This window comes from Rhipicephalus microplus, chromosome 3 (assembly GCF_043290135.1).
Source record: "Rhipicephalus microplus isolate Deutch F79 chromosome 3, USDA_Rmic, whole genome shotgun sequence".
Taxonomy (NCBI): domain Eukaryota; kingdom Metazoa; phylum Arthropoda; class Arachnida; order Ixodida; family Ixodidae; genus Rhipicephalus; species Rhipicephalus microplus.
In genome coordinates, this window is record NC_134702.1 from 60,769,221 (window position 1) to 60,841,008 (window position 71,788).

Here is a 71,788-nt window from a genome sequence, read left to right on the forward strand (position 1 = left end):
GCCCACAATACAACCACTAGTACTCATACTGCTCACGACAGAAAACAACACTGTAGATGACGTCAGTACTAGCCTCCTTAAAACTAACACGCCGACGATGGCAAGGCACCTTTGACAAGAATATCTTCTCCTATCGAAACATCAACCCGCCTGTCTGAGACACTTCCACTGTTCATTCTGCTCATCGCAGTTTTTCACCTCTTTTTATACAAGGCTATGTTATGCCACTAATGTCTTGAAATCTGCCTAAATACACAGTCAGGAGTTCAAACTACGTTCGGCATGGCTGCAGCTAAATTCTAAACATTTCTATCAATAAAAAGGGTCTTTGTCACTTTACTCACTGAAACGACGGAAGTTCAGCTTTCGCTACACCATGCTCCACAGCACCCGCCACATAGCAGTAACAGGCAGGCATGACGACTACTACGTCACAAGGCCCTTTACAGAGCAGGGTGGTTTAATCGCCCTAACATCACGATAGAACGTGCTTTTAGTTCAAACTAATCATTCCCTTGGCATAAAAGAAACAATACCAGGTTTCTGGATTGTTACACCAACAGTCTACGTCGACACAATATTTCCCTTGGATTTCCGTTATAGTTGGAGTTATGACTCTTTAGTACGTCAGAGTTGTTAAAGAACGCACCTGACATCTTTTATTCAGGCTTTCAAAGTGATACTATTTGCTTAATTTACTCGTCAATAATAGGGCATTCTATCCTGTACACCCCCCCCCCCCCCCTCCCTCCTTAGCATCGAAATAATATTTAGGGTTTAACATCTCAAAACTATGATCTGATATTAGGGACGACATACCGAATGTCTCCAGGAATTTCGGCCATTGGGTATTCAGTAACGTGCACATAATACAGTATTCGCGCATCTAGCCTTTCGCCTCTATCAAAATGTGACCATTGGGGTCGGGATAAAACCCGTGACCTTCGATTGAGCAACCGAGTGAGTGCCGTAAGTGCTAAATTACCACGGCGGATTATACACTATCGTCGGTACCGCCGGAGACTTACTATTAATGAAAACATGCCACCAACGAGAAGTTACAATCGACGTTAATTGAAACGTTTTCAATCGGCATATACATGTGGCCATCATTATTATTGTTCGCTTAATGCACATGGAGCCCGTCGTGAACAGCACTCAGCAAGTACGGCTTCTTGTCAGTCGAGCAGGCTTCCAGGTCATCCTGCTCTATGTGCAGTACAGCGATGCCCAGGAGATGCTTCTTTTTCACCAGTTCAGTCTGCGGCAAAGAAAATTGCATAACGCAGGGACTGCTGAGTTGAAGCTATATTAGTACGACAGGTACGAGTACTCTGCGCAGAATGTTGTGATGCAAAACGTATAGACAGGAGGTGTGAGTCTTGACTTCTTTGCATTTGTTTCCCAAGATCGTGTTAATCTCTTGAACACAGCACGAAAAACAAGAATCGAGTGACCCATAGGTCACATGAAACCTTGCGTGCCAACATACCGCAGCAAGCGGTAAGAATAAGGCAGTATTGCTTCATTGTGCTCGGGCATATTAAACGTGCACGCTTCATTGCACCGGATTTCCAGGATGCACCAGTGGGAATAAATTAGGAGTGGTACTCTTTACTTGTTCATTATGGGGCACTCCACTTCAGCTAATTCTGATTGTACAAAAAGCGAGGGGGCCAGAATAAGTGGTGAACATCAGCTTCTATATCTATTTATTAGGTGCACGCTGAAACGGGTCGTGATGCATTTATTAGGTCGTGAGCTTCTATATCTATTTATTAGGTGCATGCTGAAACGGGTCGTCAATACCACTCTAAGCCTACATACAAGTAAAACAGGTTTATGGCCTGCTGCGTCTGATGAACTTCGAACTAAAATCAGCGCGGATGTTTTGACTCATTCACAAAACATTCTACGCTTACTCACATCCAAATCTGCCGAATTATTTGTGCGACCTAGCGTTTTTGGCAGGCCACTACACTTTGTACGCATCCTTAATAACCACGCCTGGATAAAGTACGGGGCAGATAACATATTACCCAACTGAAGTTTTCACTAGATTGTCCAACGTAAAAGTCATGTAGTACATCTGTTCACCTAGGAAACAAGAAAGCTCTAAAAATTAGTGAAATATATGCGTACCGGTACTGTTTTAGCTTTTTCGGGTGGGGACAGATTTCGTGGCAAGCAAGAAAGGCTGAATGGTCCAGGCAAAAAAGTCAAGTCCTCGCAATATTCAGACGCGTGCGTAATTTTCATTTCCTACTCATCTATACTAAGTGGTTAGATGAGTTTGGTAATAATGAGAGCAAAAAGTGTGCTTGACACTTTTTGCTCTTATGCTACCTGAGTGCTCGTCTAAGCTTTCCAAACTTGCCTGTGCCTTTGAAATTTATTTTCAAACCAGTACTTAACTATTTCGTAAAAAAAAGCTAAAGTGAAAGAAAAATTAAGTGTGTGTCTAACGCGGTGATGCCACTCAACAGATATCGAAATGCGGCACTGAGAAACCAACTCTATATATCTTTTCTCACATACCAAATGATTTAGAAGGTTGTGAGTTCGAATTGCACCAACAGAAACAGTGCTTCTTTTGGTCCACTTCAATATCAAACCTACGCCGCAATTACTACTTTTTCGTGTGCTTCCACTGTTGTATCTATTTGGTGGTGTCTGACAAAGAAACAAGCACCTCACGAAAATCTTCTTGCCTTCATTGTTTCTCACGTAGTGTTAACATTGACAGCCCCACGACTCCCTTAAAGAACCTTTTTTGTTTATTTGTTCTTTCCAAAAAGGGTGTTTGCTTCAAACTTACCTTCAGAAAAACTGGCAAATATCCACGAATCTGATAAAAAACTAAACCTAATATAAATTTATGTGTCCCGCAAGGTACGAGTGGGTTTAATTGAGCCATTCATCGGAAAGAAGGCGTTTGTACATATCTGGCGTTTGCACATATTCAGATCTCAGTGCGCAAGTAGGCCACATTATTTAAACACTCGACGCACGTAGCTCTCAGCTACCGTCATTATTGGCAGTTCTAATGCGCAGAGGAAAAAAGCCACATGTGTAAAAAAGATGAAGCGGGCGCCCATGCTTAGAAAGACACGCACCTTGAAGGCGACAGAAGTGGGGCTCTCGAAACCAATCCATTCCTTATTGTTGTTGAAAGCTATCTCACATTTCGTTAGGCTCTCCAACTGTATCATCCAGGAACTCTTCTCTTGACAAAGCTACGTGAATAGAGAAAAAAAAACAGCAAGTGGGTGCCCTTTTAGGAACCGTTTATATCTTGTTGTGAATAGTAATCAGGCTACGCTTAATGTACTGGCAGCTGTGGTAAGAAGTGGCTGACTGTCGTTCACAAAGATTTGATATTGATATGTGGGGTTTAACGTCCCAAAACCACCATATGATTATGAGAGACGCCGTAGTGGAGGACTCCAGAAATTTCGACCCCCTGGGGTTCTTTAACGTGCACCCAAATCTGACCACACGGGCCTACAACATTTCCGCCTCCATCGGAAAGGCAGCCGCCGCAGCCGGAATTCAATCCCGCAACCTGCGGGTCGGCAGCCAAGTACCTTAGCCACTAGACCGCCGCGGCGGGGCGTAGTTCACAACGAGGTTAAAGACGATGCGAGAAACTAGTTTCGATCCGGTGGCCACATAAAAGCATTCCTAGGAACGGCAACTGCGTCCGGAATTCAATCCCGAAAACTTCGTGCCACCAATCAAACACTTGTACCGAATACGCCATCGTGGCGGGTGCCGAGCATTATTCCACTGCACAGTCGACTTTCGTATTTGGGGAGATCTGCCAAGAGTATCAGGCTCGTGCTTCCGTCATTGTTAAATTCAGCATTCTTTAAGTGCTACAGTTTCAAAACGCGATTCTCAGTGAATGCCGAGACAACTGCCACCCTCCCGAATGCTACGTCCATGATTATCCGAGTCCGACAACAATAATACCCGAAAGGCGTGTATGCTGTAATTGTTACCAACTGACTGCTCTCCCTTATAAACAAGCGTACTTTGTAGAGTGAAAAGCGCTCCACCGGTTTGGTCAGGTCGACACGGTCCCCGACGCCCGTTTTGCTCGCATCTTCGAAAACGTACTTCTTGCCGATAGTCGACACGGTTGGCACTAGGTGGGTACTCAGAAATGGAGCCGTTGTTAGGATACGGTTCAGGACATCCACCTAAAAGAATAAAACAGATCGAAAGCACTACCTTGTCGACATTCGCCTTACGCGCATAAGTACGGCCCCTTAGGTAGACAGGCAACGCAAACCATGCCGTCTTCGAATAGTCATTCTACAATACTTCTGTATTACGAGTTCGGTGCAGTGCAATTACTGTTACACCAGTTGCTGCTACACCCCACACTGACGTATCCAACGGTATGACACATTGAATTGGCCTTGATGCAGAACAACACGCAAGCATATCAAGCTTTTAAAAATGTCACAATCTGTGAATCCCGTAAGCGTGATAGCAACAGGAAGCACGATTGCGGGTGGCCTGGACGTTCGTAACACAGGAAAATCAAATCAAATAACATAAGGGATAAGAATATATGAATTTGATTGATTGATATGTGGGGTTTAACGTCCCAAAACCACTATATGATTATGAGACACGCCGTAGTGGAGGGCTCCGGAAATTTAGACCACCTGGGGTTCTTTAACGTGCACCCAAATCTGAGCACACGGGCCTACAACATTTCCGCCTCCATCGGCGAGATGCAGCCGCCGCAGCCGGGATTTGAACCCGCGCCCTGCGGGTCAGCAGCCGAGTACCTTAGCCACTAGACCACCGCGGCGGGGCAGAATATATGAATCACTACAGGTTAAATTAAAGTTTGCTCAATTGCAAAACAAATACGGATCACTTTTCTAAAGAAGAAAAATAGTAAGTATACTTGAATCAGAAATCATTTTCTCACAGAATGTAGCCGGCGCCTCCTTGAAGGCAAGTTCAGACACGCACATCTGAAAGATATGGGGAAACTTTTGAGCGAGCTGTTTACGCACCAAGTTTTTGTCGACAACGTCCATGATGCCACCGTTGTCGTACATGCAGGGAGGAAAAGCTCGTCCTGCTACGGCAAAGTTGTGCGTACTAACCACAATGGTATCCACGTATCTGCCGCAAAGAAGAATTAAACACGGATGTTAGAAATATATGCACTGCAGCGCTTTCATTGCACCGAACAGGTTTATTACTGAGCCGATAATTTGTGGGGCTATCCGTAGCACCATAATGCGGCCACTGTTACGCGGGTGCATAGCTCTAATCTGCATAACAATTTGACGTGACGTTTTGGTATTGCATATATCGCGAAGCCCGTTATTAAGAGCGCGGCTCTTAAAGCTCGTGCTAAAACATCGGGTGTCCACACAGACTCCTCTGTGGCGTAGCGTATGATTCGCCGTTGTTTATCAGACACGCCCACGATGGAGACAGTCTACGCAGCCGTCGCGCGAAATTTGGCCCCCGCGCCAGTCGAGTATATACGAGCCACGACAGGCCTGCGCTTTTATCTTGAGTGCCCGAATCTGCTTTGCGCGTTAGTTCTGGTGCCGGAGCTTGGACAATACTGTAGGGTCTCTGACAGTCTCTGATTAGTCTCTACGTTTTACGCCAACGAAATACCTAGCATCAGTCAAGAAGGCCACGTCGAGCTCCTTAGATCAACTGGTTTCGCTGTTCTTTTTTAACTTTTACACGGCTACTGTGAGCTTCCGCGTTTGTTGTACTTGTAGCACGTTATACTAGTGACCTAGCTTAATCTAACCTAGCCTATCCAAACCTAACCTAACTATCTACAAGTTTTAAATAGGTCATGCAACACGTGACTACAGCCAGAAACTTCTTTTCAGCTGTCGGGCATTTTTGTTACTGTGCTTTCATTTGTATGCAATGTTTCCTGCGATGACATTTGTATACCTTGACTAAGGGAAGCACGCGTACGACAGAAGCACGGGCGCGTAATACATCAACAATGTCTGTAAGAATTTAGGCTAGTGCTTATGGGAGGGAGATGCCTAAGTCACAGTACTGTGAGCTCAGAACTGTAAAGTGACGTGGGAACAGGTTTCCGCCGCCATACCTTTTAGCCAAGCGAACAAAAACGAAAGTCAAGTAAAGTTTAAAAAGTGAGATTGATGTAGCAGTTGTTATGAGTTTATAGGGCAACGTCTCTATTCATATATTGTTTCAAGCACTTGAAACAGCAGGCTTTGAGTTGTTGAAAAGTCCGAGCACGAGTTGCAATACTCCAAAATAAACGTGAGGGACGGGCTTACACGTATGCAATAGATGTAGTGGCATTTAATAAGCAAACAATCCCTATAGGCGACCCGTTACGAACACTACGAAAGTAATATATAAAAATAGTGGATAAAAAGCGGTATATTCAAAAAGATGCTATCGCAATAGCAATAAATATAGAACCCATCAAAAAGTGAAGTGCGACAAAATGACACTTTTGCGTTCAGGCAACTCCCATTGGGCAAGCTGAACAAAGCTCGAACAGTCTATCTTAAATTGCACAACAACGACATGAACTATTCAACAAACCAGTGTAAAAACCGTAAATTTTCCAGCGCTTCAACTTAAAACGAAGAACCTCACAAAAAAACATGCCAGTTCTACTTTCCTACGTCATGAATTAATCGAGAACAGCTTGCCTTTCATAAAGGATGTGGTATGATTATTATTATTATTATTATTATTATTATTATTATTATTATTATTATTATTATTATTATTATTATTATTATTATTATTATTATTATTATTGAAGCCACTGTGTAAAACATGAGGCAGGATGGTCAAAACCTAGGAGAGCCGCAGGATATGATGGTGATTGTTACATTGCAAAATTATGGCTCACAGATACCTGAACGTAACCAGATGAGATATTCATCTTTTTTGGGTGATTTCTGTGAGGGGGCAATGTGAACATTTACCCAAGCAAAAGAAATGGAAGAAAAAATTAAAATTTACGCTGCCAGAGAGACCATATGGGACACTGTGTATGTCACAACAAAATAATCACTGTAGTTCAAAAAAATACTATGCCGTAATGGGCGTAGTGGTTGCGGTATAGTTGGCTGTAGAACCTAAGGTCACCTCCCAGACGCGGCGGTGGTCACATTTTGACGGAGGCAGGATGCTACAGCCCGCATACTCCGCGAAGTTTCTGAAGGTTAAAGAAGGTACCAAATGGTCTAAATTTCCGGACCTTTACTCTGGCGGTAATCATATTCTTACCACGGTTTGGCCACGTAAAAACTTGATGTTATTATTAATCTGACGACGCACATCAGTGATTTCCTAATTAACACACGCGCTTGCCAATAATTTCACTCAGTTTTTACTCACTTGTTCATATTAGCGAAATCATAGGTATCCAGGTATGCTGGTAGTATGTGGGCGATAATCTTGTAGTTAGCGCCAGGGAGGTACGTACGCAGATTCTGGAAAAGATTTAGAAGGACAAAATGTGTGGGGACAAAGACGCCACTGAAAGTAATACATTAGGATCAATCGGACATTGTGGTGAGGGTCATAAAAATAAGGCTGATCATTCACACAATGGTAATATTTTATTGTAATAATCAATCAAGAAATGTTGTTTTGCGTTATACCAATGAAAAACTCAATAACAGATAATTTTATCAAGGTTCCCTGCAGTTATGATTAGCGCGCTTCACGCCACATTTGTATACTGTCGATCCTATAGGTACAAATTCTTTGGAAGCATCATGGAAAATAGAGCCAATGCAAACCGTTGTACTCTAGTAAATTAAACGTGAAAGGTTGGTTATTATACGTATTTTTAAAAATTGAAACACGTTAAACATTTTGGAGGATACCTAACAGTGTTTACCAAACCACGTGTGAAGGCAGTACATGAGTGGCACCTCGCGGGTATTCCAACTAAGTGCGAGTTTTTGACACTGAGGACTCTGTATATGAAACGTCCACCACAAACTGCTCAGCTCATGAATGTCGCTACGTAGTACAGATAAACGGTGTCATACGCATAATTAACTGTGTTATGCATGCAGCCGTCATATTTATCTAAAATAACTTGCGCCGTAAAAACAAATGTTGACTTATAGACACCGACACGTGTTTCTTCCTGTAAATTGTTTTGTGGAGATCAATATTGCAATTTAGAAGTCTAACACTATCACGCGAGAATACTACATATTGGAACTGGTGCTTGCATGGCAATTTCCCCACTCACCTCGTAAAGCATTATCTCTTGCTTCGTTTCGGGGGAGTTCCACATGAAGGCCGCTCCGTCAAATGGGGCATACGTTGAGCTCAAGGACTCAACTATCTGCTTGATGCGAGGATCTGTCGTGTTCGTGAATCCGGGTGCCGGCATGAAACGCAGACCACAGAGCACCTTCATCTTCGTCGCTTCCTTCAGCATAAGCCAGTCGTTAATGCCCTCCGCTGATCGAGCGGCGCCGCAAGAAAAAACAATCAAACAAGTTGTTAAGTGGCTGTTACAAGTGTATCAAATAATAAGCACATCTGTTAGGGACGTCCTAAAGTTTCAGTAGGCAAAAAAAAAAGCGTACAGAAAATTCTTGTTGTGTTACAGGTGCCGTAAAGGCAGTCTGATTAATCAAGACCTACGCAAACTACCTGCATGGTAGCATATAAATTTTTTCTGTCTACACTGCTTGCTCCAACGACCGAGTCGGCATACAGCCGAAGACGAAGAACCAATTGCTGCCGTTTCTCGCAATAAGTTTGAAGACGTGTTTGTTATGATAGTTAGAGTTAGATCAGTAGGCTCATCATTTGAGATAACTTGTCTTAATATGTGCAACTATAAAAGAGGCACCGACCTACACAGCTCGCTAAATGCGCTAGTACATGCATATTAAGCACTACACATTTACCATGCTTTCTTAATTAAACAACACAAACAATGCTTACCTCGCCTTTGAAGTCCCAAGGCTCAGGCTAACCAAGAGTGTGATGGAAAGCCTCATTATTCGCACTCTGAACAAGGGGGCGATAACTGATGTTTCGATTTGTGCTACAACTAAGCAACTCGACTTCACAACTTTTTATTGAGGGGAGCTTGCATAGTCCAGGGCGCCTATAGATAAATCGGACTATATCCCCTTTCATATATCTCTTTGCCAGCGCAACACCTCCATCTTGTGATTTGGGGGCTCTGAATGTGGATGATGCATCACAGGTGGGGAGATTTCTCAGTTCACTACTTCACGCCACAAAGGCTCGGGCAAAAAAACGAACACGTTTGCGAACTTACCTCTCTCTCACTGTCAACGCCAGTGTAGGCACACGCGGCTCATACTACGCGCCTATTTTGGTCACTGAATGCAGGAGGGCCAGTCCTGCATTCTCGTGGCATGCTTGTTTCTTTTGTGCAACGTTTTTTTTTTTTAGGGGCGAAGCTCCCTATGGCGTGGCTTGTGCGCTCCTCGTAGTACGTAACCACCAGTGGCACATCCCCGAAATAGGTATAACATTTGACCTCCAAGGTGGTGCCGGTGAGAGATTTTTTCTGTGCGTTGTTGAACAACAAAAAATAGTGCTCAATGTACATGCCAATAGCCGATAATGGGGTATGAAAGACAGGTGCATTCGGCTTTTAGTTAACGTGCACGCTGCGATCCCCATTAGCAGCCATTGGCATGTACATTGAGCACTATCGGACAAGAAAGGGTTGCGACATTATACTCGCTGGGTGTAACCTCCTTAGCTTTAGAAAGGTTTAGCGAGTGTTGAGCCGCAGGGCCATGAATACAATGAACTAGTATATACCATGAATAAATTAGAGGTGGTTAAATGGGGGAAGCAGATACGAAGCGCAAGCCGTAAGAACTTAAAAGCTGAATCCTCGTGTCTCTCATTTCACATTAGCAGCCACTGGCATGTACATTGAGCACTATCTGACAGGAAAAGGTTGCTACGTTATACTCGCTGGGCGTAACCTCCTTGGTTTTTAGAAAGGTTTAGCGAGCATTGGGCCGCAGTGCCATGAAATACAGTGAACTAGTATATACCATGAACTCAAGGTGGTTGAAGGTGGGAAGTAGACCCGAAGCGCAAGCCGTAAGAAAGTGTGTGTGTGCCACCTCTCGTTTAGTCCTTGGAATGTCCACTGAATGGCGGTGCTTCTATATGGGGAATATATGATAAAACGATGCGAGGTGGTGGGACTTGGAGTGCTGAATAGATGGACGAACGTACACACAGACAGATGCATGGATGGACGCATGAACGGACGCAGGGGCGGCTGAATGAACGAACGCAGGGACGGGCGCACGAACAGACGCATGGACGGTCACGCAGACGGACACATGGACGGACGAACGCTTCGCCCCACTCTCCATGATTCACTCCGTGGATATGCTGCCATTTTTTATTCTAAAGCGAAGTATTATGCTTAGATGGGGTTTCGTGGAGAGCAACGAGTCGCGTAAACCTTCGAATATCCGTACAGATCTAAGAAGTTGTTGAAGCTCCCTAATCGTATTGTTATAAGAAAAGAACCCGGAAAATTTGTTTTGCTTAGGCGGTTATTACAGAGAGATGCGGCTAAATGGTGTTCCCGAGACAACACGTTAGTTGCAACGTACTAAACGTTGGCGTGCTTGGTAAATGCGCCAGCTGTTTTTCCGTGCTTTCCTTCTCCTCATCGATTCCGGACTTCCCCTTCTGCTACGGGGATTCTCCTTTCCTACGCCCCGAATGCAACCAGTGGTTGCTGCAGCATTTGTAGGCGCTGATGTGAGTTGCCGTGCGATATGTCTCACAATTTTCGGACATGACATTTGCGGAAGCCAGCCAGGTGCACCTTTTTAACAACATGGCGAAGGAACTCTTTCGCGTAATTTTGAAGTATACATAGAGTTTCATACAATAATACCTAGAGAGAAATCTCGCGCTGCGATCGTGTTCCGCCGTAGGAAATATGCGAAGCATAGGCTTCGGATTGAATAGGGTCAGCTAGAGAACTGTATACGTACGTTTTTCTACAGTTTCAGTTTTGTTCTTCGCGCAGCCTGGGTAATGGGTTGCGCTGAAAAAGGCTGAAACAGTGCCTTTGTTGTTTAAGGAGGCTGACGACCGCTACATCTCCCAAGGTGATGCGACGTTAGAGCTTTACGAGTCGTATTTGACAGTTTAAACGAAGCGTCATCCACTCACCGCTGCGTATAGATGTAGCGTCTCATGCCAGTTCAGGATTTTGCCTCGAGATTATGTTTTTTCACGAGCGCGTCTTGCCTAATCTCGTTTTAAATCGCCTGCAAAGTGATGACGAAGCTAAATAGACGCACCGTTACGCTTAGCTGACTCGACTTTACAACAAAACCAGAGGCGCATTGGGGACAGACCACTGGAACAAACGCACCCAGCGTCGCCAAAGACGAAAAGATAAGTGTTTGTCACTTAATACTATACTGTTATTTCCATAAATGGCTGTTATTTCCATACTTTCCATATAAAAACTAGCATGTTGTTTTCAAGTGTTGTTAAAAAATACTCATTATATCTTGATTTCAAATCTAGAACGCAACGGCAGAGCGATGCATACTATGATGGTTGAATTTTCTCAGGTTTCACTTTCGCCGCCTGATCATGAAGTGTTGTTGCAATAAAGCTTGCGTACAAGTAATTGAAGCAAGTTTCAGATAAATACGACTTCATATCACTTTCTTTTACACTCGGAAAACAAGCGTTGTGAATCTCAAAAACGTAATTCATTTGAAGCGCATCCGAAGCCGGTACTTACCAAAATTCCTATGGGGGTACAAGCACCGCTGAAGAAACCCGCGTAGACACTAGTGCCAGATTTCCCTCTAGATATTATTGTATGAAACTCTATGTAACTATACATAAGCGGTGCACTATGTAACGTCATCGCTTACTGTGAATCTAACATTCAGCCATTTGAGGCCAGCTACCTGGTGCGGGGCCGCTGCTGATTCTTTCCTTGATGATACCTTGGGCGTCTACTTCAAGGCCATCGTAGATCAAATAGGAGCAGCACTCGATGCACAGATTAGACCGTGTAAAGGCTGGCGAGAAGCTGGTGCTCATGGTCGGATCATAATAGCACAGCACAAGAGGTTGATGTGCCGGACTCTTTGCTGCGAGTTCCAAGAGTGATACGTTGGCATTCGTAGAAGTCTCTTCATTGGCATATACAGGGAACTATTCCCACAAAACCTTTCGCTTTTTTCAGAAGCGCCACGACATGCTAGTTTAATGACTGTTAAGGGGGCAATGATTATTTCAGCAAGCAAGTGTAACAAGTACTACGTTACGGTCTATCTATCTAAATACATATGAGTACGTTCATATACGTACGAAAATCCAAGGTCCAAACGAGGACATTCGTGGCCCTCTCTTTGATTGATTGATTGATTGATTGATTGATTGATATGTGGGGTTTAACGTCCCAAAACCACTATATGATTATGAGAGATGCCGTAGTGGAGGGCTCCGGAAATTTCGACCACCTGCGGTTCTTTAACGTGCACCCAAGTCTGAGTACGTGGGCCTACAACATTTCCGCCTCCATCGGAAATGCAGCCGCCACAGCCGGGATTCGATCCCGCGACCTGCGGGTCAGCAGCCGAGTACCTTAGCCACTAGACCACCGCGGCGGGGCCATGGTCCTCCCTTTAGACATTTGTGAAGGGACCCTTACGCACAGCCTTCCCCTCGATTTACAACCCTGCGTAATACTAACCCTTACGCTGACCAAATCCCGGTTATAATGAGCAGTGGCAGCTTTAGCTAATGTGGTCCGCAAACATCCTGCTTGTACGTATATATAGAAAGAGTATATATTACTGAAAATCTTCTTGCTTCGTTCATCATTATTGATCACTCCTGCGCAACGTGCAATAACTCCAATAATTTAACAAAACATATATTGAACATAGATGATTACAACAATTGTACGTACTAAACTCATTCATATGCACGCACTGAGTTCAGCTCTAAAGTCTTGAAAATTACTATGAAAGCAAACATAAATCAAGAAGCACCTCTGAGAAAAGTAAACCATGCGCTGAGAAAGGTATGCGTAAAAAGTGTAATACTAACGTGACGCGTGTTCACCTGCAAAAACAATCCAGAACATGAAAAAAAAATTAAATATCGGGTCTAAGTATTCCGCAAAAATATTAGAATGCTTTACTGCACATATTGTGAGCTCTATATCCGCCCAACTTCCACGCTCGCGAAGCACGGCAAACAACTTCGCAATAAGCGAGCACTACCTGGAATTGTCGACATGTGAATGGGGTGGGATCACTAGAATGCGGTCGCGGCACTACGCCGTAACCAAACTAGCAACGGGCGAGGGAAAGCTAATGTATAAATATTTCACAGAATTGATTTGAGACAGGCTAAGCGTGTAACTTTTGTGCATGGGATCGAAGTGTTGCCCCAGATTACTCTGCTCATGCAATCGAACACCACTTCTCGCATCAGTCCGTTTATTTAGAAATCTTTCAAAAAGTTTGTTAAACTTAACTGACCGTCGTTTCATTCATCATCATCAGCCTAACTGCGGCCACTGCAGGACAAAGGCCTCTCCCACGTTCCGCCATTAAACTCGGTCTTTTAAATGTTGGTGCCACTCAATACCTGAGAGCTTGCGATCCTCATCAGCCCATGCACCTAACTTTCTGTCTCCTCTTCACCCACTTGCCTTCCCTTCGAGTGAAGCCGGTGATATTTATTAACCAGCGGCTTATCTCACCTTATCGCTACGTGCCCTGCCCATGACCACTCCTTCTGCTTGTTTTCGTCTATGATATCCTAACACACGTTTGTTCAATGTTAGACTCTGCTCTCTTCTTGTTCCTTAGCGTTACACCTGTCATTTTCATTTCCATCGCCCGCTGCGTCGTCCTCAATATAAAATGAACTCTCTTTGTAAACCTCCAGGCTTCAGGTCTGTACGTAAGTACCGACAAGATGCAGCTGTTATATACTTTCCACTTGAGGGATAATGGCAGTGTGCCAGTGATGATATGAGACTGCTTGCCGAATGTGCTCCATCCCATTTTTATTCTTTTAGTTACTGCAGTCTCATGGTTCGGCCCCGCGGTTACTACCGGTCCTAAGCAGACCTACTCTTCTACAACTTCAAGTGCAATGCTGCCTATCTCGAAGCGCTGTTCTCTTCTGAGGTTGTCATACATTACTTTCCTTTTCTACAGAGTAATTTCAGACCTACCTTTCTGCTCTCCTTGTTTAAATCAGTAATGAGGATTTCAAATTCGTCCATAGTACTCAGCGTGGCAATGTCATCGTTACATTGTGTCTCCCCCTCTCTCTCGATGATGGTGCACGCTCTCGTAATTACTTGAGCCACCAGTTAACTGAACCTGGCACACGGACGGCCAACTTTCGTAATACCCGCAGCTGTTTCTCTGTGGATAGCACCGTCGAATAACATACTGTGAAACTATTGATTGATCGATATGTGGGGTTTAACGTCCCGAAACAGCCATATAGATATGACAGATGCCATAATGAAGTGCTCTGGAAATTTCGACCACCTGGGGTTCTTTGATGCGCATCCAAATAAAAGCACAAGGGCCTACAGCATATTTGCCCACATCGAAAGTGCAGCCGCGGCCGTCGAGATCCGAGCCCGCGACTTGTGGGTCAGCATCCGAGTACCTTAGCCACTAGACCACCACGACGGAGATATTGTGTAACTATAATCGATGCACAGTGAAGAAAGACATCTAGCCTTGTCCTTCTCGATAAAGTGATAAAAGGCTCTAAATGAATAGTGAGGCAAAGGTTACACATGAGTGTGGGGTTGCTGCAGGAGCTGGACGGCAAGCTGACTGACAGCGGCGCACACAAGAACATACATACACATTATTTATGCAACCTATTATAAGACAACAGGAGATAACCTAAAAAGAAAACACTGGCACAAAAGCTTGCGAGGTAACTCTATCGTGACATCTTCATTTGAACGAGGACGATGCGGCCTTTTTTTACCATGTGAGGCTCACGGGACGTATTCCAAGTAAACTGGAACTGAAAACTGGAAGGTATTTAAGAACATAGCAGTTAACGAAAAATCATAAGCGCGCAAGTATTTTTTTTTGCTTTTTCTATCACCGTTTACTCGTTGTGCATGTTTTTTTTTTCGCAAATCATTGTGCCAAGAAATAAAGCATCAGACAATGTCCATCGTATACTACTACAATGTGCGCATAACAGTCCTAGAGTGACATCTTTGAAAGAGAACCTTATTACGCAATAGAATCACCCAATACACAAGTGAGAAGAATGTACCATGATAGAGTTTTCAAAGAACCTTTGGTTACGTACGAACCAGTAAAGATATCGCCGTAAGCCAAGAAAACAAACGCGCAAGACAATCGAGTTAACTCACGTGACGTGAAAGAGATGATGTACGCGACGATGGCGATAAGGATGAGCACGATGAGGAACCCACTGAAGAGGCCGTAGACCATGTACGTAAACATCGGCACGGATAGGTCGTCGCTGCGAGATAATAAGATGAGCGAGAAACACGCCTCATTATCGGCAAAAGATGGAGTATAATTTAAATGAACACAAACGTGGAAAAAAAAAAAGATAAAGAGCCTAATTCGCAAAACTACTTTTGTGAGTGGTTTTCGGCCAACCTGTCTTCGCAATTTTATGACCAGTATCAGCATTCTCTGATAATGTATCTATGAGATAAACTAAGCATAGGCCCCTTTTCGCTGATGTGCAGTTCCACAGGACGTTTCCTCTCCCTTGCTTTGTCGAAAAAGCAAGGACGAGAGAAGCGATGTTTATCAAGTTTTTAAGAAAAGACATGAGCAGCAGATTCACATAGAAAATTTGAGGCCGCGTCTTTTACTTGATCAAAGCAGTAGCACAGCCGCGAAGCACGGCAGGGAGCTATGACGCGTAACAAAATCTGTACTAACTTAATTCGCTTATATAGCTTATAAACACTGCTAGTAAAAAGAAAGCGTCTTGTGTGTCTTCATAGTTGCTCTCATGCGCCTACCAGAAGCGTTAGCTAGCTGACTCAGTGATTATTTAGAATGAAATCTGTACACTCTTGCAATTTTTTTATAACGCAATATTGAGCATGCGCCGATATCTTGACATGATAATGCCGAATGTAGGTGATAAGTAAAGTGAGTTCTGCATCGTGTGTAAGCGCGCACAGCACTATCTTGTGCGAGTGCCATCTGCTACGCTGTTTGCTTAGATTTGCATACGCAATACGCTCTATCAGCATTATCCGTGCGATCATCTGTTAGAAAATCGTTGCGACGCTGATTGCCCTGTCACTGATCTTGTTGCTTCTTGCGTGTATACTGGAGAATGCCGTATGCTGATATAGATGGTCGTTCGATATCGCTGAAAATTTTGCGAGGGTGTATATGTTACTTATGTAGCATCTCAAAAACCCGGTGTTTGAAGACCCTTTTCTTCCTTCTCACGCTCAACGTCAAGCAATAACTTTCAAATTCCATCATCACAGCAGCGTTTTAAACCTCATCGTTTATTTATTTATTTATTTATTTATTTATTTATTTATTTATTTATTTATTTATTGATACTGTTAGCCTCATTGAGGCCATTACAGGATGGTAGACAACAGAAGAAATAACACTAAGAAAACTTCTCAGCCCGATACAACGCTTTCGATTTACGCTTTCGATTTCCGATTTACGAATAACGCTTTAGATTTACGAAGATACCATGTTCAGCGGGCATAATGCTCTATTAGAGCTTTGTGAAGGTTTTTCGCGTGTTGTTTAATGTGTATTAGTGTAATACAAGGGCCAGTTCATAAAGAGATGCAAAAAGGCTTCTTCCAGAAAAAGAAGCTGTACCTCGAAATGTTTTCAATGCTACACGTTTTATTCGGCAATGCATAAGATCAAATTGTGACTATAGAGCCATCTCCAATCAGTATCTACACATGTGCCGTATTCATGTCTACATAATTTGATCTTTTTTAGATGCGACAGCATCTTATACTCGCGCCTTGTAGTGCGCCGTCCGCGCCGTCCGCACCGCTTCTCGAACATTCGACAGCTGACGCGCGCGCATGCGCCGTCGCGCCGTCGCCCACCATCTGTGCCGCGCGCGCTTCTCCTTCGAGAACATTCGACAGCTGACAGCGCATGCGCCGTCGCGCCGTCGCCATCTGTGCCGCGCGCGCGCTTCTCCTTCGAGAACATTCGACAGCTGACAGCGCATGCGCCGTCGCGCTGTATATATACTCAAGGTCGGCGCTCGCTCGCTCAGTTGCCGCTCGTCCGTTGGTTTGTACGGCGCGTCGACGTCCGAAGTCGCCGTGAAATGAATGCCAACGAATCCACAAACAGAATGATCGACGTCCCTTCGACCAGCGCCGGCCAAACTGTTGGCGGAACCGCTTCCGCATCCTCCTCAGTGTTCCCCCGAGGGAAGCTGCGGGCAATCTTTTTCTTTTCTTCTTTACTACTGACGCGGTTTTAAGAAAGCTACACACCGGTAGCGATTCTTCAAAATCGGCGATTGCTTATCTTATGAAGATTAATCGTCTACACAGTGCAGCCAACGACATTTCTGGTTTGAAAGAATCTAATCAGTTTTGACACATTACATATAGTGAAAGGATGGGCGACTCCTAATATCACATAAGTTGTTTTTCCGTAAAAAAAATTAACGCCAAAAAAGAGGAAAGAAAAATACACCAAACTAATGAATCGTAACATTGATGTAAAATGATGACAAACATGTGATTCCTTACCTTTGGGTGTTACCACATCGTATATTGAATAAAAATACTGGAAGTGCAACTTACAAGTCACTTAGAAGAATTAACCGTGCCACCAAAGCGGTTTAGTATTTACGTCATTCGTTTCTTGTGTTGCATTTGGTTGTTAAGGACAGAAATGGCATATCGGATGTAGGTCGTGGGACATCGTACCTTACTTTGTAATCTGGATTAAAAGGGTCTAAAAAGATTTGTCTTTGAAAATGTTAAGCAGACAACACTGAACCAATGAACACTTTCTCTATTATTAAAAAAATCAGTTCTCACACTTCGACGTATGTTGGCGGCGCTGATGGCCCTTCAAAATGTCGAGGCAAGCTGATGCTACGTTCGTACCATGGCACATCTTGATCGGGGAACAGAACCTCCCTGGAAGACAACAAGAAACGATGTTAACGTCATGGGTGGTCTCATGAGTTTATAGCACGAATGCATTTAGCGAACCTATTCTAGTCTGCTCTAGGATCCCTCGACTTCATTTAATAAACTACAGAGCAGGAGATGACAGCTTGGGCTGTTGATCGGGCGCGTGACATGGTAAAGGGGCAAAGTCCCTCCACGTGGGAGGGGCCCTCTGCACGCAAATCGCTTGGACAAGCTGACATTGATAAAATTAGTCACCCATACATTCAACCAAGGAAGGCCGTAATAGGAAACACGCTTATGCCATCCGTACGGCACCATACAAAAAGTTGCATTCAATTTAGTTTTAATGACCTATGATATAATGCCCCATGAATAGCGAACAACAAAAAACGACATGCCGAAGACTTTTGTCTTTTGCTTTTGCCTTAGTAGACTTGTACACTTCGACAATTGTGACAATAATGGACAGCGTAGACGTGGTCGACTTGCCTACTCAACATTTCCGTACAGTGTCGCAGCGGAATATGTGCTTCTAAAGGAGCTAGGAAATCTTCACAAAATAAGCTTCCCTGATCGCTGAATTTTCGGGAGCGAGCTGCTTTCTAGCGTCGCAACGTACGCCACATTTACAAGATAATAAGTAGAATTTCTAATGCATTACAGGAAGCAATTATATTAGATCAGTAAATGAATTATTCATGCTTGAGTCTAGCCTTAATTAACTTATGCTAGTACTTTCAATAGTTCTAGTATGTAGCAAGCTGGTTACGGGTTTAGACATCTTTTCATTCGATAGTTGTATGACAAGCTTTATGACTGGCTCAAGCTTTTTTTTTCTTATGAAAAATTCGAACCCGAAGCGTTTATTGTTTATAGAACAACTGTAGAGTCATTTCATTACATGGTTTCTGCTATATACGCCTTGATTTGGTGGATCTCACGTATGCATCAGTCTTTGTACCACCAACAAAACATAGGGCGTCTAACTATACTCTGCGACAACATTTCTTGGACCTGAAGACAAGGCTACGGGGTCGCAGCTTCTACGCATGTAGTCCGTTTTGGCGCGTGTCTCGTAACACTGTGAAAAGTGACGTGGGCGCACCGTCATAGTTTCAAGTACATGCAACGCCACTTTGCATTACAGGTACACGTAAAAAGAATGGCTGGGCTTTCTCGCTCATTCAAAAACACGAAGTCACAACGAACAAATAAAAAAATACAAATATTTTACTGGAGTGAGCTACACCCTGCCTCCAATAGCTCCACGTGGAAAATTAAGGATAAACTTTTATATTACGCGTTAAAAATACGGGCGCTACTGTAGAACTACATTCACTGATGGTAGAATACACGTGATTAGGCCTTCGCTTCAATGGCAACAAAAGTTGTCGCGAGTATATAATCCGCTGAAATAACCTGCATAGATGCCAGTAGGTCAGCATATACACTTCTTTAGTGGATCCGACACAAGTGCCAGTATTTGTTACCATCGACCAAACATAACAAGTCTTACTAAGATTAACTCTAATAGCCTGCATATACGCCAAAGAGTGAGCATCTAAACTTTGTTCGCGTATGAAAGATCCTAACAAACTGTTTTAGATGCGGAGCATCTAATACTCGAGGCTTGTAGTGCGGCGCCGTCCGCAAGCTTCCTCCTCCTTCTTCCACCATCTGTGCATCCCTTCCTCCTCTACACACCGCGTGCGCTTCTCCTCTTCACGAACATTCGCTAGCTGTATAATGTAGCGCGCATGCGCCGTCACGCTTCGAGAACATCGGCAGCTGACGCGCGCGCATGCGCCGTCGCGCTTCGAGAACATCGGCAGCTGACGCGCGCGCATGCGCCGTTGCGCTTCTCCCCCTTCTCGAACATTCGACAGCTGACACGCGCATGCACTGTCACCCACCATCTGTGCCGCGCGCGCTTCTCCCCTTCGAGAACATTCTACAATTCTCCTGATTCTCCAGTGGACGCGCATGCGCCGTCGCGCTTCGAGAACATTCAACAGCTGACAGTGCATGCGCCGTCGCGCTGTATATATACTCAAGGTCGGCGCTCGCTTGCTCAGTTGCCGCTAGTCGGTTGGTTTGTACGGCGCGTCGACGTCCAGGGTCGCGGTGAAATGAATTCCAACGAATCCACAAACACAATGATCGACGTCCCTTCGACCAGCGCCGCCCTTTCGCATACGTGTTTACGTGTTCACTCATTTAACACCCCCTCCTACAACCACGTTAACCAATTTAGCCATCGACCCAAGTAAGTCGCACTTTAACACCCCGTTAACCAATTATATGCTCCGCATCCTCCTCAGTGTTCTCCCGAGGGAAGCTGCGGGCAATTTTTTATACAAGTTCCCAAATGACTGAACAAGAACTCTAAGCTACCGTAGGTTTTTCAGGTGGTATATGTAACGTAAACATTACATGAGAAACATAGCAATGTTATTTATGTTAAATCGTGACACTACGCGCTTGCTGCTACCCTCGCTTTACATTATCTTTCTCCTCATCAGTCAGGCATATGCTTAGTTTTCACTTAGCATATGACAGCAGTCATCCACGATCCCAAACTTCCAATAACGTTCAAGCTTTTCGCTCATCTATATGATGCCACCCAAAAAAAGTTTTGTATTAGCACTGCTTCTGTTGGTCGCTATCGCGGCCAATCTACTCGTCTTTGCAAGTGTACAGAAATGAAGAAAAACGTTTGGCCGCCTTTAACACACTTGATCTCTACACTTACGCAAGGTTGCTGCAATATGCTTCTGTCGTTGCGCAGATTTTTCACGCCTAGCACTACAGCGATTATGAAGACCGCAATAGTGCACAGTTACACTTCACCAGCCATATCGATAAGTAGATGAGGCATTGATTGGACCGAGATTGGATGACAATAACGCTGGTGTCGCGTTAGAAAATCGACTACGTTTTCATCACCAGTTATCATTTACCATCACTCAGAATTCTTTAAGGAACTTTAAAACACTGCTAGAAATCTGAGGAAATGCTGAAAATAGCAATGACAAAAGCTGATATGCCTTTAGGAGACACTCATTAAATTTTTTTTCTGCGATACCGAATCAATTACTGTAATCAGCCTGCAAACTATTTACAAATGTTGAACAAAATCTATAGAGGCCATCTACAACACAACACATACCCGGCTAGGACGGCTTCTGCTGGCGACAGTTTTTGCGGTGTTCCCGGGGATGGATCACATGGCGAGGCGACGTCTTCGAGCGCTCTGCGCGAAATTAACGACAAAAAAAATTACGGTTAGCATGACAGCTACACTGTGGAAATATAGCTTGTTTGGCTCGCTTTTATTTTTGTTTGTTGAAAAAAGCTGCGCTCACCTACTTCAAGTAATAACTTGACAAATTACTGAATATACGCACGTTATCACTGTTCACTGTTAGACTTGTGCATGAAGTAAAGTGCCGAAATACTATATCTCAGGGCAGGCTCTTGAGCTTGAGGAAAAAAAAAACCTGGACGCAGCAACAGCTCCCCGTTGCAAAAGCTACTCGTAATGTACATGAGGTGTGAGAATGATGTAGTGGTGTGTACAGTAAAATTGCAAAGAAAAACAATGCATGAGATTTTCAACGAATGTGTTTCATAAGTGCGTAATCTATTTGGCAACAGCCTTCGCTAATAATATTACAATCGCTTTGATAATTGCACGTGTGCTCGAAGGAGCACTTTTTCGACTAACGTATTGGCTGGAAATTTTTTAGCAACATACATAGATTCATTGATATTGTAAAGTGAACATTTTTATAGCAAAATGCTCTGGAGCATTTTCGGAATGTATGAATTGCTCGAGCGGCACTTCTTCTGAGAGGTTTCAACCCTTCATTGGAAGCCGGTACAACTGTCGACCGAGACAATCAGCTGTAAGCTGGGTAAATATAAAAGAGTCTATGTGGTCAATTTAAAATTTAAGTAAGCCCAGAATTTGCATGCTATTAGTAATGTAGACCACTTTACTCTGCCTAAGACATACAATACCCCATAATCAGCCTCATTTTATTAAAAAAGCCTATAGGCCGAATTCACACATACTTTAAATTAACCCCCGCTGTTCAAACAAGAACACAATATGACATATCCTAATCATCAATACACAACGTGGTTTGTACAAAAATACAAGGAAATATTTGAAAAACTAGTTCTTCTTAAAGGTACCGTTATTTCCTGTAAAATATTTGCAAACGACCAATTTCTCGAAAGAAAAACAAAACATACAGGTATCCTTGAGCATGTGACGTCCTCAGGAAGCTTACCCCTTGTCGGCAGGTACATCTTTGTCAGTATCTTCAGGAGACGCCCAATTTCTACGCAAGAGATACCCACATATGTATGCCCTTTTGTAAGCAATATAAGAAAACGCAAACGCTACTAAAAGCTAAACAGATGAAACCTTCTTACTCCGCCGGCGAGTTGATCAGATCCTGCTCCATTCCTCAGCTTCTTCTGAAAATTCTCACCACGTGCTCCCCGTGCCACCATACTGAAGGAAACGATGATGACGATAATAGTCGTAAATCAAAAACTGACACTCCGAACATGGTTATTTGGTTGGTTACTTCACAGTAACTTGGCGCAACCCTCCATGGTGGTTCGGCCGTGAAACAAACGCTACCTTCTATTAAAATTGAATTGTTTTATGTTTTAAACAGGTTTACAGATATAGTATTTTACAAAATGACTAGCTGATGTAATCTAAGAAAAACTGATACAAAGGTAATAAACCAATATCGCTTAAGGGAATAAACATGAGACAACACTGAGATCCCATCTGCTTTATATCCTGTGGGAAATTGCATGTGACATCGCAAACGTTCCTGTGGGCAGCTAGCGTGCACCCAGTACAGTATTGTCAAAGGTGAAAATTATCAAAAGTGACGTACTTTACCCGCCAGAAAGGAGCTTGGAAAACGGTCACATGCGGCCGCTATGTTTCTTTCCTTAGCACTGCCACATGTGCTAGACAATTTGAAACTTCAAAGCCATCCGATGTGCTTCACCCGGTTGAAGACTGAGAGAAGGCGAGTGAAGAGATTTTACTATTCCCTAAGGAATAAATATTAGTGGCACATCCACTTCCTGGATATATTGTCGTTACTTTGAACTGCGCTATATACACTATTGAAAATATTGTAAAAATACACCCGATATATTTACCCCATCTCCTGCATTAGGGTACCCAACCCAAGCAAGGACACTTTTCATGCCTGTGAAAATCTGTCCGTCAGTATTTAGAAAAGCTTTCTCCATACTTAAATAAAATGACAGGTATCTTCTATTAGCAAAAATATTGTTAGTACATTTGAAGGAAATATTTAGTAGTGCATGAGCCCTTGTCATGACTGAGGACTGGTAGTGCAAGAGACGCCCATCAGCTGAGCTCTCCCAAGCGGTGCTCATCGATAAGAACACTGTCTGCGTCCCGCAAAAGCGCCAGAATACCCCCAAATGCACTGCAAGGAATGCGCACCGGCGTGCCAGTGATACGTGGTCCGCGTCGCACATGAATGTTGTGACAAGCAGTCGGCGTTACAGGACACGTACGTGCGCGAACAGAGGGTGAAAAAAGCGCGTCGGATGTGCTCAGAGCTTTCTCTTTGTGGCCTTTGTTGCGGCTGGTCGTGTCTGGTGTGAAGGCGCTTCTCGACGCCTAGTATTGTTCACACCTGTAAATATGTAAATAAATTTGTGTGCCCTTTGTCATCAAAATGCCTTGCAAGGGTTTCCTGGCACCTGCACCCCACTCCTTGGTCACATCACCATGTAGTACAAAAGAAAAAAACAGCAACCGAATAACCACCATATTTATCAGCAGCAGCAGCCAAACAAGTTAACAATGTTAACAAGGCGAATTTTTTAATGGTCCCATAAAATTTCGAGCTCAAAAACGCCCCGTTCGATACAAAGACTCACGCGATTTTAATAAAAGTCAGACAGAAATTAGGGCCCAAGAGGGTATCGATTCTCCACAAGGCTGGTATTATGTTTGCCAGTTCCTCTGGGCACTTTCACGTTACTGAAGAAGCTGACGCAAGCGGCTAGTTGCCTCACGTTCTGGCCGCGCGCCCAAACAGAAGAAGAAGTACGTCACGTGGAGGTTGCCCACGGCCTGGCTCTTGGCCTGAACACCGAGACTAAGCCATCGTCCTCGACCTCATGATGCCTGCCCGTGAGTGCCATGGCATCAGATTGCGCTCCCTGATCGTGCAAGCCACAAGACATAACAAGGCGACCTTCCGTCGACCATACGTGTGGCCCACCGGTACTGTATAGGCTTAACGGCATTGGGCTCGTGACTTGTTCTCTTACGAATGCGCAGTTGATTTGTCACGCTGCTGACCAGAAATAGAGGTGTGGACAAGGTGTCAAAATAATGCTGAGCTGTGATAAGGAGCAATGTTAACTTTAAATAACAATTTATTTTCAGTAATGTCGTAGCGGGGGCCTGGGAAAAAGCTTTCGGTACACCAATTATTTTCGAGCACGCTTCTGAAAACACCTTGATATACATGTAGGTTTTATAATGTCCTACGTATTCATATGCACGAGTAGGTTGTACATTGCATGCTTGATAGAGTAAAAAAAAAGACACGAGGATCATGAAGAATCGTATTTGAATTATTCTAATGCCGACATGGATTCGATGCATATCGGTGTTTGGGGATGACATTTTGCAGATATCTCACGTCACGATATGTCTATTCCAGAAGGGCTTGCATATCAGAGGCGAGGCCTGCCAGCGTGTCCAGCGCTGGTGACCACCTGGCTGGTCTGCGCGTACATGCCAGGCACAGCGCACGGCAGTGGTCTATACCACAGATTCGGCGTGCACCGCTCCCTGGCGGACAGCATCCCGGTGGCAGGATGTGAGTGCATGTGTCAAGTGGCACCGCTCATTATGTGCGACTATAGGCTACCACTCGCAAATGCAGTGCCGCATAAGGGGCGTATCCGGCAATTTATTTGCGTGGGGAGGGGGCAGGAAACAACCACCCTTTACGTATGTTTGTGCTTTTGTATGCACGTTTGCGAGTATTTAGTATAGGTATTTCAACTTTAAAGTTTTTTTAGGGGAATTTGGATACCCCGCTCCCTACCACTAAGGCAGCGCATCGCGTCTTTCAACTGCTGCCCCTTTTGTTCGGCAAGGATACAGATGCCGTTGTAAAACCTTCAATACTTTCATAAAGACCATTATCACGTAGTCGCAACCCACATACATGTTACATGTTACATACAGTTAATGTTTTAATGTGTTGGTTGAGCTTCTTATTGACTGAAAGACAAGAAAAGAGCTATCCTAGAGAAATCGAATCCTCTAGCGGAAACTAGATGATTTTAAATTGCTACTTTCCACGATTATTTGAACACTGTTCGTAATTTGAGAGGAGCGCTGCCGCGCTGCTCTAGTGTCTTATATACTCGGCTGCTGACCCGCAGGTTGCGGGATTGAATCCCGGCTGCGGCGGCTGCATTTCCGATGGAGGCGGAAATGTTGAAGGCCTGTGTGCTCAGATTTGAGTGCATGTTGAAGAACCCCAGGTGGTCGAAATTTCCTGAGCCCCCCACTACGGCGTCTCTCATAATCATATGGTGGTTTTGGGACGTCAAACTCCACATATCAATCAATCAATCTTCTCATCATCGTAACTTTAGAGAAACACAAAACTTTGTAGCCGCCGTAAGTTTAAACAAGCACTAACAGTGTGTAATGCTCGGTGCATTGTGTGCGGTGTCATATAGTCATAAAGGTTGAGCAGCAATCAACATCAGAACTGCTAATAAATCTTGGTACATTAAACTAGGTACGCTCGAGGAAAAGAATGATTATCCCTAAGGCCAGGCATTGTGAGCGACAGGAAGAATTACCGTTTTATAGAGAAATGCGCCTGAAGTCGAAACCGTGACATAAATTTCGAAATTCAAATAAAAGAAAAATAAGTGTGAATGCCTGACATGACGAAGCTTAATTTAGTATCCTCAGGTACCTTCCCTTCATGATGACGGCAAGTGTTCACGAGACGTCATAGCTTGAGGCTAAGGCGCATTGCTGAATGTCGGGGTCAGGCTGAAGGTGTATGGCTCGATGCCTTTTAAATATACTGGCGTATACGAGCAGTGCTGAAAGCGTAGCTTGGTGATCTCTAGGATCTGACTTACCTAAAACCTCCGTTGTATAGGTGCGTGAAAAGAAAGAAAAACATTTATTGGTATTTGCTGTTGTATTACTGCCACTAGAAGAGGTCTCTTGGTGTGGTACATAGCATATGGCGGCTCAATACAAACATGCGTGCACGTGTACGTTCTTAAATGTGAAGCATTTCTTAGTGAACTTCGGCGACGTTGAGCGTATCTATCTATCTATCTATCTATCTATCTATCTATCTATCTATCTATCTATCTATCTATCTATCTATCTATCTATCTATCTATCTATCTATCTATCTATCTATCTATCTATCTATCTATCTATCTATCTATCTATCTATCTATCTATCTATCTATCTATCTATCTATCTATCTATTTATCTATCTATCTATCTATCTATCTATCTATCTATCTATCTATCTATCTATCTATCTATCTATCCGCCAATGACTTTTAGCTCTCCTGGCCGTTTCGAGAATGGTATCGATACCAAGCTTGATATGGCATGACATGACTGTATGAGGAACATATTTGACTAGTCATAACGTGAAAAACTTGACATGTATGTCATGAATATTATGATTTACATTTCATGGTCCCGAAGCTCTTGCGGTGGTTTCTATCACATGCATTGTTGCAAAACTCGTATGGTATGGCACGGTTGCATGCTGAACACAAGCGACAGACCCTAACATGAAAATCATGGCATATGTGTCATGTAACGACAGCATGACTACATGCCACACTCATGATGCACTCGCGCCCATTTCACTAGCGTAACTTATACCAAATTTGGTATTACGGGACGTGAATGGATGACGAAGGTATAATGCTAGTGCAAACATGATACGTGAGATGCGTGTCATGTAACAACATGACTACATGCTACGCTCGTGATGCGCTCGCAGCTGTTTCGCTAGCTTTACATGTACCAAATTCGGTATCACGCGACGCGAACGGACGACATAGGTAATTGACACATCCAAACAATATAATCTGGACACGTGTGTCATGTAACGACATGACTACATGCCACATTCATGATGCGCTCCCGGCCGTTTCGCAAGCTTCACACATGCCAAATTTGGTATTACGTGACGCCAATAGATGACGAAGGTATGTGACTGGTGCAAACATGATAATCATGAGATGCGTGTCATGTGTAAACATGACTACTTGCCACAGTCAAGGCGCCAATACATTTCGACGTGACGTGGTGCGCGTGCTCGCCAGCGTTCATTTCGTCGCGTCACACCGGCGTTCCCACGCAAGGCGCCGGTCCAGTCATATACTCGCAGGCGTACGCCGCGCTGCGTTGTTTTGACGCATGCGCGTTTCAGCGCGTCCGGCGTCCCTCCGTCACGAAAAGAGGGAGACGCAGTGTTGTCTGGGTAACGCATCGGCGCGAAATGCAGCATGTCACATTTTGCGCAGGTTACCATCGGGCTGTGCCGACAGACGCTGGTCGCGCCTGGCGTCAGACATTAAAGAGCTGGCGTTTTGCTAACGTAGCGTCGCTGTGCCCAGCGTGCGTGCGCGTCAACGCTTCATTGAAGTATGTTGGGCCTTTCATGATGCGCTCGCGGCCGTTTTGCTAGCTCCAGATATTCCAAATTTGGTGTTACGTTACGTCAATGGATGACGAAATATATGACTGGTGCAAACATGATAATCCCGACACGCATGTCATATAAAAACATGACAACATACTACGCTCATAGCGTGCTCGCGGCCGTTTTGCCAGCTCCACATGTACAAAATTTTCGGTATCACGTGACCTGAATAGATAAGGAAGGTATCAGTTTCAGCTTATTTCGGACATAGTTACATGACATGAAATATGTCCACGAGGCAAGGCAAAAGGAGACTCGTATGTCTCCTAACGAGGCCTTCACCCCGGACTTACACGTCGGACAGGCAGGAGCAAAATCAGAGAAAATAAGTACAATGCTCATTGCCCAACTTATATAAACAAAAAACGAACAGTGAAAAACACATTCGGACAAAACGAATGTGTCGGCAAACGACACATCCAAGCATGATAATCATGACACGGATGTCATGTACGGCATCATTTTCCTCTACCTCGTAACGTTGAGCAGATTTTAAAGTGGCATATCAACATTTCTCATTTGTGCTTCGCATGTCATCGATTCCCACTGTGCGTGGGATCTGCCAGTTTTTTGTCTGTACAACCGCTAAGTCCACTCTACGCATTTATAGATACCTACACGCTTACTTCACACAATGACATCACGATTCCGCCAATAGCTTCCACGAGCATCGATGATTTGCCGCTGTAACACATTGGTTCATTACCATAATTACAAACGTATGAGACACCCTGGATATGCTTGGCAGTTTTGGAATTCAATAGTGTAAAGAATATGTAAGTAGGTTAGCAGACTGGGAGATTTGACTGAATGCATGGTACTTGAACAACAGTAAAAAAAATGAAAACAAGCTAAAGGAAAAGTACGACGCATTCTAGCAATGTTGTTGACTTTTTTTTTTGCAGGGCGCGAGTACTGCGACGGTGGTAGGTGGGCCTACAAGTCGCCGTATTGTGGCAACGTTACCAATATGGACCCCAATTTTTCAGAAAGTAAGTGTGCTCAATGGTGTCGTAATTTTCCTGTAATATAGTTTTCTTTGTTTACTGAGGTCTATAAGTGCGGCCCCATTATAGCTTTCTCGCCACCACACGGTTTGGATCGCAAGTTAGAAAAGTATAGACCAGGCCACGTAAGCTCCACAGTTTATCAGAATGTCCATTACTCTGTCAAGCCGTGTAACGTTCAAAAGTGTAGACTGAAGTCACTATTGAGAATTGTTTATTCTGCAAAATCAGCATACACCGCACATTTACCAGTTTATAGTGAAATGTGATTGATTGATATGTGGGGTTTAATGTCCCAAAACCACCATATGATTATGAGAGACGCCGCAGTGGAGGGTTCCGGAAATTTCGACCACCCGGGGTTCTTTAACGTGCACCCAAATCTGAGTACACGGGCCTACAACATTTCCGCCTCCATCGGAAATGCAGCCGCCGCAGCCGGGATTCGATCCCGCGACGTGCGGGTCAGCAGCCGAGTACCTTAGCCACTAGACCACCACGGCGGGGCTATAGTGAAATGTGTTCGCAACACAATTACTTTTCACATACGATGAATAACATAAAAGATTGCTATCCAGTATTCTAAAGTAAGTTGAAAAAAACTTGAAAATGTTTACAACGACTTTCGCTGACTAATACGTTTTATGAGGCCCCTTGTTTCGAGGGCTGCTACTAGTAAATAATTGTGCAAATCAATCTTCCATAACGTATCAATTATTTCATAGATAGGCTGATAGAAATGAACATCGAATACCACTTATTGGAGTCGGATAGTTTAAATACCTGTAACCACGTACCCGATGGGCTCTAAGGAACTGGATTATATGCGTACTATAATCTTTGTTACGTATCGAAACAATGTATTCTTTTCCCGCCCCCCCCCCCCCTGCCTCACTTCAATGCCCATAAGCGCTATGGGTGCAGTGGTAAAGAATAAGATAAAAAGGTAAATAAATTAATCAAATATAGTCCCGTTTTCTACACGGCAACTTTCTTTATTAGTAGATTTTTTAACTCATTTCTATTGGTTTGTTAAGCTGTACCATGACACCATTCTTTAAAATGACGAGCACCTCAATGGCAACGAGAACACTGCAAAAAAAATTTGTTTCTGCAGTTTTATTTCATTGGCTGCAACAAGATTTGGTGATAGGATGGCGTAAGGTATTCATGTGTCATTGTACTGCGGTAGTTGCACTGAATGAGCGCGGATGTTGAGATATGGTTGCCCCCTTTCCCCAGATCAGGACGCGTGGCCACACTTCGAGAAGGCGTGCGGCAATCCTGGCCAGTCGCCCGTCAACATCAACTTCTTGCAGACCAGCTTCAAGAGCTTCGGACCCATTGCATTCCTCGGCTACAACGTGCCGTTTCGCTTCAAGGTTGAAAACGGAGGACACGCCCGTAAGTGTGTGCCGAGAGCGGGCGAAGGGATGAATTCTCGCACCGAGCACTGCAACTCTCCTAAGTATATCGATATAGAAACGTATTAACCACTGGTCTTGTCGTGTACCTATTATTTACGACAACATTATTATTATTATTATTATTATTATTATTATTATTATTATTATTATTATTATTATTATTATTATTATTATTATTATTATTATTATTATAAGTGGTGTTTTGCGTCTCAAAACCGCAATATGATTATCAGAGACACCGTAGTGAAAGGGTCCGGAACTTTGCACCATCTGGTGGTGCTCTTCAACATGCACAGGCCTCCACAATTTCACCTTCATTGAAGTGCGAACGCCGTGGCCGGTATAGAACCCGCGACCTTCCGTTCTGCAACTGGGCCCCCTGGCCACTTATACACCAATGCAGACTATTTTTTAATACAGTACAGCAATAAATGTATTCTACGGTGGGACCTAATGCAACTCTATAGATTCCTTGAAGATTTTGCATGCGCACGTGCATCGTTACCCTCTGAATTAGCGCAACTACAGAGGTAAATATGTCATAATCGTTGGTGTTTTGCGCCCCAAAACCACTAAATGATGGTGAAAGACGCCACGTTTTAGAGGGTTTTCGAAATTTCCACCAGCGGGGTTCTTTAACGTATACCTAAATCCACGTTGACGGGCCTCTAGCACTTACTTCGCCTCCATTGCGGCCACCGGGATTTGATCCCATGACCTGCGGGTCAGCAGTCAATCACCGAAAAGTATCGAATCTGTTTGCCGATCAAAGAGTATCTGCTCAAGCTTCTTGTGCCATAGAGGAATGTCTGTAAGCATATTTAAATATTAGTTCGAATGTCTTTCTAATTGCAGGTAATAATTTGTATTGTGTTGTCTCTTTTACTACAACGCCTGTATATTCTAGTTTGATGGTTTTCATTGTGCTTAGTGGCATTTTGTATATATTGTAATGAATTAATGAATCTAAATAACGGACGCTCTGCTGGCAATGAAGAAGACGACGATGATCGGTGGCTGCAGTGGTAGCTCGCGCACGCCGTTCGCCATTAGCCAGACCTGCCTGTTAAAGCTCATTTTGCCAAGCTGCGTCTGAACGCTTCTCGACGTACAACACCTCTATTTTAAGTGGTGGAGGTGCCGGGGTTCCCATCAACCTGGAACTTCGCAATCGCACGCTACCCTCACCGTTCACCATGACTGCTCCTGGCCCTTCTCAAGCTGCCTTACCAACGACAGTCTACTGTACTCTCGTGCCTCGGCAACGCGACCCACCAATTTTTCGCGGCAACGACGAACAAGACGTCGAGTACTGGCTCGTCGAGTACGAAATCGTAAGCGCTTCCAACAAGTGGAACGCCTGCGACCAGCTCACAAACGTGCGCTTTTACCTCGATGATGTGGCCAGCCTCTGGTTCAAGAACCACGAAGGCGAAATCACAACCTCGTCCGCCTTCAAGACCACCATCGCCGCGGTCTTCGGTCGTCCCGCCGTGCGCCGGCTTCGCGCGGAACAGCGTCTCCGTAGTCGAATCCAGCGCAGGGACGAGACCTTTACAAGTTACATTGAAGATGTCTTGTCTCTTTGCAAGCGCGTCGATGAATCTCTAACCGAACGCGACAAAATCAAGCACATCATCAAAGGAGTTGACGACGATACCTTCCAGATGCTCGTCGCTAGGAATCCACAGACCATCACCGATATTGTCCAGCTCTGTCAGGAGTACGACGAGTTGCGTAAGCAGCGTGTCTCGACGCGCAGGGCCGCTGAAGATACGGCTGAAGTTTCCGCCCTCGTGCACGATGTCGCTGCTGATCACACCGCCTTACTGCCCCACATCAAACAGTTCTTTCGTGAAGAAGTTGCGCGTCAGCTTTCTCTTGTGGCCGAAGCATCCGCGCCAGTGACATCGTTAGACCCACGTCTACGCCAGGTCATTGAGACACAGGTCACGCAGGCACTGCCTCCATCGCCATCTGTCCCTACGCCGCTGACCTACGCTGCCGTCGTTGCTAGACCCCCAGCCCCACCTGTCTCTGGCGCATACAGGGGCACCGGGTCCTCCTATCCTACGACGCTGCCTACAGACACGGCACCCCATCCCGTTTCGCCCCCTGCACCTTCTGTCGTTAACCCATGGCGCACCTTGGATAATCGGCCCATATGTTTCGCATGTGGTTTCGTGGGACATATAGCACGCTACTGTCCCCGTCGTAACTTCCAGCCTCCAGACCACGGGAATTCTGCAAATTACCAGGCTGCCCAGAATCCCCGGCGACCATCTTCTCCTATTACCGACTCATTGTCCCCACGACGCCCCGTCGATTCTCGCCGGTCATTACCGCCCCGTCGCCGATCTGTCTCCCCGATGCTTCGGCGCACGAGCCCCGCTCGAGAGGAAAACTGACAGCCGCAGTTCCGGAGGCAAGAACTGCGTCGTCGTCGAACTTTCTAAGACCTCCTCTTTGTCCGACCAACGAAATTGATGTGCTAGTAGAAGGTGTTGCTGTACGTGCACTTGTCGACACAGGCGCCGTCGTTTCTCTAATTAGTGAAAAACTGTGTCGCGATTTGAGAAAAGTTACAACGCCGCTTACGAATCTTGCTCTGCGTACAGCCACCTCCCATTTCATCACGCCGACAGCTCAGTGCACAGCACGCTTTCTTATTCAAGATGTTTGGTATGCCATCAACTTTGTTGTTCTCCCACGTTCATCTTACGACGTCATACTAGGATGGGATTTCCTTTCTACCCATCAGGCCCTCGTCGACTGCGCTCGTGCTGAACTCACGTTGACGAATCCGTGTCTTGATATCGACCACCACAGTCCCTCCAAAGTGTTTGCCGCAGCTGACGTCCGCATCGCGCCGTTGTCCGCCGTCCTAGTGCCTGTGTTTTCTCCTGCTGCCACTAACTCGACGCTCCTGTTCCAGCCAACTATAGCTATGGCAACACCGAACCATCGTCCTCCCGTGTGCCGTCATCAACTTTTCCGATGGTTCGGCGGTACTTTATGCGTGCAACGTTTCTGCATGTCCGTACATCCTGCTACGCGGCGAGTGTCTGGGAAGCCTCGAGACCTTAAATTGTATTTTCGAAGACCCGATCTATCCAGACAAGCCATTTTTACCGACTTGTGCCATTACACCCGCAACGGACGCTAATGAACCTATAGATGTATTCCGCAAGTCCATTGATTGTAACCTCACCCCTGGGCAGCAAGAACATCTGATCAAGCTCCTACAGCGTTTTCGGGCCTCGTTTGACCACAATCAGCCTTCCTTAGGTCGAGCGTCATCTGTTGTTCACCGTATAGATACCAGTCAAGAGACGCCAATATGGCAGCGTCCATATCGTGTGTCGACTACCGAACGCCGTGCCATCAATGAACAGGTTGACGACATGCTGACACGTGGCATAATCGAACCGTCACGCAGTCTCTGGGCCTCTCCAGTTGTGTTGGTGAAGAAGAAGGACGGATCTATCAGGTTTTGCGTGGACTACCGGCGTCTCAACCGAATCACGCGCAAGGATGTCTATCCGCTGCCACGCATTGACGATGCCTTGGACTGCCTACAGGGAGCCGAATTTTTCTCTTCTTTAGATCTGCGCTCTGGATACTGGCAGGTACCCATGGCAGAGGCCGATCGTGAAAAAACTGCTTTCATCACGCCCGACGGGCTTTACGAATTCACAGTCATGCCCTTCGGCCTCTGGAACGCACCAGCTACTTTCGAGCGGATGATGGACTCTATCCTTCGAGGCCTCAAATGGAACGTTTGCCTTTGTTATTTAGATGACATTGTCGTCTTTTCAACCGATTTCGCAACCCATTTAACCCGCCTCGAGAAAGTACTCGCGTGTATTTCTGCCGCGGGGCTGCAACTGAATCTGAAGAAGGGCCATTTCGCTGCTCGAAAGCTTACGATCCTTGGCCACGTGGTTTCAAAAGACGGCATTCTTCCTGACCCTGCCAAACTTACAGCCGTTTCAGCGTTTCCCAAACCGACCACCATAAAAGAGCTCCGAAGCTTTATAGGCCTTTGCTCTTACTTCCGGCGCTTCGTCCGCAATTTCGCGACGATCATCGCTCCTTTGACCAAGCTCCTCGCCGGCTCTAGAGACCTTTCCGCCTGGTCTGCCACCTGTGACGATTCTTTCAATGAACTGCGCCGCCTCCTCACGTCGCCGCCTATTCTGCGACACTACGACCCATCGGCACCCACAGAGATCCACACCGACGCTAGTGGTGTCGGGCTAGGCGCTATTCTTGCACAGAAGAAAGACGGCTTCCAAGAGTACGTGGTTGCCTACGCAAGCCGAACTCTTAGCAAAGCCGAAACCAACTATTCAGTCACTGAAAAGGAATGTCTCGCCATTATTTGGGCGATAGAGAAATTTCGACCTTACGTGTACGGGCGCCCTTTTGACGTCGTGACTGACCACCACGCCCTCTGCTGGTTATCGTCACTGAAGGATCCAAGCGGTCGCCTCGCCCGATGGGCATTACGCCTCCAAGAATATAATATTCGCGTGGTCTATCGCTCCGGCCGGAAACATTCGGACGCAGACGCCCTATCCCGTTCGCCGCTACCCCCTGACCCGGACTGCTGCGAAAGTCTAACCTGTGATGCCACTGCCGTCACCATCGCCGAGATGCCATCTGAGCAACGCAAGGACCCTTGGGTTGCTTCGATTCTAGACATCCTGGCTGGGCACACGGCTTCCCCCCCTTCTCGCACATTGCGTCGGCAAGTCGAGCACTTCGCCACTCGCGACGACGTGCTGTACCGACGCAACTACGCACCCGGTGGACGTCAGTGGCTACTCGTGATTCCACGTCATCTGCGATCCGAAATTTGTTCCACGTTTCATGACGACCCCCAATGTGGCCACGCAGGTTTCTTGAAGACTTATTCTCGCATACGTCTCCGATATTACTGGCGTGGCATGTATCGTTTTATACGACAATACGTTCGGGCCTGCTCGACGTGCCAGAGACGAAAAACTCCCCCTTGTCACGCCAGCGGTACCTTGCTACCCTTACCATGCCCGTCCCGACCATTCGACCGCGTCGGCATCGATATCTACGGTCCCCTTCCCAACACCGCTGACGGTAACCGCTGGATCATAGTTGCCGTCGACCATCTCACACGGTATGCCGAAACTTCATCCCTTCCCTCGTCTACAGCAAAGGACGTTGCGACTTTCGTTCTTCACAACATCGTATTACGGCATGGAGCACCTCGGGAGTTACTGAGTGATCGTGGTCGCGTATTCTTGTCAGACGTCATCACAGCATTGCTGCGTGAGTGCCACGTCGTTCACCGCACTACAAGCGCCTATCATCCCCAGACCAATGGAATGACAGAGCGCTTCAACCGCACCCTTGGTGACATGCTGTCTATGTATATCTCGTCAGACCACTCCAATTGGGACCGAGTGCTCCCGTTTATCACGTTCGCTTATAATACCGCCATTCAAAGCACTACTGGGTTCTCTCCTTTTTTCCTCCTTTACGGACGCGAACCTTCTTGCACTATGGACACCATCCTTTCGTACAAACCTGACTCCTCAGAGTCCACGACTTTGTCTCAAGCCGCTACATACGCTGAAGAATGCCGCCAACTTGCAAGATCATTCACAACTCAAGACCAAGGACGCCAAAAACACCACCATGACGCATCAAATAACACTACTTCCTACAATCCAGGTTCACTCGTCTGGCTGCATGTCCCTTCGGCTACACCTGGCCTTTCTACCAAGTTGGTCCCCAAGTATCACGGCCCATATCGTGTGCTACAAAAACGTCACCGGTGAATTACCTCATCGAGCCACTGGAACCATCTTCTGACCAACGTCGTCGTGGCCAGGAAATTGTCCACGTCTCGAGACTTAAGCCCTGCTACGACCCTCCCGTGTTTACTTGTCCATAGGCCGCCAGGATGGCTCCTTATTTCGCGGGGAGTAATTGTAATGAATTAATGAATCTAAATAACGGACGCTCTGCTGGCAATGAAGAAGACGACGATGATCGGTGGCTGCAGTGGTAGCTCGCGCACGCCGTTCGCCATTAGCCAGACCTGCCTGTTAAAGCTCATTTTGCCAAGCTGCGTCTGAACGTTTCTCGACGTACAACACCTCTATTTTAATATATATATATATATATATATATATATATATATATATATATATATATATATATATATATATATATATATATATAGTCCTGTAGATCCTCCGTGAGCGGTCACAACGTGGTTTATTTCGACGTTTCGGCCTAGAGTCTGGCCTTCATCAGGATTGGTGATGATCCTGATGAAGGCCAGACTCTAGGCCGAAACGTCGAAATAAACCACGTTGTGACCGCTCACGGAGGATCTACTGGACTACATGCAACGCTACGGCCACTCAACCACCATGCCTGCCTATATATAAATATATATATATATATATAAATACATATATTTATATATATATATATATATATATATATATATATAATATATATATATATATATAATATATATATATATATATATCCACGTGTGTAACGAACTCTCCCTTCTCCCCTTTCCTTAAAATTCCCAACGTGTCCGTTGTAATTATAGGCAACATGTAATAAAATAACTAAACAAATAATACATAAAAAGTAAAAGCCACTCGATCATCATGGGGGACACACAGGCCAAATGAGTGCGTGTATTTAGGCATAGTACTAAGCGGCTAGAGCTTCTGGAGAGGTCTCGTTTGTGTGGCGTACAATCCCAGACAATGTTTCGCAATTATAAGCACAGATATAGCGCAAGTTTTATATGTGCTTTCAAGCAATATTTTTTTTTCTTTTAACACAACGCAGTTTACATCACGCCGGAGCATCCGCATCTCGAATCCTACGGTGGCCCGCTGCCCGCTCGCTACACGCTGTCCAAGGGCGTCTTCCGCTTCGGCAACGAGACGAGCCAGCGCGGCTCGGAGCACACGCTCGATGGCCGCTACTTCGACGCCGAGGTACGTCAACTGAATTTCGTGTAACCACGCCGTAGCCAGAGGGCGGGGCGGGATGGGCTACGTCGTTTTGACTTATCAGCCCAGTTTCACCACATTAACCCACAAGGACAGGTAGAACATTAAATATCAGTAAATACACGATACCATGCTTCCAGATAAATTTCTGACAACGTTAAGCCATTAGCACTTGAAACTTTCGAGATTACGGGAATCTATGCTACGCAATATAAAATTTGATCTCAAGTGGAGTGTTGATCAGATTTGTTCTAGTTTCGCTCCGACCGTCCTCTTACGTGCTAGTTGTTGAACTGCTGTCGGATTGATTGTGCGACTCGAAAACATTCATTGGCCCTTTCCGTCACTTGTGTTTGACCGGACACATGGAGCTGTAGTGCAACCCTTTGACTTTGTTGTAATGCGTTGAGAACGCTGTAGGAGAATTTGACGACACGTAAGAAGAATCCGGTCTAGATTAAGGTAGCTCTAATTCTGAATACTGTTGCTTTACGTGGGAACTAAACATTGAGCTGTGATCCACGCGGCTTGTGTTTTTACCCCACAACTTTATAATTTTTGGTACTCAAAGCTCGTATGGTCATGGTACTGAAGTAAGTTGCACCGAGTAGTCGCAAACCAACGTTAAGCTCTTCCCAAGAGGCCACTTTTTGGGCAATGAACGGCATTACTATTCACTTTTTGTGTGTATATAATGACAAAGTCGAAAACGGTCACGCGCGCAATTTTGAAGGCTTGTAAGCATGGAAGAACGCACAAATCGATAAAAATGAGTCACTCCTTGGAGATCAAGCGTGAACGTTGAAGGTACGTTAAGGCTTGTCAAGACTCAAGATACAAGAAATCCGTCTTCAAAACCTGCTACAATCTTGGCGAGACGTTTCTTGGGCAGTTTGGAGCACATTCTGTCCGGTGAATATAGTAACATATGAGGGCGACTATCCTGTTTATCTTAAGCAAATAGCTTTATTGTATGACACATCACTAGAATTCATGAAAATTGGCACGTCAAAAAATAACCGCATCAGATTTGTAACAACCATATAGGCACACAAATATGCGTTTATCTACACCGTTTCGGTTTCCTCAGCTCCAGCTTCTGATGTCGTGCGAAAAGCCAACACCTACCGACTGCCTTCGGCGTGACAAAGGGTTGGCCATATTCGTCATTCTCTTTCAGGTGAGAGCCCATTTTTCAGCGCAACCACGCCCCACTACAGTCAAAATGGGGCCATTAAAGACTAAAATCTTTAACTTGTGGGGTCGCTGCAGCAAAGCCGATGCCGCAGACGCTCGAAGAAAACACACCACGGGTTCGAGATGGCATGACTCTCTACACACCTGTCGGAGCGAAATCGATTCAGTGTTTCACGAAAATACGCATCAAGAATGAAAATATTTCGAAGCTGTGGTTTACGAAGTTTGCTATCAAAGCTAGGACACCGATAATATTCCCATATTATCTGCATGCGTGCAGTCGAGTTTCTCGATTTACGCACGTAGACATTCAATATTTTTCATGGATCCGAGTGAGTGTTGCTTTTACAGCTGCATGTAGCGCATGAATGATTAACAGCACAAACCTAAACTCGTTCACAGCTGTAACTAGCACCGGTTGTGTGATCAAGTTAAATCTAAGCGACTTATCGAAAGTGTTAGCCTTGGTCGCAAAGGGACTTCTTTGGGTCAGTCACACGATTGTGGTTGCAAACATGTGAAATAATGAATTGTCCAGCAGCAGCACGTTAGCCTCTTTTACGTAATAATGACAATACAAGCAGACGTGTATCTGGATTCACAATGGGGCATATTCTGTGCATGTTTACATGCGCAGCAGGTATGGACATCGGTAAACATGAGCCGCGCATTGGTGACAGTCAAAAATGGACGCGCGACCAGTGCTCAACGGGACCAGTGCTTCGATGTATCTGGTGCTCCGGATTTGGTGCGTACAAAGTAGCGGTGTCTGAAAGAAGATTTGTTTGAAGACTACGTGCCTTAGAGCAAACTGAAGCTTCCAGGGCAATACAACATTTGGCTTATCGAAACAATATCCACGCAAGGTTCTGTTCCTTATTTTGGCTCTTACTGTATTCGGGAGCACTGCCCGTTCAGAACCATTCATGAAGTAGAAAAAACATTTTTTGACCGTACATGAGTAATGTTTGTTGCTGTATTCAATTTCAAATGACGCCACTATGTGCAAAAGACACTTTTTTTTATTCAAAACCTTTCTCTGCGACAGTGTCTCTTTTTCTTTCTTTTTTTTTTGCAAATGAAGTTTATAGCTGTCACTGCATCAGTTGCGCATCGCAGAAAGTGATTTTGCCACCTCGAACACCTCTGGTCTTTAGAAAAAGGAGGCGTCCAATCCCTTCCTAGACATACTCATCAACGCCACCGAGCACATGACCACGCGAGGCAACACGACCGAGACGTTGATTCCCATGGCCTTCCTGCTCCCGAACTCGACGTCCAACTACTACCTCTACTTGGGCTCGCTCACTTTCCCGCCGTGCACCGGCAAGGCTCTCGTGGTGGTCTTCGACAACGTCGTCTCCATTGGCGAGATGCAGGCGAGATATTATTATTCGCCTGCCTTTTTAGCCTCTGTTTCCCCTTGGGTACAGCCGTAACCCACCACGCGTACACGTCTAATAATTCTACCTCCCCGGTTGCCTCGATTACTCACAAACCTACAAACAACTATGTGACCATTGTCATGTTTCCCTGGACCACACAAATTATGGCTGCGTTCATCAACTGATCATTTTGGTGAGTTCTACGAAGTGTGCTAGTTAAGTGTTCAAAAATACATCAACACATCGTAAAAATGAACTTGTTTCTCACCGAACAGCGGAACCTATTAAAGCACTATTGCGACACAAAAGGTCATCTCTTACCTACTCTCTGCAATGACTTCATTACTTAATTATTCACATAACTGTCATGGACTCTTCTAGCGTGCGCTTGGCGTCACCGTTGTGCTTCGTATAAAGTGCAAATTAGTAATATCGCCTCGCATATCATATGTTCTGCGTGCAAGTAAAAGCATGCAAACGCCTGGGACGAAAGTGGCTGAAGCAAAGATGTTAACAACCAGCCATCGCCGTCAAACGATGGGTGCGATCGACTAAATCGTCCCACGTGCGAGGCCTTCGGTCGATGATGCCACAAGCAGAACGAGAACTCGTTCACCGGGCATCCCGCTTAGATCCTGAGTGCATGCAACCCAAAGGCAGATATCTGCTCACATTCAAAGATATTATGACCTATTACAGGGATCAGCATCGTCAATACCCACCTCCTGAAAAGGGGCTGAGGAAGGCTAATGAACGCATCTTGCTGAGACATTTCATCAATACTTTATTGTGCCCGGCAATCATGCAACATTTTGATTCCTCCTTCACCGGCAAGTGCCAACAGTGTGAGCAGGTGGCTGACACCTACCAAATCGTTTGGGCTTGCCAGCTCAATTCAGCTCTTCTCACCAACCCTAACCCAACCAGAGAGGAGTGGGAGGCGACCCTGCTGGGTTGCTCGGACCTTCAAGCACAAAGGACCCTAGTCCAGAGGGCTGAATTAGCAAGTGTCACCATTGGGGTCCCAGAATAAAGACTCCCCCCACTAAGAAGCATCTAAAAAGCTGCACCTCTCCTCCTTTTTTTTTTCAATAAATGTTTTCACTCACTCACTGAAGCAGAAAAAAAAACGCATCGGGGTGGGGGGGGGGGGGGAGGGGAGGGTTTGCGTCGCTAGAGCAGTGCCTGCGAACTTTGCTCGTATATGGACGCGGTAGCGAGTTCTATCTCGAGCAGCCTTCACAAGAGAGCTCGTAAACTCGCTGTGCTGTCAACGCGTCATCTTTAGAGGATTCAAAGCACAAAAATCACTTTGGCCACAGGAGTAGCCGGGTTTCGTTGAACCAGAGCTTTGTTGAGCTGCGTGAAAATTGAAATATATATGAGTTAGTTGCTGGATTTACTATCTATAACATTCCATTCATCGCCTCACGCTTGTGGTGAAACTGACTTATTTGGCGTAGACAGCTTTTGCCAATCGCTACAGTAAAGGAGAGCTTCAAAAGATATGACCGACTAATATCTAGTCCTAAAGCTAAAACAAAACTTAACGCCTATGCTTCCTTATGCAATCTTGTATTGCAGTCTATCTCTATCTTCTTTCTACCCTTATTTTCCCAACCCTATACAGGGTAGCAAACCAGTTTTTCAAAGTCAACCTCCCTGTCACTTCCTTTTATTTTTTTCTCTTTCTTCTATGATAGTGAAGTGTGGAACGTGCAGAAAAAAAAAGAACGTGAAACTTTTGAGTTTTCTAGCTGATTCAGTGAAACATCAAGGATTCGACGAATATCAGAAAAAAGTAATCTCTTTATTATCAGAGCAGATACCTTGAAAGACCCCTGCAACACTTTTTTAGCGTGGCCCAAAAAAGCTCCTCGTCGGTGGTGGAGGCCCATTCAAACACGTGAACCAAACATCGTCGCCCGGCATGTGGCCTGTCAATTACAAATAATTGTAAAATCAGATAAAAATTGCTGCTTCCTGCTCCCTCGTGCGTTGCAGTGACCTGCGTCGCGCTAGAACTCACCAAAAGTGTGAGTGCAAGCCCGCACTGGGAACAAAAAAAAAACACGCGTGCTAAAACAAAAAGAGTGCTCAATTTCATGACGCGCGCTGACGAAAGGGCGGATCCTCATAGCCCCCCTCTCCACTCCGAGGTAGCTTTCAGGGTGTTGGCTGGTACGAAAGGAAAGGGAAGACTCTTGAAGCGTGCCACAAATTCTTGCAATAGAATTGGCAGGTCAAACCAACGAGTTATTGTAAGTTAACAAGGTTACTTCGATGCAAACGTTTTCGTTGCAAAACTTTTTGTTTTCACGACGTGGTATGAAATACTATTAGCTAGATGGTACTTTGAGTGCCACGAAGAGACGCCTTGGAGAATGTTAAGAGCATATGACGGACTATACTTGTTTGAATACGTTCATAATGTCGGCAAAAGTGGCGGTGACTCCGAGGTACTCAACAAATTTAACTTCAACATGCAGCTCAAGAAGCTAAGGAACAACCTCTACTACTACTTCGGCACTTGCAAGAATCGGGTGGCCGGCAACCTGCGCAAGCTGCAAAACCTGGGCAACCGTATCGTCTACAGATCATTCAAGTTCACCAGCGCTGCTGCCACGTCAGCGGCCACATTGAAACTGGTGTTAAGCATAGCGACCACTGTCTATTATGTCGGCAGTGGCCGCGCTATGTAAATTGCGTGATAGTATTATTTATTTCAGCAGACGCCTATATTAATAAGGCAAAAAATATGACTTGATCGAAATATCGAAGAAGCTTTATTACGTTAACGATATTTTTCACGAAGTTTGCGTTTGTTACTTAATTTGTAGCTCGATTACGCATGAATGGCGTTGAGAACGAATAAAACACTAATCAAGATGGCTCAATTACATGCCTATGTAGCCTGTTTCAAGTACTTGTGACGCTTACGCACTCCGCACATAATAACTATAGCTAAAACACCAGGCCATCAGTAGCGACTACCACTAGCAACTAAGAGTTTAACCAACGCAGCTGAAACAATACGCCCCACCAGATTAGTAATTCAGGTAATTTGAATGGAAAATTACAGTCTCTCTCAATTAAGATCCTCAAATCTCAATCGGTGCTTGCCGCCAATGCGCTCTGCTGCTGATCTTTAGTAAAGCTCTATAGCGACTGGCGGCATTTGCTTGGGGCACATACCGTTTCACCCCCTAACGACTTTGTTTCGTGCGAGACATACGTGATAAACTTTTTTGTGAACATGGGACGGAGAATATTGGTTTCGACTGGTTGACTGTAAAAAGGGTAATACTTAGTTATGGAACAATAGGTAATGTGATTAAAAGTCAGTGCCGTTAATCGACTGCACTGATTTTATTATTCTATTTGCGTCAATATCAATTTATTGGTCACGGACAAGGTGGTGATTTTTCGTTCACAATTAACGACACCGACGCCGACGCAGGAATTCCTGCGAAACTGGCTTCTTAACCCTCTTGCGTTAATAGTTCAAGGAACCGAGAAATGCTATATATGCCGTCATTTATCGCCCTAAATTGAAGGATGCAATTATAGATGAGATGCAAACTCGTACCTTTGCAATTGCGCATTCGTTGTCTTCGACGGAGGTGTCCTTAAAGCTGAGAATGGTAGGAAGAACATGGTGAGAAATTTTTGTTTTCGAGAGGAAGGGGTGTACGTGTTGGGGGTGTATGTGTACGTGTTGTTGTCGACATGCAATACTAACTTCGAGGAGAAATATTTCCCCCACCCCTACATCTTTCGCAATCAGCTCGGTCTCGGTTAAATCGAGGCGAGATGCCGCGTATAGTTAGTATCTTTTATTCCTTGTATTTATTACTCACGCCTACACGATACCTTATTTTAATTAACATTTACGAGCATTCTTTCTTTTACTGCGTTTTTTTTAATTTCCTGTGCACGATGGCTGCCCTCGTAGGTTCAATATTGGAGAATATGGGGATGCAAGTTTTTTCCTATGCACGATGGCTGCCCCTGTAGCTTCAATATTGGAGATTATGGGGAAGCAAGTTTTTATTCTTGCAGCTCGGCAGCCACCACATGAATTGCCACATCTTTTTACGACGCCATCGCCGTACGACCGCTTGTTTTGTTGGAGCGGAAATGACGCGAGTATATATGCCTTGAGCGTAATTATTAAACACAGGAAGAACTCTCATTCGTGCAGGCACGACTGCCACAGCAGCAAGCGGGTCACGTGTTGCCGTAAACAACGCTCTGACGACAAAAAGGCGGGGAAAGCCATAGCCGCGAGCTATATTTCTCCAGTGCAAACGAGTCGACTATGCAGCTCGATGTGGTGACTGCTTTTCTTCGTTTTTTCCTACGTTTTTTTATTGGTGCGTTTTAATAGTGACGCCTTCCAACTGGTTCGTAATTAGGGGATACACCCAGAGGCCTGCCTGATCAAGGTCACCAGCCAACATAGTGAATCTGCGCTGGTGTTGGCGCAGTGCCTATGAGGGAATTCCTTCTGCCTCGTGACAATGTGTTAGGAAGCCAATTTTAGACTATTTTTTTCGTGTGTATTGGTTGGAAAACATTGCCACTTCGAGGCAATTTGCTTCTCGGAGAAAGCTTCTTCCACAGCGGAGCTTTCACTGGAGGCGCCCACATTGGATACAAGGCGTCAACGAGCTGACTTATTAGTACCATCTTCGCGAAAGCGCCGACGGAAGTAAAGTAACATGAAGTCATCAATAGTAATAGTCGTCGCTGTGGTTTTTATTGGTGTCACGGGCTCTATTCGATATACGCGTTCGAGTTGTACTTGTTAAAGTTACGTAAAAGATATTCTCCGATGGAAAACAATTGTCGTGTAGTCACTTAGTGTGAGATTTTATAGGTCTTTCGTTAATATAGGAAAAACTATATAGCCGGACGCAATCATATGCACTTTTCAAATCGGCTGCGTGAATCGATGGCGCGTTAATAGCGTGAGTCATTCTTTCTATAAGAACTGCATTGACATCAGAGATGATGCCAAGTAATACACTATAGATTTTTACTATAAGAGGTGCCACAATCAATGCTCAGGCTTTCTGAAAGGTGTTCTTTGATTCTAAAATAAGACTGGTTCACTTATGATGATGCTATCATTTTTCATGTCTCACTCAACGCGCTACTGAGGCGATGACCCCTAATGATAATGTGGGTGAAGAGGACGGTGCCTACTTGCGCGCATTGTGATCTCGCACATGCACCGTGATAATGATAGGAATAACTGCGATGTTGTTAATGATGATGACGACGACGACAACGATGATGATGATGATGATGTTGATGATTACGACTATGACGATGGGGATCAACACATGCATGCAGTTTCCAGCTCGTTGCAGTCAGTTATGTAAGGGTTAGTGCACGTGCAAGTGGCACTTTGCCGTATTTTGCAACTGTGTATTGCTAACGTTTACGTTCAATTTGAAATTTTACTGCTTTGAAACTACCATACTCTGTAAACTTTTACAGCTCTCTATTTTTACAGTCAACTCATGACAAAACCGGTCATGAAAGCAAATATGATGTAATTGTTATTGTTTACTTCGTGAAACATTTTGAGCCATGATTATGCTGCCCGGACACCATGTATGCTCTATATGCTCAGTATTAAGCCCCGCCGCGGTGGTCTAGTGGCTAAGGTACTCGGCTGCTGACCCGCAGGTCGCGGGATCTAATCCCGGCTGTGGCGGCTGCATTTCCGATGGAGGCGGAAATATTATAGGCCCGTGTGCTCAGATTTGGGTGCACGTAAAAGAACCCCAGGTGGTCCAAATTTCTGGAGCCCTCCACTACGGCGTCTCTCGTAATCATATGGTGGTTTTGGGATGTTAAACCCCACAAATCAATCAATGCTCAGTATTCATGAATAAACACAAAACCTCTAAGTCGTTATGTATCCTTCGCATTGCCAGTTAGAGTACAGCAAAATAAGATTGTAATTAGATGAGTGATTTGGTTGAAACTGGAACTTTTCTCATAAAAACATGTTTGTATCAGTCACGGAATGCATTATATTGAAAGAGTGAAACTAAAAATGTTTTTTTTCCTCTCCGAAAACATGATTTGATTGATTTGTAGGGTTTAACGTCCCAAAACCACGCTATGATTATGAGAGACGCCGTAGTAGAGGGCTCCGGAAAATTCTACCAACTGGGGTTCTTTAACGTGCACCCAAATCTGAGCACACGGGCCTTTAACATTTCTGCCTCCATCTTTCCGAAAACATCAAACACACTTTAAATATTAAAGGTTTTGCTTAGAATCGCATGTGTTTACATCAGCAGTGTCATTTCAGGTGAGGTACATGTTGTTTACAAAGAAAACTGAGTTTATTTTTCCATCTACCATGTAGCCACAGTGCTTAAGTTGTTGTAATGCTATTCTGGGCACGTGATAAACAGTAAATAACAGGTATGCGATCCATTTAGGTTGGTTAGATCACTTCTTCCGCAACATTAAGATATAATAAGAAAATTTATTATTATTAGATGGTTATTACGCAGGTGTGATCATTGAAGTGATGCCCTACAAGTTCATTGCAGACCCTGCATGCCACCGCTTGCGCACAAAACTGGTGAGGAACATATTGTGACTGGTTAGAAATTAAGGTCTGTGTTGTTGCGTGCGCATATACAGTAATAAAATCGGACACACCGTTGTTGGGAACAACGTATTTGCTTAAATTTCAAGTGGTTCTTTGAAGTGCAGTGAAGGCAATGTGCAAGAGAGTATTTTGCATTCAACACTAATCAAAATGCGGCATCACCAACCCCACAACTTCATATTCAGCTGCCCATTATACCATATGCAGGTGCTGCATTATTGCAGCAAGTTCATTGCATTATTGCAGCAAAATTAACATGGTGCATTATTGCGTAATACATATAATTACTGTTAAAGATACCTTCAACGTATCATGAAAAAAATATGTTGTTGCTGGTTAGTCGGGCATAGTTTACTTAGAATAATTTACTGACACAAGAATAAATAAAACGAACGTGATTGATGCTTTATTCTTCGCGCTATTATGTCCCAACTATAGTTACTTTGAAGTTACCTTGAGAGCTCAGACAAATAATAAAAATTTTACGCATGAAGCATCTTAACAAAACAGAACTTTCTCTGTGCATTTTCTTTGTTTTTCTTCTTGTTGAGCAGAGCCCATTCGTACATTAGGCGTTATAAACACCGCATCAGAACAGACGTCCAGTGTTAATGACAGTGATGTAAGCCAATTTCATGTTGCGTCATTCTGTTACTTAAACTCACAAATGCATCATTTGTGAACCAAATTCATGCTTCTTAATTGCATATGTAATACACCTATTATCTGTGCTGATTTGACCAGCTAAAAATCATTGTCCTAATCAGGAATAGCTTATGTTCGTAAGTTGTATTTGCCACAGGCTAGCCGGTTTCGAAAATACTTTGTTCAAATCGAAGGTCAGGAGATCACCTGTAGGACTAGACTTTAAATATGAGCCTCTCTAGAGAGTTATCCCTGATGCATTCAAGCAAATCGACATTTGTTTAATGGTGTAAGAGTTTCTAGTTGTCAATACCTGTCGATGCTTAGACCATAAGTTATTGTTCGAATTGTGATTTTCGCTACGTCACCTCCATCGAGGTGTTCGAATAATCGTTTGATTTAACTCGGGAGATGCAAAGTGCGATTCGATCAACCGTTAATTTAGCAATTGATTGTTTAGCGTAATAAGAGTTCTCTACCTACACAGACACGTACTTTTTTCAAAGTATGAAGGTGATAATTTCAATTGAGGGGAATATACTGGCACAAACAGCCATTCTTTACCTTTCTCGTGGTGTATTAAGAACGTAGATCGTGTACAGGCATACGCATTTCTTCTTCGCTAAACGCAGTTACCTACATATTGGTATATGAACAAACAGGTGTCCTGTAAACGGAATAGAACAACTGGGACTATGCACCCTGCTATCACAGAGCCGTCCCAACATCAAAGCTGTTACTTTCGTCCCTCTCTTTCTTACACATTCGAACAGGACACAGTGCGCTGGTACTGCATCTACCTGTGTCACATGCCTGAAGGGAATATCAGGATGGCTGTTGAAGAGGATGGCACACCTTGCAAGGCAAGCTTCTTGAATAATTTTGCGTTGTGTTTCACCATCTTGTTCCCAGCAATGATCACAGAAGGCAGCAGTTGTACTGTGCGTATCCACAATGCTTTTGGAAAATAAATAAGGGGGATTCTCAAGCTTCGCCTACAAGAGTTGAATTCAATAGCGATACCCTGTCATTAGTACGTAGTAATGCAAAGCGAGTTCCAAACGGCTTGTGTTAGTGGTGCTTTCGCATACGGATGCCCTCTGTGTAGTGGGTACTATGTTTTGAACCATGGGCAAATGTGCACGTGAAATCTTTTCGAACTTGCTACGCGCCCCCTACGCGGCCCTAAGGATAAAGACGCAGTAAAGTGTATGCTTTTTTTCAGTGGGTAGCCCGCTTTGAACCATCAAGTAATGATAATCACGTATTTTGACGCCCAGTCACAATGTAGATTTGTTCCACGCATTATTACTTCGATATTGCATGTTGCATTGTGAAGCATGCCTGTAAGACGCGTATGTTTTTGTAGCATGCAAGTTACCTTCACTGCATTTCCAAGTAGCGGAAGTTATTTTCACTGCACTTTCAAGCAGATGGAAAAGTGGGTTATCGCGGTCGAGAATAATGGAAGTGGCCATAACCAAACTTCGCGGCCGGGTTACTTCCCTCAACTTTTACCTGCATTGAGCATGTCAAGCGTTGTCTCCTCTGTGTGTCTTCTGTAAGGCGGAGGAAACAATCAGTCATTACTTTCCATCCTGTCGCCGCTATACGTCATTGAGAAGAAAATTCATAATACCACCTCTTCAAAACTTGGGTCTGAAAATATCCGAATCAGTTGTTCTATAATTCGGCGCCTGTATTCTGGACTACAGTCACCAGGATGTTTACTACGCAATAGAGGAATTTATCAGTCAGACTAAAAGAATATACAGCTCAATTCTTCATTCTTTGAAACGTTTATATTGTCGCGAGCAAAAACAAGACATGCAGCCAGGAGTTCACCCGAACCAGAGCAACGAAAATGTTCTCTTCTTCGAAGCCCAAAACGAGTATCAGTCACAGCGGTTTGTTCATCAATGGTGGCATTACCCCCTCTCTCAAGAAGCATCGTCTCGATGCTGTACATGAAGGCAAAAAAAGAAAAAGAAAATGAGATGAAAATACCATGCAAGCAAACTCAATGGCGTAAGGCGGAATAACATAGTTGGCTGTGAAGCCAAGAGTTAAATGAGAAATAAGAAAAATAGGAAAGAATGTAAAGGAGAGACGAATAAAGTCAGTCACTCATTGGTGATTCACAGCGCGAAAAGTATGGTTTCAGCCGTGAAACGTGAACGACTTCAGTTCGCGGGGTGAAACGGGAACGTCTCGAACTGCCTTCTGGGAGAACCTCGTATGTGACATCGCTGAGACGTCGTACGACCTTGTAAGGACCGAAGTAGCGGCGAAGAAGCGGCGAAGAAGCTTTTCTGAACGGCCACGTTGTCGGATAGGGGTCCACACCCAGAGTTCATCACCAGACTTGAAAATAACTTCACGGTGACGAAGATTGTAGCGGCGTGCGTCTGCGGTTTGGTGATTTTGAATACGGTGACGAGCAATTTGACGGGCCTCTTCTGCACACTGCGCGAATTTGGCGGCATCGGTGCGGTATATTCCTAAGTTGTCGGGCAGGAGCATGGCGTCGAGCATCGTCGTGACCTCGCGACCGTGGACTAAGCCAAAAGGTGTGAAACCGGTACTTTCTTGAACAGCAGTATTATACGCAAAACTTACGTAGGGAAGTATGGCGTCCAAGTTCTTGTGATTGATGTCCACATACATTGACAGCATGTCTGCAATTGTGTTATTGAGTCGTTCAGTCAGCCCGTTTGCTTGCGGGTGATAAGCCGTTGTTTTACGATGTTCCGTGCCACTTAATCGCAAGACTTCCTGCAGCATTTCTGCGGTGAAAGCTGTCCCATGATCAGTTACGACGACAGCTGGAGCACCGTGGCGTAAGACGATGCTGTTCACGAAAAATTGGGCGACATCTGCTGTGGTTGCTTTTGGAAGCGCCTTGGTTTCACAGTAGCGTGTTAAGTAGTCGGTAGTGACCACAATCCACCGGTTTCCAGACGAAGACGTGGGGAATGACCCCAGCAAGTCCATGCCAATCTGATGAAAGGGCGCCTTTGGTGGGCCTATTGGTTGCAGTAGTCCCACTGGTCGTAAAGGTGGAACCTTACGTCGCTGACAGTCGCGACATGTGCGAACGTAGTGCTTCACAGTCTTTGCGAGACGTGGCCAGTAGTAGGAGCGTTGAATCTGTTGCAGCGTGCGCGTATAGCCGAGGTGTCCGGACGATGGCTCATCATGACACGCACGTAAAATGTCACCACGAAGCGTAGTTGGCGCAACAAGCAGATACATAGCTTGTGTAGGATGAAAGTTCTTTTTGTAAAGCACTCCATCGCGGAAACAAAAGGAGGATAGCAAGCGTGCAAAGCTTCGAGGAGGGTGGGAATTGCGTCCTTCCAGGTAGTCAATGAGCGGAATGAGCTCCGAGTCGTGACGCTGTTGCTCAGCCAAGCGGGTTGCTGATACGGCAGAAAGAAAAGTGTCGTCGTCTTCAAGGTCAGTGTTGGCATTTTCGACCGGTGCACGTGAGAGACAGTCAGCGTCGGTGTGTTTCCGCCCAGATTTGTGGACGATGGTGACATCGAAATCTTGTAGCCGAAGGCTCTATCGTGCTAGACGACCTGAGGGATCTTTGAGATTTGCGAGCCAACAAAGGGAATGGTGGTCGCTAACTACCCTGAATGGGCGGCCACACAAAGATGGGCGGAACCTTGTTATGGCCCAGACAACAGCGAGGCATTCCTTCTCAGTTGCAGAATAGTTTTTCTCCGCTGGGGATAACGTTCTGCTTGCATAAGCGATCACGCGCTCTACGCCATTATGCCACTGAACTAATACCGCTCCTAGTCCAACGTTGCTGGCGTCAGTGTGTAATTCCGTGTCAGCGCTTTCGTCAAAATGACCCAGTACAGGCGGAGCCTGGAGGTTTCGGAGGGTGTCGAACGCATGGCACTGATCGGGACCCCAAACAAACGAGACACCGTCTTTTGTAAGCTTGTGGAGGGGTTCAGCAATCTTCAAAAAGTTTTTGACAAAGCGCCTGTAATACGCACAGAGCCCCAGAAATCGGCGTAGGTAACGCTTATTTGTGGGCGCGGGAAAGGCGGCAACAGCACGGGTTTTCTCCGGATCTGGGCGGATGCTGGCATGGCTCACAACGTGTCCAAAGAACTTCAGTTCTTCATATTCAAATTGACATTTCTCGGGTTTGAGAGAAAGCCCCGCTGTTCTGATTGCCTAAAGTACTGCATGAAGGCGTTGGACGTGTTGCTCAAACGTGTCTGCAAAGACCACGACGTCATCAACGTAAACAAGACGTGATTGCCATTTGAGCCCTGTGAGAACCGTATCCATCATTCTTTGGAAAGTAGCCGGCGCGGAGCATAGACCGAAAGGCAACACTTTAAACTCGTACAGGCCGTCGGGAGTAATAAACGCCGTCTTTTCGCGGTCGCGCTCATCCATTGCGATTTGCCAGTAGCCGCTACGTAAATCCATGGAAGAAAAATATTTAGCGTTACGTATACGGTCCTACGAATCATCTATCCGGGGTAAAGGATAAACGTCCTATTCGGTGACCTTGTTCAGTTTACAGTAATCAACGCAAAAACGCAACTTACCATCATTCTTCTTTACTAGCACAACTGGCGAAGCCCAGGGACTGGTTGATGGCTCAACGACGTCGTCCTGAAGCATCTCGTATAGCGTCTTGCTCTTTTTTGCGACACCCTATAGGCGTGTTGTCGGATGGGTCTCTCGGTGGGTTCCGTGATGATACCATAGAGAAATAAAAAAGGTGAAGAGTGGACACTCCCGTAGACCCCAGCGGCCCAATCGACTCTAGCACACCTAGTGGTTGATGAGAGCAAGTGGCTTGCGCTTCCGGTTTCGGTTTCACTGGCGCAACTTTTGAATTACTTTGCATAACCGACGTTTGGCTATGTCGTAAGTTCATAATTTCAGACCACTATTCATCGCCCAAATGGATAGTTTTTGTAGGTCGTTTTGATTTAGCGATTCCCTGTTTTGTTTTGTTCAGTGGTTCGTGCGAATCGGTCGTGACGTAATTTTTATTTTGATTAAGTTATAAAAAAAAGAGATGCAGGTAATGATAATTCACTATCGTTTTATTCATCGCGCTTGTGTTTTTCTTTTGGAACAAGTGATCAATGTATATATCAGTCAAAGAAACAGAGCATCCGCAATGTTTTATTCAAAGGCAAGGTAGAGTATGAGAATATAAAAAGCACAATATGACAAAGGTAGACAACAAATGCATCTCGCCTTACAAATAAATTGTAACAAATATTGTAACAAATACATAGAGAACACAGACAACGCACACATCGCTAGAGTTGGCAGAAGCCGAGAAACTGGTGAAGTATGACACACCGGGCCAGTGGGTAACTAAGGATCTATGGCAAAAACATAGCGCACAATGCTGATGAAGAAGGAAGAAGTGACATATACACAGCAATGAAGTCGCGAATCACGCCTGGGCTTAACTGAAATAATGCATAGAAAAAAAGAGCGCACAGAAACCACACGACACAATATAACAGAAAGGCAAAGGTGCAGTGTGCTGGCTGTGCTTAAGAACAGCTAGTCCAAAATGAAAAAAAGCAGACTTGATGCCTGCTTGTCCTCAGAAAGGTAGGGCTTTGCAGCTTGCTCACTACGTGAAAGACAAACTTTATGCTACAACACTGGCAGGTCTTGTGGCTTTTGTTATGCGTCGCCTTCATCAAAAACTTAAGATCCCAAGTGATTTGCGTTTGGGTGTTGCTGTGACGCTTGCGAGCTAAAATAGATTGTAGTCATCACTTTATCCAGAATTGTGGACTTTAATTGGTGCTACGAGAGCGGTATTACAGGGCTAATAAATAGCAGAAGGAAACCACTTTGGCTCATTATTTTTCACAAAGGCTCTACATCGTACGTTATCACTCACAAGCTATATAAAAATAAAATGGCAGCGTCCGCAGCCCCATCAAACACTACAAGTTTGGGTATTCTTTTGAAAATTTTGATGGGCAAGATGAGGAGGTTGATGAGAAGCTAAAATACGAAAAGCGTGATAACATGAACCGTGCCCACTTCATACTGTGTTCCTTACCCGCTCGAAGACATTTCAACAAGCGGTTTTTTTATCGATATATTACTTGAGCTGGAGAGATAAAGCATACACAGTGACCAAGCGACCCACAGTAAAGTGTACAGTTCGCCCGTATTTGCTACAAAAAATACAGACAGGATGCCCAACATTCTTTTTAAGGTTATGCAAATCACTTCGAGCGAATACACAGTGTTTGTACTCCTCATAGCGGGTAACCAAAACAATGAATGCAACGAAGGAGTGGTTAGTCCAGTTGAACTGAATATAAGCACATAAGACCATAATGAAGTCTGCTGTAACGAAGTAATAACATAACAAAGCTATTGCAGGATTCGGCTCAACTCCAATACTTTAGTGTAAACCCGCCGCTAATTGCTAACCTTTGAACTTGTCAAGCTGCATGCCCGAGATTGAAGACTGGAACCTAACCCTGTCTAAGTTTCGGTTCACAAAACGCACATGCCAACATAAACGAACCCGGCAAAACATTTTCAGAAACTTAGCGCGACACCCAGCAGAGCAGAAATGAAAATCGCCAACACTTGACAGATGGTGATACAAAACATCGCACACTTTCAGGTGATGTGCAGTGGCCTCAATTATGGCAAGAAAGCGAGATTCAAGTTGTTGTACGTATGCAAAAGCTGCTTCTGATGGCACAGTGAGATTCCCAAAAAGTTTGCTGGGGACGTGGTATGCTTTGAGCATTGTGAAATACTGGTGGGTACCCTTAAGCGTCTCACTGTCGTCTTTCAGTAACTGTGGGCAACTGCAACCGTCACATGCATTCCGAAGGAAGTGTTTGATGAGAAAACCAGCTACATAATATGCAGCGGAGTCATCGATAATATGGGAGTGAATGTTTGTCGCAAGTTCAGAGAGATCGTCTAGAGCGGGAAAGTCGTCAGGCTGTGGCTGTGCACACTCCTCATTATCCACAAGAGACGCACTGGTGAGGGAGAATGGCGACAGCTGTTCCTGGAGGAGGTCACATTCATCATCCTCGACATTTCCGTATTCTGACAGCTTGAAGAGTTTTCTTATGCAGATGTGCTTCAGGCCACAAATAAATTGTGCTACATTGGGGTTGGTGTTGCAACCCTGTTTTTGCCTAATGTGGCCAAATATGTTCTCCAGAGGATCCTGTTGAAGCCTGCGTGTTAACAGGTATTCAAAATTGTAATTTTTGGAGAGGTCGTCCCATAGTTGACAAATTGCCTGAATTGTTATTTGCCAACCTACGATGGTTTGTGGTTGACGTCTGCCAACAAACTGCCATGATGCAATCCAGGGAAGCTGGCCTCGGAGGAAGTCAATCAGCTCTGAATCATTTTTCATGATTGCATGCCGCAGCTTTTGCGAAGTTCTTTTTTTACTCGAGCTGTTCAAGGCATCGAAAATCCTGTCCATACGATCACAAAATTGAGCTGTAGTGATGGCCGAGGCAGGCAGCACCTTCGCATACACCATTGCCGTGATAGCAATCGAAACTGATGCACTGAAGACCTGAGTTGCTCTGCTGACCTTCATATTAGAAAAAGGTTTCTGATGAACGTGCCGTTCAGTCAACTTTGGAGCCAATCGCAACCGCAACTCATGTGAGGATTGGTAAAGGCTTACAATGTGCGACCAGTTAACGATGTCATCCCCAATGTATAACTTGTGTGCTTGGACATTATTGCGCGTTGTTTTAATTAAATGCGGAACATCAAAAATGTAATATACCCGCTCACCATTAACTTCAAAAAAAGGCTTTGCTACAGTCACTTTTAGTTGGTTAGCGAGACTTACATTTGAACTGCCCTGGTCACAAATGACTGCTTTCACTGCAATATTAATGCTCCTAAGCTCCAAAATGAGTGACACCAGCAAGTTATGCATAACAGATGATGGTGTTGATGTGTGCCCTATAGTAAAAGCAACCGGTTGAACCCACTTTCTCGAAACACCAACAAGAAGAAAAACCAGTGCTCGATCAGCGATGGTTGAAGTGCGATGAGTGCCATCATCTGTAAAACCCTGGACAACGTCTCTTGAAGCATCATAGTACAAATTCTTTTTGAGTGCTATTTCGTCGAAAACTAAAGCGCACACTCGGTCCCGTTCATTCCAAGCTTGAGTATTTGTTGCAATGGAAGAAAGGATTCCTGGAATTATGCCTGGAGTCATCTTTACATTAGCTAGCCACCTCCTTAATGAACGCCGGGAGGGCAAAGAAAAATACGGAGCCAGAAATCGGTATGCTCGCGGACCTCGGAAGTTTAAGTGAAGAGCGAATTTCTTGAACCACACGGGAAACCGCTTGCCCTTGCATTTGGGCCTCAAGCGAACATGTGCAGAAAGAAGTTTAAAAACCTCCTCGGTGACGTGCGGTCGGATAACTTCAAGGGCCTTCGTAGTCGATGACGGTGCTTGGTGAGGCTGTCTCTGCAGTCTTTTGATAGTTTTCCGCTGTGCTGCTACTTTGGCTTGCAGATGTTTAATGGTTTGCTTGTACTTCATTGATGGAGACATTGTCGCTGGCACACAGGAACGCACTGCAATAAACAAAAAAATTGATGTAAAAGCGAAGAACAACTAATCCCATACGAGCACTTTCCTCGCTCTTTCAGACCCAAGGTGCACAACTTTCTGTGGTACAAAGTTTTCGATTCCACTACCTAAAAACAAACCATTCACAATGTTGACAATGCACAAAAAAAATGAAAATCACTGAGAGCCCACCCTTACATTTTGTAAGTGCACACGTAGTGTCCTTTTGAGGATAGTTTCCTCAGAATGTCCTAAACATAAAATAGCACATTAAAAACTGCTGCAATAAAAGCATAGTCACCATTTTCTCTAAGGCACTCAGGCGTGGAGCTGTTGGCGGAGACGTCTTCTGGAGGGTCTTGTGAAGCTTGTTCAGTGCCTCGGACAATGCTGTCGGAACAATCTTGCGAGCGGCCTGCGGAAGTCTCTATATCAATCCACTCTGGTGTTGAAGTGAACATACAACTTACCGGCCACACAAGTTCCTTTTGTGACAGCTGAACGACTGGTTAAGGTTTTCTCCGGCAAGACGAAATCATCAGAAATTCTTTCACCAGCTACAAGGGAGCTGCCACCTGCAGAGGTTTGGTCAACAGTCAATTTGGGTAAAAAAAAAAAAGAAATCGCGACACTGAACGCACCCTGTTCATCGGGGCACCTCAATGTGTGGGAGCCGCTTTCTGAAGCCTCTACCGCAGGTCCTGAAGAGATGAAATTACGACAATGTGTCAGTAAGAGGCTTATAATAACACAAACTGAAGCTCATCCGCACCTTGCAGTGCAGCTTCTGCAGCCATGTCACAGTCACTACTTGAAGCGACGCTCAGAGAACCTGCATATATGTGCAGTTGGTACAAGTTACAAAGCTTGTAGCATGGGGAAGCTTAAACAGCTCTTTCAAACGCATAAATTGGTCGAACGTGGAAGAAAAGAGACGGCACCAACTAGGAAACAAGTAATTTGTGATTTTTGGAATTATCAACAGTGGCAGCTTTCACTGATGAAAGGTATACGTACATGTGCACTCAGGCTTGAAGATAACGTGAAATAGCCCTTTAAAGTCTTTCAAAACAAGTTGCGCAGGTCCAGAGCATCAAAAAATGACAGAAATGTAAAGCTGCTGTTAGGAAGGTAATAGCCCACAATTCACAGAACTTAAGACTTTCCAAGTGTTACTTCTGTAGTGAGGTTTCTCTATCGGCTACAGAGATCTTCACGGTTAACTGTCGCCACTGATTCAATACAAGTGGCTGCTATTGCACATATTTGAGTTTCAGTCAATCACTTACATGGTGCAGCTGGTTGCACACTGGGAACAGCCATTCTTGTAAGCCTTGTGTGCCCAGGGTCCATGAAACTTTGAGCAGTAAAATGGTCGCTACAAACCCTGTACGTTGCGTACAATAGGCTGGCCGGCTTACTCAGGAGATCATCGCGTCCAGCATACTGCATCCATGCTTTCATCCTGCATTGGCAATGAACTATCAGCTGAAAGGGGAAGTGCTTGAATAGTGATTTTTTATTGTTACCCTCACTTAGCAAGTACGAACAGTAAGCCTACAGACATGCAAACCATACAAAAGCTTTAACACACCTGCCGTCCCGTGGTACGCGGAAGAAACTCGTCCCAGGCTTCTTGTGGGTTCTGCCATTGTTGAAGCACCACGATACACAGCAGTAGCTGCCGTAGCTTGGACCGCCGGACGGCATGGCGTCAGCGCGGTCTGAAAATGTTAGTAAGTGGATGCTTCGCTGTCAAATTACAAAAAAGATATGTGCACGTCATAAGTGTACCAGCAAACCCCTTTGAATGATTAGCTAATCGATGCACAATACAAAACCAGTGATACATCTCTGACCCATAAAACTCTGACTTACAAAGATATACGTCAAGACCACGAACAAAGATCTTCAGAAGTTTCCAGGCCGCTATCCCTTGTAATGCAATGGTATCGCGGCCTGGGAACATTAGAACACCTTCGTGCGTACGCAGTATCAGCAGTACATTGGGAAGAAAAATCGTAGTTGAAATTTGTGCGGTAAAATTATATTGGAAACGTCAAAAAAATTTGTGGGCAGCTTGCACTAGTGGCACAAGGCTAGCGAAGAAACGAAGATGATGGCCACTTGGCTAGTCCAGATTTGCCTCCGGCACACCAAGAATTATTCGTGTTCCGAGCCTTCGGGAAATGCGTCGTGAAGCATGCGAGGCCCAACAAACGCTTCTCAATATTTTGCACCGAGCCTACGACCTAGCTGCCCAGCTATGCTCAGCGCACAGACGCTCGCGTCCGTGGCAGACGCAGCACGCGTCGCCTCGGCTTGACGCCGTGCCGCCTTTTCTATACTGCATACGTTGCACAATGTTCCCGTCTAACCGCCGCATAGAGCCACAAACTTTCTTTTTAGCGAACCTCCCAGTCCTTACAAGCTTCAGAAAAAGGTTACAACTGCGTGAATGACACGCCACGTAAGAAACAAACTCGCACACACGAAGCGCAACGTGTGTGTGTGCATCTTTCTATGTTTGTTGCATGGTGTCTTTTTCGCGCAGGCGTAACCGTTTTCTGAAAAAATGACCCAACAAGACCAACAACATGTCATTCAACAAGCTTCGCTTGAAAACGTGCCTCACCTGTTATCTCACGCTTGAAAACGCCGACGCAGCCGACGTTGACGAAAGCGACGAAAGCTTCTCGCTGTCAGTCATGCATGGGCTTGTCGCTGGGTAGATGGTGTTTATGACAGTACGGCTGAAGAAAAATAATCGCGTAAGGTGTGTTGAATAAATCGTTTTTATGTATAAAGAACAAACCAAATTTGGGCGTGTAATTATTAATTTGTGAAAACAATTCTGTTGCATTGATTATAACTGTGTTTTTTTTGCGCTTGCGCCCTCTGACGTGTGGTGGGAGCACTAGTTCGTTACGTAGTCGTGACGCACTTCCTGAGGCCAGGTTTCGCGGAGTGTCCGCTCTTGTCTTCTTCTTTCTCTATGATGATACGGTGCTGAGCAAGGCGTGTCTGTTTAACCTTTGACGTAGTGGCCAAGCAGTCTTGAAATGAGCCGAGTAAACGCAAAAGGCTTTCTCGTTGAGCCGAAGGTAGTCTCTCGTTTACGCCGAGAGTGCTCACGAAGGCCTCGTCAGGGTGGCCATTCGATGAAAATAAAGCTAACGTGGACGAACCATTGGCATTGGCAAGTTCTTCACAATATGCAATGGCAGGGGGTCTCGTTAGGTGGCGATGTTCGTCGCTGAAGTTCGTGACCAGCAGGTGAACAGGCCTATTGCTAGCTGAATGATTCCTCGGGTAACACAGATTTGTCGTGAAATAAGGAGAGACAAATTGGCCTCTGCAATTACCGCGTCAGACATGTCCTGTCCCAATTCTACTTCGACAAAGAGGCTGCTTCGAGGTGGGAGAGTCAGAGAATCATGGGTAACACGAAGCGCTCTTTTACGGCATTGTGTACTGTCAGTTGCAGCGCAAAAAGGATCTTCGAACGAAACAACTAATTCACGGAGGTCGATGACGGCACCGTATTCACAAAGGAAGTCCATTCCTAGAATGACTGGCCGAGAGCACACGCGCAATACGAGGAAAGAGCCCGCAAATGTCGACGTACGTATACGAATGCGTGCCGTGCACATACCGGTAGGCATCACCAGATGGCCCCCTGCCGTGCGCAGCTGGGGTCCTTGCCATGGTGTGGTAACCTTCCTCAGTTCAAATGCCAGTGTGGCGCACGTTACGGAATAGTCGGCGCCGGTGTCGACGAGGGCGTTGACAGCATGATTGTCGATGAAGACGGCGATTTCGGCAGAAACGATCTTTTTGCTGTCAGAGAACACTGCAAAACCGGAATGGTCCTCGTCTGGTCGTTGCGTCGAATGAGGGTCTTTTACAGTTCGCCGGGCCGCGACTTCACCCCCAGAAGTCGCCGTTCCTAGTTTCCCCTGCGGGGACTTGGTGACCGGCTCCTGAAAGGAGCAGAAGACGATGAGGGCAAACTGGGTGACGTAGACCGGCGAGGCGACGGTGCTCTCGACTGGTGGTGCTGAACAGTCGAAGGTGTTCGCTGGCCCGTGAGATAGGCTTCGATTTCGGGGGGGCGCTCACCGTAGCGCGGGCACCGAGCATCAGGGTGGAAGCCGCGGAGACCTAGTTGCCGGTATTGACAGTTCCTGTATACGTGACCCGCTTCGCCGCAGTGATAGCAGAGCGGACGGTTATCCGAGGTGCGCCACGTGCTCGCCTTGCTACCACTTTGTCTTGAGGTAGACGGCAGATAGGTGGGCGTGCTCGGGAACCTTGAGCCGAGAAGCGGGCTCGAAGCAGTGGCGTGTATTGACTGCATAGCGTGGTACCTGGGCCGCATAGCAGGATCTGTAGCCGGTGGCGCAGGAGATCGCAATGCCGCTGCGTATGTCAGGACTGGGGCCTCGGGAATCGGTGGTGCGATTGGAGTCAGGGGTGTGACGGCTTGCCGGACTTCTTGTCTGATTACATCCGCGAGGGCTAACACAGGTTGATGGGATCCCACTGCCTGAAGCTGTCGCAGTTCGTCTCGAACAATAGTTCAAATAAAGTCTGCTAGGGCCTGTCTCTCGCTGTCAGAGCCGATAGAGCATGCGGTGGCCGGGATCTGGCTTTCGTATTGTGACGACCGCTGCTGCAGCGTACGTTCCATAGTGGTCGCCTCACTGATGAACTAGGCGACTGTCGTTGGTGGATTGCGCACGAGCCCTGCGAAAAGCTGTTTTTTCACTCCGCGCATCAAATGCCGCACCTTCTTTTCCTCGGGCATGGCATGGTCCGCGCGCTTGAAGAGCCGAAGCATGTCCTCGACAAACATGGATACTCGTTCGTTCGGCCGCTCGTTTCTGCAGGATATGGCTTGTTCAGCCCTCTCCTTCCTCTCGGTGTTCCGAAAGGCGTCACGGAGCTGACGGCTAAACTCTTGCCAGGTTGCAAAGGAGCCCTCGTGGTTCTCGCGCCACGTCTTCGCAGAATCTTCCAAGTAGAAGTAAACTCGGCGCTGCTTGCGAACATCGTCCCATTCATTGATACTGGCAACCCGATCAAAGTGGTCGAGCCAGTCATCAACATCCTCGAAGATGTCTCCATGGAACGGCTTTGGTGTCTGTGGCGGATGAAAAACATGGGCGAGAAGAGAACCATGGGCATCGCTGGTTTGGACCGCCTGGCTTGTCATCGGAGTTGCCATCTTTCTGGGTGTCGATGTCAAGGGACCAAATTAAGGGGGTAACCCACGCAGGCGGCAGCTGCTTCTTGCTCTGGGAGATGTAGCTGTCTTCACGATGGCCGTCACAGCCGAAGTGAACGTACCCAGCGTCTCCACCAGTTATGTCGCGAGCAAAAACAAGACCTGAAGCCAGGAGTTCACCCGAACCAGAGCAACGAAAATGTTCTCTTCTTCGAAGCCCAAAACAGGTATCAGCCACAGCGGCTCGTTCATCAATGGTGGCACTATATTATTATTCAGTAATTATTTGTTGTGAAACCTATCCCTGGCATATACTAATAGTATTGCGAAGAAAAAAAACGAATTCACCTAACTTTTGGCCGATCCCCTGCATTGGGTAAGAGCCATGAGATGAGGAGAAGAAGAAGAAGAAGCAGATGCGTGGCTCTGTTATAGAACACTTGCTTGCCACGCAGACCACCCGGGTTTATGAGTACGTCAGATGCATAAATTTTTATTGACAATTTTGCATCCTTCCTGATTTTTCGGCCATGTCCAAGATGATTTTCTCTCAAAACCAACAATGCCAACACCAGAATTTAAGACAAACGAGCTCTTTATTGCTATTGCGTTAAATATGGGAGAGGCGGGAAGTACCTCAGTTTTTGGATACACGCGGTGATAAAGGTCTATGTCTAAGTTCAGCCCCACCGTGGTGGTCGAGCGGCTAAGGCACTCGGCCACTGCTCCACACGTCGCGGGATCGAATCCCATCTGTGACGGCTGCATTTTCGATGGACGCGAAAAAGTTATAGGCCCGTGTGCTCAGATTTGAGCCCACGTGAAAGAATTCTAGGGGGTTGAAATTTCTGGATTCTCCACTGTGCTGTTTCTTATGTACATATGGTGAGTTTGGGACGTAAAACCCCACATATCACTCAATATGTCAAACTTTTTTTTACCTTTGTTCATTTATAGGAGTGTCATCCCTTGCGGCATGCAGCCGGACTCTCTTAAGGGGACATGCAGTCTAAGTGAGCATCTAATGCCCTAATTGATGCACTTTATTGCCTCACGTATACAGCTCTTCATTTTTTTTAGAATCCTTAAGGTACAAGCACTCGTGTACACAGGTATTCGTAGCACGCTGTAGCTTTTCTCTCCTCCCAACAAGCGCGTGGGAACTTAAGCAGGAAGGAAAGGCACTATGGAAGTAAACTATACCTCATGCTTGAGTTATAACCTTGAGAACTTTTATTTTTTTTCTCACATGCGGAATACTTTTGGTGTGATTGTGAGCGTGTGCCCACACGGATGTTGGTTTCCCGCGACAGCCGCCGTAACCTCACGTTGCTCGAATTAGCCAACGGTCTTAAATTTGTGTATACAATATGGCTACACAGGTGTGGGGCGTACTTTGCCGAAAAAGAGTTAATGATTTCTAGTTCACTTCAAGAATTCATTCTAAATTATGGGCCGAGTAACACGCTATGATCATTGGCTCACGTATTCTCAAGAGCGCCAACAACTGATAGGCAGCGTTTTCTGGCCAGGCTGGAGGAGTGTTACAGGGCATTTTTAGAACGTTCAAAGAAATTTCGACACATTACTTCTCTACGAATCACCGACCCACCCTCTTTAGAGGGTAGTTTGCCTTCTACTTTTCAAAAAACTGTGTGAGTATTCAGATTCCAAGACTTCGCGCCCTAAAACGTACTTTAAGGTCATTTCCCAGTAATCGAGATTTTGGGCATTATATTACGGAATGGGACCTATAGACATTAAACAGGCTTTCCATACCTCGAACCGGTCAGCCGACTTTATGATAGATGGACCTGCCTTTGTCGAAGGTGTCTTGCCGTCTTTGGCGTGTTCCATTTATAGGAACTTAGTCGTCGACATCTCGTCACATGGTTTCATTGTCGGCACCTACCATCTGGAACGAAAGTCGGGGTTCCCTTCGAGGACCATCTTCCCGAAGAGAACCCTGATTGGATGCGAAGCAACAGTGGTGGGAAAGGCGTTAACCTGGTTAAACGGGCTTCGACCGGGGTGCTGGAGGAACGGTTTGAAGTGAAGCTGCTCGGTGTAGCGTTTACTCGAGTAAATGTTTGTTTGAAACGTAGAGACGCTGAAGTTGGGTTGGCTTTTGTGTAAATTTCATCGCTGATAAATAAGCCCAAAAAGTGTACAGATTTTGTCACGCACCCGCAGCCGCCGTACAGACGCACCCTGTTAGCCATTTGCAATGGCAGGCCGCGTCCGTACGGCTGTGGCAGACGGGCAACTAAATCTGTCTAGTATTTCCACTCGACGTGTGGTCAAGCGTTGCGGGTGGTGGAGCGGGGGTGAAGCGAGAGAGGTGTGCTGCCAGCACGGTGGAATATACAAAGTTGCGAGTGGGCGGAGGAGCCGGCAGCTGCTACGGATGAACGAGAGAGTGACGTCAACGCGCAGCTGCGATTGAACCTACTTGGCACCGCTCCAACATCTGCACCTAAAGGGTTGTGCGGACACACGCAACAGCGTTACACAGGCTAATCCAAGAGCTCCTTCACACCTAAAGAAAAAATTGACAATGAAAGCTGCATACTTCCTATATTGTTTTACTCTACGCATGTATTCAGTCTTTCAGCTACGCTTTGGTTATCACACCTTTCAATTACATTCTTTCTTCCAGACCAGTCAGAAATACTTCCCCCCCTTTCTATTCCCACTCAAGTAAGTTGCAAGGGACGTGGCAGCTTCTACGACCACTAGATGGTAGTTCGTAATCACTACTGCTTACCGTGTTATTGTTGAACACGTGTGCATCAATCTGTCTGCTACTGTCATTCTTTCTCACAGTTTGCACGAAACTTTTCAGAAGTTTAAATGTGTGGTCCCTCCCCCCCCCTCCTTTTATGTGTCTCTACCCCCCCTTTTACGTGTGATGGCCTGCCTTTCTTCATGTGCTTCCGGGCTGGCTGAGGAACAAACCTTCGGTCAGCCTAGTGCTGGCACCGCATGATATATTTCATCAACTCGGCCATCGGAGCCCAAAATGGCGCACATTTTGCTCTGCCTAAATGCGCCTGTTAAAGGTTAAGTTAAGCATATAACTTATACATTAAATGGGCGAGTACATACCACCTTAGCATCCGTCATGTGTTATGTATGTTTTTTTTTGTTAACTGCTTGAAGGTCGGATACACGTAGAGCTGTAAACATCAATCCAACTGCAATGAGAGTTCAGATATTCATGAAAACGTAGGTTTTCGTACGCAAAAGGGCTCGTAGGCGGGCTGGTCTGTTTTATAGCAATATGAAACGGGGCAATGAAGCACGGCGCTGTAGGTTACACAATTCCGTATTTTGCACTATTAAGCCATGCGTTTTCATTTTTCCTTGGTTGGCATCACTTGTGAGCTGTAACTAACATCTCGATTATACGGAATGCAATTTTTTTTAATCCAAGGTTTGTATTGATGTTTTGAACCAAAGTGCACTTTTTTACTTTCAGCGTATGGTACGAGAAGGCGTGTGCGTTCGAGGTCGCTGCCGCAGGCCGAGATCGCGAAAAGGACACCCCTCCACTTCCAATGGTTCTGACGAAAGGAAAGTTCCCGAACTGACGACTGAGGTGCGTAATAACCAGTGACGTGGAACAGCGGCCTTCGTGTGTAAAGGTCATCCGACGACGAGATGAATGCACTGAGGCTTAGAATCTGTGCATGTAATTAAAAATCTCATAGTATGCTCGTTCTTTGTGTAGCCAGTATTAATATTACGTTTGCAGATACGGAAACTGTGATAAATGGTTGAAATGTGTCACACCGGTGGCGAGATGGCGACAAAACTGTATTTTCTCTTGTTGAAAAGTTTGTGCTCTTGTGACTTCTTTCATAACAAGAATTTCATAATTAAAAAGATGATGATGATGATATGTGGGGTTTAACGTCCCAAAACCACCATATGATTATGAGAGACCCCGTAATGGAGAGTCCGGAAATTTTGACCACCTAGGATTCTTTAACGTGCACCCAAATCTGAGCACATATAATTTAAAAAAAAGTGTGTGTTTGTGTGTGTGTGTGTGTGTGTGTGTGTGTGTGTTCTGACATTCTAGCGACTGTTACCTAACAATCAAGCAGTCACGCTGATTAGATAGTTTTAAAACAAGCGTTGTATCATTGTCTACAGAACTTTTATGTATCTTCGCATGTTGTCTCAATACTAAAAGTTTTCTTGTTTTTCAGTTATAATACTTATTTATTTGTGTTCTTTTCATTTTGTACATTACTGCAGATATTTAGTTTCTTCCCTAAAACTTTCCAGGCACTATCTGTATTCGTAACTAGATAGCGCTTAAACTTTGGTTGCGTGATTATTTAGGCTGTTTCCGCGGCATTTGTTTGTTTACGAGTATAGTCTTTCTTGGCGAAAAGAGTTCCCTTATCTTTTATGTTTACGTTTGCGCCAGGTTTAAACGTTGAATTCTTTTCGCCTTCCCACGTGGGAATTCCAATGATTCCGGCGCTCGTTTTTCGTTTCCCCCGGGGCCCAGGAACACTTGAGATCAGATTTTTGGACGCTTACAATCAGATTGAGCCCTACAGGCTCTCTAGAGATCAACGGTACCTTTTCGGTTTCCTTTGTTTGAATGATCGCCTCTAGCTTCTAAGTCAAGCACTCCAATTTTTTGTTCTACTTTTCCTTGGCCACAGACAACAAGGCGGCTCATATGGCGCGTCTGACTTTTCCACAGCTTTGATCTGAGGATGCGCGAGTTTGGCAGAACTGGCTTGTACTCGCCAAAGGGAAAAAAAATCGACAAAACATTACACACCTGAGGGAGAAAACTCTGGCCAGATTTTTTACTTTAACTTTTCGCAATCTTTTTATTTTCGTCTAACTTCATTTCTCAACAAGTAGCATGTTTTAAGCCCCTGAGACAGATTACCGCAAGCAAATGTTTTGATTTAACATGAATGATATCACGCTGTCTGCAATAAACGTCACGGGGGCTTCGTTGTTCTCCTAACAGGCGAAATCGACAGAATTAGGTAATTTAGGTTCGAGAGTTAACCTTCTTATGGGACTGCGAAACTTCTTGATTACCTGCTCGTGGTGTCTTAAAGTCAGTGGTGGACAGGGGAGAACTTTGAGGACTGAGACACTACAAAACCTGCTTTCATTAGGTGACTTTTAAAGCAAGAATGCTAAGTAATGGTTAAGCATAAGCACTAGACACTGACAGCTTCAGGAACTTATAAGCGGTAATGCGCATATAATGGCTTATTTGAGATAAAATAAACGACGATAGAGCTGATAGGCAACCCAAGTATTTGGCAGTGATTGCATGAAAATAATATTGTCACTAAAAAAGCAGATAGTAAAACGTACCTAGTTCTAGGGACAATGAAGTCACATATAGTTAATAATAGACAACACTATAGCCGATATTATCCCTCATTCATTTGATATGGTACGCCAGTGCGGTTGTCGTGTTGCCTCATTCACACTGCTCACCAGGAGTCCAAGCCAATTATTCAAATAAGGGAGTGACATCACTTTATTTTTCTACAGTATACACTTGCCACTTCCAAGCAATGAAGCTCATGCAGTCGCATTATGTACCGGAAAACATATGATGCTTAGCAACGTGCTTTGTACAACTAAAACGCGTCGTATTTACTATGAAGTTGGGTATTCACACTTGTTTTCAAGCTATCCTTATTGCAAAAAAATAGGGGGGTGTCGATTTCAAGCACAATTGTCCTGGAAATCTCGCTTTAGGCTGAAATTCAAGGAGTGATAGTTAACTCTTCTGTCGTCGAAGATGCTTCGAAATATCTACCCAAATGTAATAGAACCAGAAAAGTAAGTGCACGTATAAATATAGTTTCTTGTGCTATTCACTTTTTTTGGTGTCCACTTCCCTTTCACGCTGCCATTTTAATCAATAAGACGAAAAGAATCGTTTCAAAAGTAATAGCACAAGCTCTGGGAATGCCATTCTTGAGCGTTTTTAATTATATTTTGTTTCAGAAATATTAATGGAGCGATTCGCACAACTCTCTTTCAATCATTACCAGTTTCTCCCGCATTGCGTGAAATACATTATTAATCATTATTAAAGAAACAACACCTTCACGTGCGGGATAGTCGGTTTTCTCGAGGCAGAAGAAGAATAAGCCGCTCTTGTGCCTGCACGCACCGTGTCGCAGCGTCGCTTCTTGAACAAGCGTGGGCACCGTCTAGCCTGGCCGGTTTTCGTCCAGGTCCTCGAATTTCAGACGCCAGCAGTATACGCCTTCTCCCCTTCGCGGACGGAGTCCCCACAAGACAAGCGCCATGGTAGCCGGTGGTGGACCATCCGACAAGGCCAGTACGTTCCATATCATTAGTACAATGTGCTGCCCATAGAGGGTGGCAATAATTGCGTGGCCAATAGGCGTGGCAAGTAGAAAACTTAATTCACCGTAGACGGAATGTTCAGCCTAGAAAATATATATTCTTGCAAGCTGAGAGCGTCGTGCATTAGGCCTAGTTGGACTAGGCTTAAGGAGACCCCGAGTAGCGGATGTAAGCAATCAGCGCCGTAAGGCATAGCAGAACGCCCAAAGGTGGAGCTAGTCAACAAGAATTCATAAAGACAGGCATCCATACAAGGCCACAAGCGTCTTATTTTCTCCTCTTGCGTACGGTTATGCATGCCTCTTTTCTTTCCCACCTTAGTAGCGTGCACTTGGCTTTAGGTACCATCGCTGACGAAGTCTATTTAAAGTTTATTCGTATTATGGCTAATTCACTGGTGTGTTATCGTGAGAGATCTGTTAGAGCATGGTTAATGTTTTAAATAAATGATTACTGCGTTTAAATGGGCCTCCTGGATACGCATATAAAATATAGCTGTTGAGTGGTAGTCTTTGGGCTCTGGCATGGACCCAAGAGAAGCAGCGATATTAATCTGAAATTTCTACGAGTGTTATGTTTTCATAAGGGATTTCAACATAAACAGACTTAACGCTGAGCGCCTTGCTCAGCACAAATGCCTTCTTAAAGAAAGGGTATGAGTAGAAGGTGGAATGAGTAGAAGGTTCGTGAAAGACAAATCAAATTTTGTTTGCTGTTGTTAATTTTTACGTAACAACAGCTGCAATACTTCATTTTTCATGTGGACGGAATACACTAGACACGCTAACTAAAATAAACCCATCATTCACTGAATACCAAGCTTTTGAAGCAGCACAAGTCCCTTAATGTATATAGCTATCTGCGTTCTCAGCCTAACCTGCAGCATGCCGAGCACGTCACTTTTTTAACGGCACAGTGAGTGAATGACCAGAGCTAATAAATATTCAAAGCTTTCGAGTTTTTAACATTGAGAAATGTGTTTACACACATGTCGGGAAGTCTTTGGGTCATCTTATACGGCCAAGTGATGGTGACATCTCGATGAATGAGTTGTGAAATATGGTTCCGTATCTTTATTATGAGCTCAGGGCATTTGCTTTTTCGCCTCTTTCGTTTTATCTGCACACTCGTCGGAATTGGTTTAGTATTGTGGTGCTCTTGCTTCCGCGCCCTTTGTGTTTAGGCTAAAGATAAAAAAGCATTTTGCGCGAAAAACTTTGGTCAGTGGTCGACCTGTGTGTTTTAACTTCATTGTGTTTTCGTCCCGTCCAAACGAAAAAAGAAATGTACCAATGTATGGCTTCTTTCTTAGGCATTATAATTGACCAAAATATAATAAATCTGTCTCTGTGTGTCTATGCTCGGTCTTTGTTTGCGCTTCAGTACCATTATAGAGAATGACTTCAATTAACAGAAATAATTTTTTTAAAAACGCTAGGCCTTTGGCTAACGCACAGGACAGTCACAGCGAAAGCTGGAGGAGAGGTCTTTTAGAGCCTATTCTAAACACTCTTTGGGGTGCTACAAGCACAATGCTGGGTACACACCACGCCATAAATAATCATAAATTTTGTGTATGAGGCCAGTATTCATTATGCAGTCCTTCGCCATTCTTTGGAAAAGAATGGTAATCACTAAACACTTGTTAGGAATTTGGTGTAAATATTTAAGCAGTGGCTGATGACGATGAAGAATTATGCCTGAAGGGAGTATGCGCCACTGTTCATAGGTGATCAAGAACAAGTTTTCTAATGGGTTGGAGCATCGGATGACCCACTCGTTACGCAATTCGCATTGTGAGGCGCCTGGCTGTTCCTTTGATGTGCTCAAACGCTTTGTCACTCATAATAATGTGATTATTCTCCCAACATCAAGCCTGCCTAAGGCCAGTTTAGAAACGATTACCAAGCACTGGCGTGGCCCAGTGGTAGAGTACTAGGCTGGCACGCTGTGGGCCCGTGATTGAATTCCATTGTCATTAGTGTTTTCTATTGATTTTTTGTTTGTTTCGATACTGGTTACAGACACCGGCGGCGGCGGACAACTACGGCGCCGCGCGTGACCTTTGTTCTGATTTAGTAACAGCTTTCGCTGTAAAATTGATTTTGGTTCTATTCAAATAGGCGTATGCACCTAACCTGAAAAATTAAAAGAATTAGGCCCACAAGTGGCACAAGAAAGACCTGTCAAATAATCAGGCAAGACTAATACCCTGTCAGCTCTCGGTGCCAAGAAGAAAGGTGCAATGATCGCAAATAGCTTGGGAGAAATTATTTTTCATGATTTCTTATCTGTGAGGGAAATTCACGCTATCTACCAAAAGATCGCAAGCACAGCCGGGAACGGCAAAGGGTATATGTGGGGGGAGCAAATATAGAAACCAGCAGGCATAATATGTCATCAGCTCACGCAGTGAAAAGTATGTTGCATATCATTGGGACAGGCCCTCGTGCGGCAAGGGACGTAATATAAGGCCGACAGATACGATAATGACGATGACGATTCGGCATGCTTTTGATCGCAACTTGCCACAGTAAGCAAAAGGAGCCGCTCTAGGTCTCGTTCGCATTATGAAGTTTTGATGTAGAAAACGTTTTTTAATGAATGTGAATGGGCTGTAATGTCGTGCTTTTCATATTGCAGGCTTGGAGAAGCGAAAGGCATCGGCGAAGATGCTCGTGTCGCTTTACCCCAGAGTAAGAAACTTTGTTCGCGAAAATGTTTGTATCTTTTCCCTATAGACTTGGCACCTAATTTCACCATTCACTGATACTTTGACACCATAAATAGGAGCATATTGCATAATAGAGAGCGAAACTGTAATGTATTATCAAAATTTAGCTCTATCAAAACTTGTATGCATGAATGGGATTTTATCTGATTTCTGAGAAAACTAGGCCCACGGTAAGAACGATACTCTCACGTATCTCATAGTTATCCTTTGATAGCTCTGCAAGTAGACACAGGTTATCATGTTAATTTATTAGCACCTCCCCCCCCCCCATTGTAATTATTTGGCGACCGCAAACGAAACAAAAACGTGCCAAAATTAGACAAAATATTTTTCGCTCAATTTCTAGAGCTTTTTTTTTTCTAAATAACATTACCCTTCTTTCATTTCAGCAGCGTTCCTTCATTTCACTAATCGTGTAAAGAAATTCCTTGAAGGTGTGTTCACCGTACAACAATCAAAAATCGCTGTGAAATGAAAGCAGAGACACAAATAGCCTCTCCTGGACAAGTGTTACCTTCTGTCGCCAAGAAACACTACGACAAGAATAGTCTTGATAGGTTGCATGTCAGACCAGCTTTTGTTGATGAGCGTAGTCGGTACTGGACATTAGCTTACAAAATCTTACGTCAGCTTTACTCATCAACAGTATACCCGAAAGAGTTAACCTCCTGTCCAAGTCGTAGTTCTGATACATGACAGCAAAAAGATTTTGTTGTAAATGGGGGGGGGGGGGCAGAAAACTACGTAGATGAGCTGAAGCTATAGAATACACGATTAGAAACAAGCTACACAAATGTGATATTTTGTATTTACTCTGTGCTGGTACGTACACAAGAGATAATATCAAGTGGCATAGAGCGGACAACTAGTGCGATTCTCCTCCTTATATTTGCAAGAATCGGCAAAAGGTGCATTGGCAGAAATGCGAGCTTCCGGTAAAAAAAAAGAGAAGAAAAAGAAAGCGATTCATACATTTCTTACCGTAGCAATAGGTGCCGCATAAATACAAAAAAATACGAGTGGCACGAAGAGAATACATGAACGCAGATTTCTATTCCAACGTTTGTCATTCTGTTCAACATTTTTGCGCGTTCTAGATTTATTGATTGCAGCGCACATTTTGGTAGCACGCTGAGCAAGCAAGCATACTCAATCCTAGACTTATGAGTTCAGCTACGAGTGAATAATTCCAACAAAAAAAACGCTATCGTCATGTATATAAAAACATTACACCGACTTGCGCACCTTTGTGACATTAAACAGTAATACACTTCCACAAAAAATATATATCGATGTATACCATACCTCCTGCACGAATAAGTGGTTTATTCACTGATATAGCTCTCGTACTCCCTACTAACGAATAAAAATATGCTCACGTACGCGAAAGTTCTTGTTCCTAAATAAAAATTTGAGATGCCAATAAGCGATGTACATTCTGGTATATTCTCGTATATGCAATCCATGCTTAGGTACAGCCCA

The 71,788-nt window shown here is 44.9% G+C and overlaps 4 protein-coding genes across 4 annotated transcripts; 1 reads left to right on the forward strand and 3 right to left on the reverse strand.

Moving 5' to 3' along the window:
• Positions 1–1,110: 1,110 nt before the first annotated feature.
• On the reverse strand, positions 1,111–5,148 carry LOC142803173 (putative chitinase 1). The gene is made up of 3 exons (XM_075888270.1): positions 5,040–5,148; positions 3,117–3,236; positions 1,111–1,261 (listed from the first exon to the last, which is right to left on the reverse strand). The coding sequence occupies exons 1-3, from the start codon at positions 5,082–5,084 to the stop codon at positions 1,127–1,129; spliced, it is 300 nt and encodes a 99-aa protein (XP_075744385.1). The 5' UTR covers positions 5,085–5,148; the 3' UTR covers positions 1,111–1,126.
• A 2,243-nt stretch (positions 5,149–7,391) lies between these two features.
• On the reverse strand, positions 7,392–24,439 carry LOC142802814 (uncharacterized). Its single transcript, XM_075887861.1, has 7 exons — positions 24,366–24,439; positions 21,387–21,470; positions 18,119–18,220; positions 15,452–15,564; positions 11,979–12,164; positions 8,267–8,481; positions 7,392–7,490 (listed from the first exon to the last, which is right to left on the reverse strand). Exons 1-7 carry the CDS (start codon positions 24,437–24,439, stop codon positions 7,392–7,394), a joined length of 873 nt encoding a protein of 290 aa, XP_075743976.1.
• Positions 24,440–24,953: 514 nt separating this feature from the next.
• LOC119161337 (carbonic anhydrase 1-like) lies at positions 24,954–42,767 on the forward strand. The gene is made up of 7 exons (XM_075887862.1): positions 24,954–25,125; positions 28,927–29,013; positions 30,271–30,432; positions 37,317–37,468; positions 38,574–38,663; positions 39,838–40,059; positions 42,555–42,767. The coding sequence occupies exons 1-7, from the start codon at positions 24,954–24,956 to the stop codon at positions 42,765–42,767; spliced, it is 1,098 nt and encodes a 365-aa protein (XP_075743977.1).
• Positions 42,768–52,422: 9,655 nt separating this feature from the next.
• LOC142803750 (uncharacterized) lies at positions 52,423–58,729 on the reverse strand. Its single transcript, XM_075889622.1, has 8 exons — positions 58,600–58,729; positions 57,559–57,688; positions 57,254–57,429; positions 56,737–56,796; positions 56,606–56,665; positions 56,435–56,539; positions 56,266–56,379; positions 52,423–55,969 (listed from the first exon to the last, which is right to left on the reverse strand). Exons 2-8 carry the CDS (start codon positions 57,672–57,674, stop codon positions 53,808–53,810), a joined length of 2,793 nt encoding a protein of 930 aa, XP_075745737.1. The 5' UTR covers positions 57,675–57,688; positions 58,600–58,729; the 3' UTR covers positions 52,423–53,807.
• Positions 58,730–71,788: the final 13,059 nt, after the last annotated feature.

Coding starts and splice junctions, on each gene's coding strand:
- LOC119161337 (XM_075887862.1), top strand. CDS start 24,954: ATGTCTATTCCAGAAGGGCTTGCATATCAGAGGCGAGGCCTGCCAGCG. Junction 37,469..38,573: donor GCCGCTACTTCGACGCCGAG/GTACGTCAACTG, acceptor CGGTTTCCTCAG/CTCCAGCTTCTGATGTCGTG. Junction 38,664..39,837: donor TATTCGTCATTCTCTTTCAG/GTGAGAGCCCAT, acceptor TCTGGTCTTTAG/AAAAAGGAGGCGTCCAATCC.
- LOC142802814 (XM_075887861.1), bottom strand. CDS start 24,439: ATGGCACTCACGGGCAGGCATCATGAGGTCGAGGACGATGGCTTAGTC. Junction 21,471..24,365: donor TTCAGGCCAAGAGCCAGGCC/GTGGGCAACCTC, acceptor AATTTCGCGCAG/AGCGCTCGAAGACGTCGCCT. Junction 7,491..8,266: donor AAGAGATAATGCTTTACGAG/GTGAGTGGGGAA, acceptor AATCTTTTCCAG/AATCTGCGTACGTACCTCCC.
- LOC142803173 (XM_075888270.1), bottom strand. CDS start 5,084: ATGTACGACAACGGTGGCATCATGGACGTTGTCGACAAAAACTTG. Junction 3,237..5,039: donor ACGTTGTCGACAAAAACTTG/GTGCGTAAACAG, acceptor CTATTCACGTAG/CTTTGTCAAGAGAAGAGTTC. Junction 1,262..3,116: donor CCACTTCTGTCGCCTTCAAG/GTGCGTGTCTTT, acceptor TCTTTGCCGCAG/ACTGAACTGGTGAAAAAGAA.
- LOC142803750 (XM_075889622.1), bottom strand. CDS start 57,674: ATGCCGTCCGGCGGTCCAAGCTACGGCAGCTACTGCTGTGTATCGTGG. Junction 56,797..57,253: donor TGTGCAACCAGCTGCACCAT/GTAAGTGATTGA, acceptor ACATATATGCAG/GTTCTCTGAGCGTCGCTTCA. Junction 56,380..56,434: donor AAAAGGAACTTGTGTGGCCG/GTAAGTTGTATG, acceptor AGACTTCCGCAG/GCCGCTCGCAAGATTGTTCC.